At 43.7% G+C, this 60,407-nt stretch overlaps 2 protein-coding genes across 5 annotated transcripts; both read left to right on the top strand.

The window, feature by feature from the left end:
• Nucleotides 1-11,679: 11,679 nt before the first annotated feature.
• Nucleotides 11,680-37,047, top strand: LOC311126676 (G patch domain-containing protein 3-like). The gene is made up of 7 exons (XM_084158549.1): nt 11,680-12,228; nt 29,213-29,652; nt 29,928-30,102; nt 30,219-30,278; nt 31,745-31,869; nt 36,485-36,612; nt 36,763-37,047. The coding sequence occupies exons 1-7, from the start codon at nt 11,790-11,792 to the stop codon at nt 36,944-36,946; spliced, it is 1,551 nt and encodes a 516-aa protein (XP_084014675.1). The 5' UTR covers nt 11,680-11,789; the 3' UTR covers nt 36,947-37,047.
• A 14,357-nt stretch (nt 37,048-51,404) lies between these two features.
• Nucleotides 51,405-57,872, top strand: LOC311117923 (GPN-loop GTPase 2). Of its 4 annotated transcripts, none has more exons than XM_084157581.1 (7): nt 51,429-51,501; nt 53,289-53,396; nt 53,520-53,746; nt 54,474-54,630; nt 54,776-54,936; nt 55,235-55,365; nt 57,183-57,872. In XM_084157581.1, exons 2-7 carry the CDS (start codon nt 53,327-53,329, stop codon nt 57,253-57,255), a joined length of 819 nt encoding a protein of 272 aa, XP_084013707.1. In that variant the 5' UTR covers nt 51,429-51,501; nt 53,289-53,326; the 3' UTR covers nt 57,256-57,872. The 4 variants fall into 4 exon arrangements, with proteins under 4 accessions (XP_084013705.1, XP_084013707.1, XP_084013708.1 ...); XM_084157582.1 differs by lacking the exon at nt 51,429-51,501 and adding an exon at nt 52,883-52,992; XM_084157579.1 differs by having other exon boundaries at nt 51,405-51,501; nt 53,289-53,746.
• The last annotated feature ends 2,535 nt before the right edge of the window (nt 57,873-60,407 follow it).

The following is a 60,407-nucleotide window of genomic DNA, read 5'->3' on the forward strand; positions in this document are numbered from 1 at the left end:
ATGAAGTCATACTTCGGGCTGACCGAGACCCCCAGACGCTCCATGAACGCCTTCCAGGCCCTGGATGTGAACTGGGGACCCCGGTCAGACAATATGTCCTCTGGCACCCCGTAGTGCCGGAAGACGTGTGTAAACAGGGCCTCCGCAGTCTGCAGGGCCGTGGGGAGACCGGGCAGAGGACTTACCCGCTGGGAGGTGCCTAGGTGCCTTACTCTGGGCGCACACCGTGCAGGAGGAGACATACACCCTCACGTCCTTAGCCAAGGTAGGCCACCAGAACATTCTGGTCAGGCAGCGCACTGTACGACCGATACTTGGGTGACCAGAGGAGGGGGAAGTGTGTTCCCAATAGATCAGACGGTCACGGACAAGAGACAGCACATACTGCAGCCCAGCTGGACACTGAGGTGGCGATGGCTCGTTGCGTAACGCCCGCTCTATGTCCGTGTCCATCGCCCATACTACCGGCGCCACAATACATGAGGCCGGGAGTATGGGGATGTCTATGGGCCTCTCCTCTTTGTCGTACAGCCGTGACAGTGCGTCTGCCTTCACGTTCTTCGTACCCGGAATGTATGATGGAGTAAAATCAAACCGGGTGAAGAATAGGGCCCACCTTGCCTGGTGAGGGTTCAGCCTCCTCGCCGCCCGTATGTACTCCAGGTTATGGTGGTCCGTCCAGACAAGGAAAGGGTGTTTCGCCCCCTCGAGCCAGTGCCTCCACACAGTCAGGGCACGGACAACAGCCAACAGCTCCTGATCACCAACGTCGTAGTTCTGCTCCGCCGGGCTGAGCTTCTTGGAGAAGGTGGCACAGGGGCGGAGCTTGGGTGGCGTGCCCGAGCGTTGAGATAGGACAGCGCCTATCCCTACCTCGGTAGTGATGGATTGGGATGGGCCAGTACCGGGTGCTGAGGTGAACAGAACCCTCAGGTTACAGAAGGCCCTGTCAGCCTCAGCAGACCAGCGGAGCTGGGACGGCCCACCCTTCAACAGAGATGTGATGCGAGCTGCGACTTTGCTAAAGCCCCGGATAAACCTCCGATAGTAGTTGGCAAAGCCAATAAAGCGCTGCACCTCCTTAACAGTGGTTGGAGTCGGCAAATTACGCACTGCTGAAATGCGATCTCCCTCCATCTCAACACCTGAGGTGGTAATGCGGTATCCGAGGAAAGAGACGGACTGTTGGAAAAACAGACACTTTTCACCAGGTATTCACCAGGTGGAACTCTTTGTCTTGGTGTAGTAGCTTTCTCAGGTTGGCAGTTTTCACTGCCAAATTTGGAATGAATCTTCCAAGGTACTTAACCATGCCAAGCGCCCTCTGAACTCCTTTTCTATCCGTAGGCCTCTTCATATCCTGTTTAGCACCTTTGCTTCATCTGGCTGGATACCTTCAGCGGAAATCTTGTCCTCTAGGAACTTGATCTCATTGAAACTTAACAGACTTTTGTCCTTATTTAATTTGAGTCCATACTGCCAGATTATTTGCATTGTTTTCTCCAGCCTCTCGTCATGTTCTATTTGAGTAGACAACCACACTACCAGGTCATCAACGTACACCCTGACGCCATCCAGGTCCTCTATAATTTGCTCCATTGCTCGGTGGAGCTTATTCCAAATGGTAAGTGCTGTAAGAGTAGTGGCCGAACAGAGTGTTACATGTGGGATTCGAAGTATTCCGGTGGACTGTTGGTGGGCAGAAGCGGAAGCATTGCTTGAGTAGGATGGTGCATTGAGTAAAGTTAATGGAAATAAGTGGAAAACTGTAGCATTGAAGAATGGAGCAAAATGGGCTTAAGTTGTTAATGAAGATAGACCCCGGTCTAATAATGCTTCATTCCTTATTGGAGTATGTTTCATGGATAAGATGTGTTTTTGGGAGATCCATGCGGTCAAGGAGATGGTGGAGGAGGCACTGGGAAAGGTGGAGTCAATCAAAGTGACCAGGAGTGGTATGGTGTTGATTTATTGTAAGTCAGAAGAACAAAAGCAAAGTGCATTGTGTATTGGGAATTATCGGAGTATGAAGTAGAAAGCCTTGATTTTCTGAACAGGGCACCGGCGTCGCAGTGGAAATTGAGGCTGAAAATCTAAAGCACCATGTACCAGGAGTAGTGGATGCACGTCGATTGAACCGTATGGTGAATGGAAGGAAAGAGGAAAGCCTATCAGTGCTATTGCTATTTGATGAAGAGTCCCTTTCGACACATGTAAAGCTGGGGTATATGAGATACGCAGTGAGAGCTAGTCTTAAATGTAAAATGTTTGGCCACGTGGGAAGTGTGTGCAGACGGAATAAATATGTTGTAGAAGACTCAGTGGATACACGGTGCTGCAATTGTGGTGGGAACCACATTCCCGAGTTCCAGGAATGCCTGTAAGGGTGAAGGAGGTCGAAGTAGCAAGAATCCAGGCTGCCCACCAGGTCTCCTATGCAGAGGCAGTGCAACTAGAGGAAGGAGCAGGTGCAAATGAGGAAGAAATGACAATGGATGCCCCGCAGCCTGCAGAAAGTGTTGTTCATCAGTTGAGGGATCTTGAAGTACTGATAGTGAAAAAGGTGGATTTTGTTTAGCTTATTGCACAGTTGATAAATTTTCCAAGTCCAACTAACAAGAAATCAAAGAAACTTGACATAATTGTGAATGCAGCAAAAAGGTTTTTGGATCTCAAGGACTTTACGGCTGAACAATTGCATGGAATATTGTCTGAAGATGTGCTTACCTTTCAGGCCCCAGAGCCTGTAGGGATCGAAGTAGACATTTGAATTGGAATTAAGGAGTCCATAGATTTTTTTCATTATATAGATTTTTTTTTTTGGGGGGGGGGGTAATATGAGCATGTTTTTTCTTTCTTTTGTTTTTACCTTTTCTCTATCTCCCGTGTTTTTCTGCGTTCAAGTTCTCCAGTTTTCACCCCACACAGTAAGTGGTGGCATGCACCTTTAACGTATGTTGGCAGAATGCCAAAATACCATAGAAGAAGAAGAAGTAGTATTAAAAGTGCACAGCTTAGCACTCTCCTCATCAAGTTTCAACTGCCAAAACCCATGTGAGGCATCCGTCTTGGAAAAGTATTTAGCTCCTGTCATTTCACTGAGTAGCTCTTCTATCTTAGGGATTTAGTAGTGTTCTCTTTTGATATTGGCATTGAGATCCTTGGGATCAATGCACACCCACAGTTTCTCAGTTTTCTTGGATTTTACACAGACCATGGAATTTACCCAGTCAGTGGGTTACTCAAATGTTTTTATGACATTCAGTCCCTCCATGAGGCCTAGCTCTGTCCTCAGTTTCTCACGGAGCGCCACAGGAAATGTTGAAACAAAGTGTAAGAAGGCGGTGAATCTTATGCGCTCAGTCTGAATGGGGTGCTGACAGACAATCGTTGACATCCCCACAGCATGATGCTGCCACCACCATGCTTGACTGTGGGGATGGTGTTCTCGGGGTGATGAGAGGTGTTGGGTTTGCGCCAGACATAGCGTCTTCCTTGATGGCCAAAAAGCTCAATTTTAGTCTCATCTGACCAGAATATCTTCTTCCATATGTTTGCTTATTTTTTTCTTAAAGCAATGGCTTTTTTCTGGCCACTCTTCCGTAAAGCCCATCTCTGTGGAGTGTACTGCTTAAAGTGGTCCTATGGACAGATACTCAAATCTCCACTGTGGAGCTTTGCAGCTCCTTCAGGGTTATATTTGGTCTCTTTGTTGCCTCTCTGATTAATGCCCTCCTTGCCTGGTCCGTGAGTTTTGGTAGGCGGCCCTCTCTTGGCAGGTTTGTTGTGGTGCCATATTCTTTCCATTTTTTAATAATGGATTTAATGGTGCTCCGTGGGATGTTCAAAGTTTCTGATATTTTTATTTATAACCCAACCCTGATCTGTACTTCTCCACAACTTTGTCCCTGACCTGTTTGGAGAGCTCCTTGGTCTTCAAGGTGCCGCTTGCTTGGTGGTGCCCCTTGCTTAGTGGTGTTTTAGAATTTTTTGAAACAAGTTATTATTTTCACTTCACCAATTTGGACTAATTTGTGTATGTCCATTACATGAAATCCAAATAAAAATAAATTTAAATTACAGGTTGTAATGCAACAAAATGGAAAAACGCCAAGGGGAATGAATACTTTTGCAAGGCACTGTATATGCCTTCCAAAGAAAGGTCAGTGGACCAAGATTCAAAGGTTAGATAAGGAAGGGGTGTTTGCTCAATTGCGCTTAGGACATTGTACATTGAACTCGTTATTACATCTGGTTGGCAAGCATGTGAATGGTTTGTGTCTGGAGTGAATGGTTGATGAAACGGTTAAGCATGTGTTGTTATACTGTTGTAAGAATGTTGAAGAGAGCGAAAGATTGAAGTGTAGGGTCATGGCGGTACTGAGTTAGTAGGAGGACTTTGAAATTTTGGAAACTGTGATTGACCACACACTCCAGCACAGTAGGTGGCGGTATGCAGCTTTAATGTTGGTTTGCGGACCGTCATTATATCATAGAAGAACAAGAACAAGCAGAACAAGAAACAGAGGAGTCACTTTCAGTCCTTTTGAGTTTTGAGTCAGTCTCTACCTGACAAAGTCATGTTAGGATTTATCAGTTATCCTGTTAGAGCTTTTTTGTATAATCCACAGCAGTATGTAGCAGGGAGATTCCAAGATGTGGGAAGTGTGCAGGAGGGCATGGGACAGAGGATTGTGTAGTTTCAGGGGATAAAGTTGTGTGTGTCAACTGTAGGGCTGCTCATGTTGCTGGGGATCGGAAGTGTCTGGTGCGAGACAGGCAGGTTGAAGTGGCCGGAGTCAGAGTAATGCAGAAGGTGTTGCATGCTGAGGCAGTGAAGAAAGTAGAGGAGGATGGGTCAAGGATGAGGGATCCTGAGAGGATCCCAGTGAGTAGTAGATTTGTGCCAGCACAGAGGGATAGGGCAACAAGTGATTATATGCTTCAGTAAGGTTGGCTTCTTAGCATTCATAGTAATGGTTATCAACTGTACTGCAGAAATTGAACTTAAATCACAGAAAATATATGTTGTGGTGGCAGCTGCAGAGAAGTATTTGTGTATACAAGATTTGACTTCAGAAGAGTTACAGGGTGGGTTGAGGGATGGTGTCCAGTCCTCCCAGGCCGTTGGCATGGTGCAGGAGCAGATAGGGTCAAAGTAGTGGAATGGGGTAGTGGGTTTTAATGTGTAGGTGGCAGCTGCAGAGAAGTACCTGGGTGTACGAGACTTTACTGCAGAAGAGTTAATGAGGTAGTGATTTTTATTTTTATGAAATAGTGGTATATAGGTGTAGGGTTAGTTGTTGGTGCCATTTGTTATTTGTTATTATTTTTTGTAACAGGAATAATGAAGAGGAATGAATGTAGAAGAAGAGCACTTTCTAAAACAATAACTGACATTGGAGTTAATTTGTATAGAGATTGTAGCGAGTGGTTGTCGGATGATATCTGTCACTTTTTTCCTAGTTATATGTACATATCTAGCTACCTCAATTACCTCGTATCCCTGCACATAGACACTGTACTTATTGTGTATCTATTATTATTTCCTTTCTCTCTGCATTATTGGGAAGGGCCCGTAAGTAAGCATTTCACTGTTAGTCCACACCTGTTGTGTATGAAGCATGTGACAAATAACATTTGTTTTGACTACCTAGCAGTTTTAGGTAGTCTAACATGCTTCATCCATGCAGTAGATGGCGCTAATAGGTGTAATTCCGAATGGTTTTACATTTTCGTTTGTGGCTGACACTAGCTGTCGTGATCAGAGGGAGCAGGCGCTCTGCGTTAAAACAATGGGGGCAAGAGAATTGTTTTGCTCTCAAGAAAAGGGTGCCATTGAAATTAGTGATTACTGGGGTAGCGGTAAATGTGAAAGTTGACCAACTGAAGGGGAAGATTCCCAGTGTTTGTGATGCTCGTCGTTTGGTGCGACGCAGACAGGGGGGCATGATTGGAGAAACAGAAGAGTCGTTGTTCTGATGTTGAGTCTTTGCCCGACAAAGTGATGTTAAGATATATAAGTTCTCCTGTATGAGTTTTGTGCCGAATACATTACGTTGTCAAGCTTATGGGAATGTGGCAGCAGTGTGTAGGAGGGAGGTGTGAAAAGTAGTTGGGGAAAGTAGTTGTATGTGTTAATTGTAGGGGTTCCCATGGGGCTGGGGATCAGAAATGTCCAGTGCGAGAGAGGCAGGTTGAGGTTTTCAGGGTTAGAGCAATGCTGAGGCAGTGAATAAAGTAGAGGAAGATGGGTCAAGGGGGAGGGATCCTGAGAGGAGTAGTGTGAGTAGTAGATCTGTACCAGTACAGAGGGATAGGCCAACAAGTGATATTTGTCTCTGTAAGATTGGATTTTTAGCATTTATAGCAATGGTTATCAACTGTACTGCAGTAAATTGAGGTTGTGTTGGCAGCTGCAGAGAGGTATTTGGGTGTGCGAGACTTGACGTCAGAAGAGTTACAGGGTGTGTTAAGTGGTGGTGTCCCATCCTTTCAGGCTGTTGGCCTGAAGTAGAACTAAACAGATTTAAATAGTGGAGTAGGGTGGTGTATTTTTTGGGGGGGTGAGTGTAGTGTTAGATGGTAGGATATGTGTTTATTTACTTATTTCAAGCAAAGTATAAGGGAGTTATACTCCAATCTAGTAGGTGGCGGTAATGCAACATTTAGTGGAGGAGACTTTCCGCGGGAACTTCGTTGAGGAGAGGGATTTTTGAAATCGTTGAGAAACAAACAAACTTTACTCGGTGTGGCGGAGGTTCGGCACGGCCGTGCTGTGAATGGGTCAGAGATGGTAGGAGATAGTGATGGAGAGGAAAGGGAAGCAAGTATGGAACATAGTGGTACAAATAAAGGAGGGAGTAAGAAAGAGAAAAAGAAAGCGGGAGAGAAAGGGAGTAGGGGTATGAAGGGGAGCGAGAGTTCTATGGAGGTAGAGAGGAGGCAGAAAAGGACGTTTGAGGAGAGCAACCTAGATTCCAACGATAGTGGAAGTTCGGAGACAGAAAGTGCAGAGGAAGGGCAAGATAAGACACGAGAGGAACATGGAGGTGAGGAGGAGCATAAAGTGATTATGAAGTTTAGGGAGGAAGGGGGAGTTGGGGCGATGAGTCCGATAAGGTTGACGGCTGTGATAAAAGAGTTGATTGGGGAAGTTGTTAATGCTAAAGTGTTAAGAGATGGGAGCTTGTTGGTGTGCTGTAAGGACATGGCGCAGGGGGAAAAAGCTATCGGAGTGAAGCAAATAGGGAAGTGTAAGGTGGTGTCGAGCAGCTGGTCTGACCAAGCAGGGAAGCAGTGGAGTAAAGGGGTGATAACAGGAGTGCCTGTGAGTGTTAGCACTAAAGAGATAAGGGAAAATGTGAAAGGAGGCGTTCTAGTGAATGCACAAAGATTGCAAGCAACAAGAGGTGGAGATAGGGTAGATAGCACGTCTATTCTGTTACATTTTAAGGACCGGGTACTGCCAAATAAGGTAACAATAGGATATATGAGTTACTATGTGAGGGCTTATGTACCGAAACCTTTAAGATGTTACAAATGCCAGAGGTTTGGGCATGTGGCAACAGTCTGTAAAAAGAAAAAGAGGTGTGCCAGGTTTGGAGGGGAGCATGAGTATGGGAAGTGTGGAGATGGTGTACAACCAAAGTGCTGCAACTGTGGGGGTGCTCATAGTGTGGCATATAGTGGGTGTGAGGCTATGAAGAAGGCAGTGGAGGTGCAACAAGTGAGAGTGGAGAGAAGGGTATCATATGGTGAGGGTGGTCCAGGAGAGAAGGGTGTCATATGCTGAGGCAATGTGTGTGGTCCAGGTCCAGGGAGATACAGGTTCAAGGGAGAGAAGGGTAGGAGCATCTAAACCGGGGATTACGGGGCAGGTGGGCAGCGATATGGTATACATAGAAAAGAGAAAGCTGGTGACGTTCATAGCAGGAGCTATCAATAGCACCGATAAAGTAGAGTCTAAAACGGAGAGGATTAAACTAATAGTGAAAGCTGCTGGGAGACATTTGAGTATGACAGGGTTGACATGGGAAGAGGTTCGAGATGACCTCAATCAGCTGATGGTGGAGTCATGTATTACTGGATCTTAGTTATGGTAGTAGTACTACAATGGAATGCTCGAAGCATGTTGGCTAATGGGCAGGAATTCAAGCAGTTCATTGTTGATATGCTAGCTAAGCCAGATGTGATTTGTGTGCAGGAAACATGGCTCAAACCGAATGTGGAGTTTATTATACAGGGATATGTAGTGGTTCGTAGGTAATGAGATATAGGGGGAGGGGCGGGATGTGCCACCTTCATAAAACAAGGAATTCCCTACAGATGATAGGAAAAGGTATTGAACAGGAGTATGTGGTGGTGGAGGTGTGGCTGAGAGGAGGGGTGGTAGTGAATTACTATAATCTGTGTCAGATATTGGACGTGGAAGTGCTGGAGAGGGTGGAGGGCCAGGAAAGAAGTAAGGTAATGTGGTGTGGGGATTTTTAACGCCCACAACATGCTTTGGGGGGGAAACGGATGGATGGAAATGGACAAGTGATGGAAAATTTGATAGAAAATAAAGATCTGGTGTGCCTGAATGATGGCCGAGGGACCAGGATTGATGTAGCCACAGGGAAAGAGTCTGCCTTGGACCTCACTCTGGTATCTAGTGCGATGGCAGGAATATGTGAGTGGGAGGTATGGGAGGAGTTGACAGTAGGGAGTGATCATTACCCCATTCTATGCACAGAAGGCCGAAGGGAGGAGGAGGTATCAGTGGATGGAGTAGGCAGGTGGGTGTTCGGAAGGGCAAAGTGGGATCAGTTTCAGGAGCTGAGTGAGCAGTTGATGGCTCGGGTGGATATGAGAGGGGATGTAGATAGTATGAATAACTGGGTGAGAACAGCGTTAGTGGGGGCAGCTACTGAGGCTATACCTAAGAGTTCAGGGAGGAGGAGGAGGAGGAAAGCAGTCCCATGGTGGACGGAGGAATGTGGGGCAACGGTGAGGATTAGGAACAGGGCATTTAGAGTACTGAAAAGGACGCATCATTTCCAACATCTGATTCAATATAAGCAGGCCCAGGCCATGGTGAGGAGAACTATCCGTCAGGCAAAGAGGTCATGTTGGCATCGGTTCTGTGACACCATTGGAAGGGCGACACCTGTGGGAGAGGTGTGGGGGATGATTAAGAGGATGAGTGGGATCAGAAGGGAGTGGGATTATCCAGTGTTGACGAGTGGGGAGGATGTGGCAGTAACCGATGAGGAGAAAGAAGAGATAATGGCCAAAGCATTTGTTCAAGTGCATAGCTCAGCAAATCTGTCAGAGGAGGGGCAGAGGGGGAGAGAGAACACGAGAGAGGAGCATCCTGGAGTGCTGGAAAGGAGGGAGGATTTAAATGATGCATTGAGTGCACTATTTACCAGGGCAGAGGTGAAAAGAGCAATAGGTAAGGGAGGGGTTAACTTCACCTGGGAAAGATGAGGTGTGCTATGTTATGTTGGCCCATCTTAGTGATGAGGTATTGGTGTTGTACAACAGAGTGTGGGAGGAGGGGAAACTACCAGGCAGTTGGAAGGAGGCAGTAGTGGTACCAATCCGGAAGCCCGGGAAGGATCCAACGAAGCCAACAAGCTATCGGCCAATAGCTTTAACATCACATGTATGTAAGGTTATGGAACGTATGATTATGGAGAGGCTAACTTACCTCCTGGAGAGCAGAGGGCTCGTAACACCACATCAGAGTGGGTTCAGGAAGGGTAGAGGAACTATAGATCCAGTGCTCTGCTTAGAAGCAGAGGTTAGGAATGAACAAGGAGACTGTTGTAGCTGTCTTTTTGATGTGGAGAAGGCGTATGATATGATGTGGAAGGAGGGGTTGTTAATCAAGCTAGATATTATGGGGGTAGGAGGAAGAATGTACAATTGGATAAAGGATTTCCTGTTTGGAAGGTCTATCCAGGTGAGGGTGGGGAAGTCTTTATCAGGCAGCTACTTGGTGGATAATGGTACACCGCAGGTGAGCGTGATTAGTCCTCTGTTGTTCTCAATCATGATCAATGATGTTTACTCTCAGGTACAGCCGGATATAGGGAGGTCGTTATTTGCAGATGATGGTGCCTTATGGAAGAGGGGAAGAAATGTGCCATACATAGTCAGGAAGGTGCAGGAAGCAATTGATGAGGTAGAGTGGTGGGCACTAATGTGGGGATTCAGGTTCTCTGTAGAGAAAACTCAAACAGTGTTCTTTACCAGGAGGAAGGTGGGAGATGAGGTATGCTTGAGGTAATATGGGAGAAACCTGGAGAGGGTGGGGGCCTTCAGGTTCCTTGGAGTATACTTTGATACTAGACTGACCTGGGCAGAATACATTGAGAGAGTGGTGGGAAAGTGTAAGAAGGTGCTAAATGTGATGCGCTGTCTGACGGGCAAGGAGTGGGGGGCTGGGCGTTCCTCATTGAAGACCATGTATGTTGCATTGATCCGATCTGTAATAGACTATGGCAGTATAGCATATGGTTCGGCAGCCCGGACCTCACTGGAAAGGCTAGATGTCATACGGGGCAAGGACTCAGAATATGTAGTGGGGCGTTTCGGACGTCCCCAGTGGATGCATTACAGGTGGAGATGGGGGATATGCCATTGCAGATTAGGAGACAGCAGCTGGCAATGAAGTATTGGGTCAACCTACAGGGACATGGGGTGTCTCATCCTGGGAAAGGGATTTTACAAGCATGCTGGAACATGAGCAAAGACACAACATGAGCTTTGGGTGGATGGGAAATACCCAGGCAAAGGAGATGGGGCTGTATGGAAGGGAGTTTAGTCCAACGGTAGTTATTCCTGTAAATCCACCATGGTTACTCCCGCCTCCAGTAGTTGATCTACCTTCCCTTAAGTGTAATATTAAGGGAAGGCATTTATTTCAAGTACAGAGGAAAGGGGAGGGGAGGACGGCAGGAAGGGACAGAAGAGAGGAGGCTATATTTACAAGATTAAGGGTGGGACACAGCCAGTTGAATAAGACACTAAGCGTGATAGGAAAGCATCCATCAGGAAAATGTGATTAATGTCAGGAAATCGAGACTGTGTAGTCCCCTGTAGCTCAGTTGGTAGAGCATGGCGCTTGCAACGCCAGGGTTGTGGGTTCGTTTCCCACGGGGGGCCAATATGAAAAATGTATGCACTCACTAACTGTAAGTCGCTCTGGATAAGAGCGTCTGCTAAATGACCAAAATGTAAAATGAGCATGTATTGCTACAGTGTGGGCAGTATCAGAGGGAAATAGAGAGGATGAGATTAAGTATGAGGGAGAAGGGGATACAGGAAATTAGTTTAAAGAGTATATTGAGTAGAACCTCATTAGATATAGTATTTTACATTTTAGTCATTTAGCAGTCGCTCTTATCCAGAGCAACTTACAGTTAGTGAGTGCATACATTTTTTATACTGGCCCCCCGTTGGAAACGAACCCACAACCCTGGCGTTGCAAGTGCCATGCTCTATCAACTGAGCTACAGGAGGCCTGTATCACATATTTTGTTGTCTTTTTTAAGAGAAACTGGGTTGGCAGGTAGGATTTAGTTTATCCCTGTCTCTGGCCCACACTCCAGTACGGTAGGTGGCGGTAATGCACCATAACGTTGGATGCCAACCGCCGATAAACCCCCTGAAGAAAAAGAAGAAGAAGAAGAAGAATATTTATTGGATGCCAACCTCCGTTAACCCTCATCGAAGAAGAAGACTGGCTTCTAGATTACTTCCGTAATGACGTTCGAGTCGACAACAAATAAACAAACATGGCGGAATCCAGCTCGGCTATGTACTTTGCTGTTAGCAATATACCTACTGCCTTTCGATCTGCTAACCTAAGAAACTTTTTTAGCCAATTCATAGAAAGCAATGGTTTCTTGTGTTTCCATTACCGACATCGACCGGAAATTTTGAAGGAGCCCGAGGGCACCCAAGACAACATTTCAGACCATACAAGAAGAGAGACACAGACAACAGAAATGCCATCCACATACGTCGAGGCGGTCACTTCAAACTCTGCCGTGACAGAGGAGAGTGGTTCTTCGCCGAAGAGTATAAAAACATGTTGTTGCGTGGTCTCGGTACCTTCAAATGAGGCGGACAGATTGGTCAAAATGTACGCTGGGAATCAATGGATCGACTCGAAGGGCAACTGGCTTGCGAGGCGTTGTGTGATAAGAAAAGTAAAAGTATCACATCCCACAGGTTAGTATGTCTTTGGAGTCATTAACACTAGAAAAGTTGGGCCTCAATGACCACCTTTCAGCCACATTCTAACAGTCTAATAAATAATGTCATATGCTATCGGAAAAATTGTTTTGGTTGTGTTTATGAAGGTCTTGGCTAACATCAGAATACGAAAAATGTATTTTGAAAAAGACAATAGAATGTATTAGTTTGTTAGTGTAGGCCAGGGATCAACTAGATTCAGCCGCCGGCCGATTTTTTTTTTATTGAGCGGATGGTCAGGGTAGCCCAAAGGCCGGCAGATGGCGATATTGATCTGGTATTGATGGTTTCATTTTACCCTCCAAATGCATTGTATGCAGCCGGCAATACACTAGAATCCCCGTGGACCGGTTCTTACAAAAAACATTTTCCATTCAGGCTGCAAAGTCGACGATTTCCTCCTTAACTATATTTAATGGCGACATTTTCCACCCATGTTAGTGGCATCTTTTCACCAATGGGTAAAATAATGTTAATTGTGTAGATAATTGGTCTACTCTAAGAAAACCAATGGTCCAAACCTCACCTCTCTATCATAATCCGTTAATTGATTGGAGTTTTTACCCTTGTAGGATGGTCAAAATTAGGGCGACTAAATCGCGTCAGCTAGGCTGGAGGCTGTGCGAGAATTATAAGGCGTTCGAAACAACTGGGAACTTGGAAAAATACTAACTCCGACTGGGAAAAATAGTTTAACTGTCATCCAACTCGGAATTCCAACTGCAGTCCAAACACAAAAGTAGACAGCCTTCCTTCTTCTTCGATGAGGTTTAAAGGCGGTTGGCATCCAATAAATGTTGCATTGCTGCAACCTACTATACTGGAGTATAACTCCCTTATACTTTGCTTTAAAAAAGACAACAAATACCCTACCATCTAACACTACACTCACATACTCCACAATCACTACCATACTCCACTATTTAAATCTATTTATTCCTACTTCAGACCAACAGCCTGAAAGGATGGGACACCACCACTTAACACACCCTGTAACTCTTCTGATGTCAAGTCTCGCACACCCAAATACCTCTCTGCAGCTGCCACCACAACCTTTATTTTCTGCGTCTTACGTTCCATCCCTGCAGTACAGTTGATAACCATTGCTATAAATGGCAAAAATCCAATCTTACTGAAACATATCACTTTTTTGGTTTATCCGTCTGTACTGGTACAGATCTACTACTCACACCACTCCTCTCATGAGCCCTCCCCCTTGACCCATCTTCCTCTACTTTCTTCACTGCCTCAGCAAATTACAACTTCTGCACTACTCTAACCCTGGGTAACTCAACCTGCCTCTCTCGCACCAGACATTTTGGATCCCCAGTCCCATGGGCACCCCTACAATTAACACATACCACTACTTTCCCCAATGGTACACATTCCTTTGTCTCATGCCCTTCTGCACACTTCTCACACCTAGGAACCTCCCTCCTACACACTGCTGCCACATGCCCATAAGCTTGACACCTGTAACAACGTAATGTATTCAGCACAAAAGCTCGTACCGGATAACTTATATATCCTAACATCACTTTGTCGGGCAAAGACTCAACGTCAAAACTCAAAAGAACAGACAATGACTCTTCTGTTTCTCCACTCACGCCACCCTGTCTGCGTCGCACCAAACAACGAGCATCACAAACACCGGGAATCTTCCCCTTCAGTTGTTCAGCTTTCACATTTACCCCAGTAATCACTCCTTTCAATGGCGCCCTTTTCTTGAGAGCAAAACAATTCACATCTCTTGCCCCCATTCGTTTAACACTGAGCGCCTCGTCCCTCTGACCAGTAGAAACACAAACAATTATCACTCGACCACTTCTGGTTACCCTCACCGATTCCACAGCACCCAACTCTGTTTTCACCCACCCTGAAACCACAAATGGATCAGCCAAAAGGCAAGGGTCCACTTTTTCCAAAAACTTCACTCCTACTGTGACAGACTTATCTTAATCCTGACCCTTGGTGCAAACCTCGGGCTCAGAGAACTTTACCACCCTAACCACCTCCGATACTTCGCCCTCATTCACCTCCATTTCTCCTTCTGTCTTCTGCTCACTCTGCTTACACTTTCTACCATTCTTCTTTTAACAAACATCTCCCTTTTTTCTGCCATTTTTAACTGACTCAAGCTCACCCTCTTCCTCCCTCTCTCTCTTAGACCTCTGCCTCTCTTTTTCCCTCCATTCCTCCTCCGTATTCCAAGTATAACGCTCCTTATGATAGTACTGCACTTCTCCACACATACATCTTGTTCTTGCCTTGTCTAGGGACGCCATTTAACCGGCTTTCACAATCTCCGTACAATCAGCAAGAACCCCTCGGGATGTAGCGCTCAACAGTGCATCAATCAGCTGTTTCGTCTTGACGTTGTTCTTTGTCAATAGCTACCGCAACGCTTTTCCATTTCAAACTAGCGCGCTCTCTTTCTTCCGGATTCCCCCATTACTCCTCAAATGTAATAACAATCGCACCCTATCCCTCACATATTTCTGGCACTGAAATAGAACATGTTCCACTGTCTCCATCTCCTCCAGACAATGATCACACCTCCCAGTCAGATGTTTCCCCACCAATATCAATGTACTATTGAGCCTTGTGTGTCTCAGCCTTGTGACTACACTTTCCTCCCTGTTCTTTCGGCCTGAAGACCTCCCTGCCCCCACCTTTTCCTGGATCTTATACAGGTGTCTTCCCTTTCTCTTGACATTTGTTTTGAACCACTGTTCTTATTAACCCCTTGGCTTCTGCTTTACTGATTGACAATTACATCTCAACCTTTTACATCGTCACATCCGAGTGTACCTTAAAAGTCCCTTGCACAAGCGAGGGAGAGTGATGATCGTAGAGGCAACGTCCTTGGTGGAAATCTTGAAGTTGATCTTAAAAACAACCAACCTAAAGCTATTAATGTACCTAGCAATCTAACGTAGCTATCAAGCACTCCTGTCCCTGTCAGGTAGCTAGCTAGCGACAGTTACCAATAGCTGGCTAGCTAGTTTTATAGTTTGGTCTTTTATTCCAATACATTTCAGAATTCCCACAAATGTATGAAGCTAGCTACGTTTTATAGGCTCCTCACTACGAGACTAAGACAATTTGAGCGTCATTCCCATTTGCCAATGCTAAAATTAATGTCATCTATATATATTCTTTAGCAAGCTAGTTTCATAATTTTGTCTCACATGCTGAAAATGCAGCCATGTTGATTAAATTTGACACTTCGTGCCCATCGGAGTTTGACACGTCACTACAGTTTGCATTGAATTGTGGGTCATATCAACCCCACAAGTGGTCAAAATGTTCTTCACTCGCTCCCTCGAGCTAAATCGAGGGACGAGGGGGCAGCGTTTGTAAATTGGACCTCGACTTAAGATGGCAATCAAACTGCATCTGGTTTCGACAGGGATTCTCCCGATGGGAGAGGGGGTAAAATGTAACGTGTTTGGACTGCAGCCCAAGTCGGGTACTCAAGCCTCTTTCTAAAGCTCCGACCTGAAGATCATAGATGTCATGATTTGACACATTTTTTTCAGAGTTCCCAGTTGTCTTGAAAGCACCATTAAGGCTACCTGACAGGCTTAAAATCGATATCTATTTTACCTCTAATGTCCTCCGGATTTGAGAAAAGAGATGACGAGTTCAATGGTGAGACATGACATGTAGTATTTTCATATTGTAGTATACGCTGTTCATATTAATGCGAAGTTTCTGTTATTTTTCTAAAACTTCTCACAAAAACAAGCGTATCTCTGTGAAATACCAACCGAGCACTGAGCGTACCTCAAACTTTCAGCTTATGTCATGCTCATTTTGCTATTTGCGACCGGCGGAAACAACTTTGAAGACGACGACCACAAAATGAAAATCCACTAAAGTTTTTACAATAAAGCTGCACCGCTCTGTCAACAGAGCTTGGTGCTTATTATCGGATGTATTAGGTTACAAAATCAGACTTTTTGGATATAATGTTAATGATATGTTAGAGACCCCACTGAACGATTCAGAACATGAAGAATCATATTTGTCTTGGTAAAATGTATTTTATAACATAAGTAAGTGTCAAGTTCTGCGTGATTTCTGGCTGACCACAGCTCTGCCCAAACTTGAAAACGGCTTTATCCTTGATGAACGCAAAGGACAACTCAAAACTGTTCACTTTATGATTTTTTATTGTCATAAAGATGGAACAGAATAGGTTGATAACCTTCAAACACACAAACAAAACCCCATGGATTAGTTACAAATAACTCTCAATTCCAATTTCTCAAAAATAAGCATAAACTAATGTTACTGAATCCTCAAACCTAACCAAACAATCATTTCATCATTTAGATTAACATAGGATCATTGCAAGTTAATAATTAAATATCAATATCCTAATTAAACATTTAACAATACACATGATTATAGTAAGGTTACTGTCAAGTTCTACGTTCACATAATGAAGTCTTCACTATTTAATTTAATTAATAATTGTATTGTATGTTACAACCAAACCAAAAGGGCATATAGAAGCATGAATTCACAACACATTCTGTCCTACCAGTTGCGTCTTTGGATGATCAGGAGCTGTGGTCATTGGTATCTCTTCTCAGGAATGAGTGAGAGCCAAGTAAGCTTTTACCAAACATTTCGATGCCATGCACATGCACTGCTTGTGGGTGCGCAGGATAATATGGTCCCCAGAGCACTTCCTGGTGGTTGGTTTCAACAGCTCCGGTTGCATGGTTGCCCCCTGCAGGTTGGGAGTGCTTTGAGCACCCTGGATGGATTCAGGCTTGAGTGCTCGGTATAGCTTGTAGTCAGGAATTGACACAACACCTCCCACTTGACCTCCTGGTTCTTCAACCCAAGGAGGTCACACAGAACTGTGATGTGTTGGATTCAGTTACTCTATTTTTGATCCTGTTGCTGCTGCTCTTCAACTGGAAGCAAGACAACTATCCGTCTGACATCCCTGTGAAGAACTGTTGCTGGTATCTTGATTGAATGGTTTTCCATCTTTTTAGTGGGCTTCACAGTTGCGACTGGGTAGCTGGGGAAGGATCGGAGATATACATCCCTCACAATTCCCTTTTTGTCAGTGTTAACGTCAATAACTCTGGCAAGCCTGTACTGACCTCTCAAGGCGTTCTGGTCGGCCAGCCAGACGACATCTCCAATTGCCACATTCCTGTGAGCGGTGTGCCACTTGGTCCGGACAAACAGGTTTGGTCCGGCTAACTGACTCCATTTCCTCCAGAATCGGTCAACTTCTGTTTGGATGGTTCTTAATCTCTTGTAGGAGTAACCTTCAAAGTCAAAGGTCCCTGGATCTCCTCTGGGTCCGGTTCGTCCGAGTAGAAGTGAATTTGGGCTAATGTATTCTACACAGTCCTCTCTGCTCTGAGTCCTGGCATCAATAGGCCGCTCATTGGCAAGGTTGGAAGCCATATAAAGGAAAGTCTGAAATTCACCCCATGTGAGGACTCCATTACCTCCCAGATTGTGTAAAGCCCGCTTCACAGTTCGGACAGCGGCTTCAGCAGCTCCGTTTCTGTGAGGTGAGTCTGCTGGATGGATCCTCCAGCTCCATTCTGTGCCATGCTTGGAAACGTCGTTTTCAATCTTCGACTTCTCCAGCCGGTCCAGAAACATGTAGAGTTCTTTGAGGGCAGGTCTGGCTCCGACAAAGTTTTTTCCAGGATCCGACCACAATTTCCTTGGATGCCCTCTCAGTGCCGTAAATCTTTGGTAGGCTAACAGGAAGCCTTCAGCTGACTGGTCGCTGACAAGGTCTGTGTGCATAGCTCTTGACACCATGCAGCAAAAGACAATTCCCCACACCTTAAGTTTCACCTTCTTTCTCACCTCATCCTTCACTTCATAAGGTCCAAATAAGTCCACTGTGGTGTACTCAAAGGGATTGGCTGGTGTTATTCTCTCTGATGGAAGGTCACTCATGATCTGTTGGCATCTCCGGGCCTTAAGTTTCCTGCATGTCACACAGTTATCAACGATCCTTTGAGCTAGTTTCCGGCCTCTTACCACCCACGCTTTCCTTCTCATCCGGAGGAGTGTGCCTGCGATGTCTTCATGATTTGTCTTGTGGGCTTCTTGAGCTAGAAGGGAGGATACCCATGACGTGCAGGGCAAGATTGGTACTGCAGTTTTTTCTTCATTAAAGATTTGGAATCTTCCTCCACAGAGCAAGAGTCCAGTGTTTTCCTCTTTGACCACAGCAAGCCTGCTGAGTGTGGTGTCTGGCCAGGTTACATCCTTTTGGGCTGCAAGGAAGAGATCCCTGAGTGCATCTTCACACTCCATGATGGTAAGTGTAGCTTTCTTGATTCTGGACTTGATCTCAAGAGCTGAAGGAATTTCCTTTTTCTTTGGCTTGCTTGTGGTGGTGGTCTTGGCTAGCATTTCTTTCCACCTTGTGGCAGCTCTCCACACCCAGGCAATGACTCTTGTCAACCTGGTTAAACTGCTGAACTTGCTGATGTTAAGGATATTCCCCACTGAATAACCAGAAGGTGGTCTTTGGACTTGGATTTGGTGCCCTCTTCCATTAGGGCTGCTTTGCAGGTCTTTACCTTTGTCAGAGGTTGGAGATATTGGTATACGTGGAGCATGTTGGATTTTTTTCCCCACCTGCGCTCGGGTCAGTGCTGCTGTAAAACATTTCCTTTGGAGCTTGTTTATGCCTTCTTTGGCATCTGCAGTGACTTCTTTGGCTGACTTTGTCGGCAAATCCTCTACAGGTCGTTTCAGAAACTCTGGGCCGTTCTGCCACACAGAGTTCTCTTTGAGGTCCTCTGGGGTTGCTCCTCTTGTCATGAGGTCAGCAATGTTTTGCTCACCTGGAATCCATCTCCAGTCCTCAACTGATGTGGACTTCTGGATCTCTCCCACTCTGTTTGCAAAAAAGGTCTGGTACCCATAACTGTCCCTTTGGATTGCACCCAGCACAGTTTGACTATCTAACAGATGGATCCAACGTCCTACTTGCATCCGACTGTGCTTTTCAATGTATTTCCTGAGTCTTGCAGCGAACACAGCACCACAGACTTCAGCCTTCACTGGTTCTCCCTTTTGGTCAAGTGGTGTAAGCTTGGCTTTGGACTCAACAAGTCGGACCAGGATGCCTTGCTCGGTCTCCCACCTGAAGTATGCCACTGCTCCATAACTCTGGTCGCTCCCATCTGAGAATGTTATTCCCCAGGGTTCTCCAATCCTTTTGACTGGAGTCAGGCTTCTATGGAAGGTAATTTGGTTGAGGTGTCTGTATTCCTCAAACAGGCAGATTGCTTCTCCTCTAAGTTTCTCAGACAGAGGTGTGTCCCATGTGTCTCTTGTTAGAGCTTTGCCTCCAGTTTCTTGGAATGCTTTTCTGACTAAAATGGCTCCTTTCTGTTTGGCAGGTGTTGCAAGGCCTATTGGGTCATACAAACTAGCTACTTGGCTAAGCAGTTGCCTTCTGGTCAGTGGGTTTGGAGTTTTCATTCTCACTTCCTCTCCAACGAGATCTTGACTGATCCTCATCTTCTTTTGTCTCTTTGAGAAGTTTATCGAGGTCATGAGGTACAGTTTGTCTGATTCGACTAAATAACCAACTCCAAGGGCTCTGTTGTCTCCTTCTCTCACTTGGTTGGGGAGGATGAAGACTTCATCTGACGATGTTGGATGTTCTGATGTAGATGTTTGCCTCCCACTTTGGCCTGATCGGACCCACGGCTTGAGGAAGAATCCACCTGCCTTTAGGATTTCTTCGACTTTTTTGGTGGTTCCGTCTAGCTTTTCCAGGTCATTATGGGATGTCAGGATGTCATCTACGTAGGAATCCTCTTCAAGGACCCTCCGTTCCTCTTTCAGATGTGTGAACATGGGCAACTTCGCTGTTTCTCTCATGGCTAGTTGTGCGATACACCCTGCTGGTCGATCGCCCATGTTGACCCTGGTGATGGCATATTCCTCAATGTCCCCATCATCACCGTCTCTCCAGAGGAATCTATGGAGGTGCATCTCCAGGTCTTCGAGCCACACAGAATTGTACATCTTTTTGATGTCGCCGAGAGCAGCATGGATTCCTCTCCTGAACCTTAGCAGTACCGCTCGAATAGGATTAAGTACATCAGGCCCTTTCAGAAGAAGGTCATTCATGCTGCTTCCTCTAAACCTCTGGCTGCTGTTCCATACCAGTCGGACAGGTGTAGTTATAGAGTGTGGGTTTGGTGCTATCAAGTGACTGACGTACCATACTGGACCTTTCCAGTCGGCAATGGTCTTTCTAGTGAGTTTCTTTGCTGCCTTCCTTTCCACCATCTCATGAACTTGAGTTGTGTATACTGCACGCCAATCTGGTTCTCTCTTGAGTTGTTTCTCCGTCCTCAGAAACGTGGCTTCCACTGCGCTTCTGTTGTTGGGCAGGGAACTTGGATCTTCAATCCAAGGGTATTTTGTGTCCCAGTGAGGCTCCTGACTATGCACATCTGACTCCACGTAACTGAGACCTTGCCTGATTATCTCAAGCTCTCTTTCTTCACTAAGAGTCATGTCTTTGCCTCCTGGTTGACAGTTACCACAACGACATCCTCCACACATGGGTTCACAGGCCGCACCAATGCTGTCCCACTTCCACCAGTCCAAGAACTCTTTGCCAATAACAGTGGTTTTAGTTTCAGCTCTAGATTCTTGCATCTCAGCAATTTCTTGATACTTTACTGCTGTGATTCTCATAGATCGTGCAAAATGAGTTTCAGAATTGTGCAGGGCCATGTCCACTACTTCACAGAGGTCTGGATGTGCTCCTCCAACGGTCTTTCCTAAAGGGCTCTCCCACAGGACAAGATCTCCTACTACCTTTACTCTCTGTGGAGCAAGTCTTCCTTCCCGGTGGCTTATGAGAAGCTCAACATGTTCTGGTCTGTGAAGGTCTTCCAGGTTGGTATCGGGGAAGAACTTCTTGAGGTGTTGTGCTTTGATTGCTCTGTGAACTTTTGCAATCTCATCCAACCCATAACAGATCAGCTCATGAGCTTTCTCCGTGCCTCTTGGTGTCTTGACTCTCACCTTGAGTAAGTATCTTTTGGTCTTCACCTTCATGGCCATGCCTCCAACTCCATGGACGACTAGTGTGATCCTTTCACTTCGAAGCTTCAGTCTCCTGGCGGCTGTGTGAGTGATGTAGTTGGTGTCTGATGCTAAGTCAATGAGAGTTCCAATTTTCTGCCCTGCGTTAGTAGTTACTTCGAGAAGCATAAGAATAACTGGTAATTCACGTGTGCTTGAGTCCATTACCCCAGGAAGGCTTCCTCCAGTGCAGTGTGATTTTGCCATGTTGGTGAAAGCATTCCTGAATTTTTCTGCCACGTCCGGGGTGAGCTCACGTATTAATATCTCTTGCTCCTCTGTGAATGTTTGCCTCCTGGTGCTGGGTTTTTCCACTTTCACGTATTCTTTCCTCTTAGCCCCTCCTTTAAGGCAGAGAAAGAAATGGTGATCCGAGGAGCTTCCTCTTTTGCAGTCTCTGTTTCTGCAAAGGTAAGTGTTCGTACATTCCTCATCCTCTCCATGACATCTGAGGCATCTTCTGCATGCTCCCAGTCTTTCGACAGCATTCAGCTTCTCACTAGGCTTTAGTTCTTTGAACTGCTTACAAAAGAAAATCTTCTCACGGTGCTTTTCATCTCCACACACAACGCATCCTCCCTTTCTCGTGGACCTTGTGGAAGCATACCGCTTCTCCGGGTACGTAGCTTTCTTTTCAGGTTTTTCACTTACACCCAACTGGTCTAGTTTCTCCAGTATGTCTTCTTGTGTCTTTAAAAATCTTAGAAGGCTGTCGAAGTGATTGTCAGGTGTGACTCCATTTCTTGGGTTAACCATGAATGTCAGCCAGTCCCTCTTCATGTTATCCGGCAACTTGCTCTCTATGGATCTGATGACAAGGGGATTCTTTATGGCTCCACTGCTTTCGAGCTCCGTCAGGTCATTCAGGGCCTTTTCCACAGCTTGAATCAGGTCAATAACCTTCCTTGGTTGGTGTGACTTTAAAGGAGGGATCCTCTCCAGGTCCTCAATTATCTCCAAAGCAATTGTTGGCTTGTTTCCATACCGGTTTTGGAGTACTCTAAACATGTCCTCAGCACTGTTATATGATGACAGGCGCAGGTCTCTACATATTCTCTCGTCCACACTGTCAAGAAGTTGAAACTTCTTCACCTCCACTGAACCAGTCGGCTCTCCCTGCTTTTGCAGGCTCTCCCAGTCTTTCCTCCATCCGTGGAAATTCCTCCTAAGCCCAGTGAATTTAGGTAGACTGGTTGGTTTTATTCTCACCACTGGTTGTGGGACTGCTCTTGGTTGAAGCTCTGTAGGTCTTCTGTCCTCTTCTGCAATTCTCTGTGCGATGAGGAATTCTGTTCTTTTGGCCTCGAGGTTACTGCCGAATATTCTCAGATCTTTTACTCTGCCTTTCAGATCTGCAGTCTCATCGTGTGGGACCCATTTTTCCCAGTCTTTCAGGCTTTCACTTGCATCATGGATTAGCTTCCTCGCTCTTTCCAGCTGTAGTTCATAGCCGTCCCTGTTAATAGCAGTGACGGGGGTTTCTTTGGCTCTGTCACAGGCTTTCTCCGCTTCTTGGATTGCAAAGTCTACCTCCTCTTTACCGTATCTTGGCCAGAGGTTGAATTGGACTGCCTCTCGGATTTCCTCCAATTTCATGTCGCACTCTTCAATCGTCCTTTCAAGATCAGCATGCTGGTCCTTGTCGAGCTTGACCTCTTCATCTCCCTTAGTTCCCGCTTCAGCCAGTAGGCCAGCCGCGTAGTCATCATTTGAATCACCGACACTTCTAGCCAGGGAACTGAGCTTGCTGAACTCCTCTTGTAGTTCATGCTTAATCATACCAGCTGCAGCTTTACTCAGGTAGTTCGCTTGTCTGGTGAAAGCAGATTTGGCTAAGGTCCGCTCTTGCTTCAGTTGCTTGACTGTTTTCCCAAAAGTTTCCTTGGCCATGGTGTAGAGTTTCACAGGCAATTCTTCCTTTGCGTCGACAGCTTGACTTCAGCCCTTTGATCCTCGTCTTCACTGCCGCGCTGGTTATCAACTGTCAAGTTCTGCGTGATTTCTGGCTGACCACAGCTCTGCCCAAACTTGAAAACGGCTTTATCCTTGATGAACGCAAAGGACAACTCAAAACTGTTCACTTTATGATTTTTTATTGTCATAAAGATGGAACAGAATAGGTTGATAACCTTCAAACACACAAACAAAACCCCATGGATTAGTTACAAATAACTCTCAATTCCAATTTCTCAAAAATAAGCATAAACTAATGTTACTGAATCCTCAAACCTAACCAAACAATCATTTCATCATTTAGATTAACATAGGATCATTGCAAGTTAATAATTAAATATCAATATCCTAATTAAACATTTAACAATACACATGATTATAGTAAGGTTACTGTCAAGTTCTACGTTCACATAATGAAGTCTTCACTATTTAATTTAATTAATAATTGTATTGTATGTTACAACCAAACCAAAAGGGCATATAGAAGCATGAATTCACAACACATTCTGTCCTACCAGTTGCGTCTTTGGATGATCAGGAGCTGTGGTCATTGGTATCTCTTCTCAGGAATGAGTGAGAGCCAAGTAAGCTTTTACCAAACATTTCGATGCCATGCACATGCACTGCTTGTGGGTGCGCAGGATAATATGGTCCCCAGAGCACTTCCTGGTGGTTGGTTTCAACAGCTCCGGTTGCATGGTTGCCCCCTGCAGGTTGGGAGTGCTTTGAGCACCCTGGATGGATTCAGGCTTGAGTGCTCGGTATAGCTTGTAGTCAGGAATTGACACAACAGTAAGTGAAATGTCATCACCAAAGCGCGTTTTTACAGAGTGGGTGGACACACTAAGGGTTGGAAACATAATGACATATAACTTGTAGACTGCAAATTGACCGCAGGAAGCCCAAACATACTGTGTATATATATACAGTGAGGGGAAAAAAAGTATTTGATCCCCTGCTGATTTTGTACGTTTGCCCACTGACAAAGACATGATCAGTCTATAATTTTAATGGTAGGTTTATTTGAACAGTGAGAGACAGAATAACAACAAAAAAATCCAGAAAAACACATGTCAAATGTTATCAATTGATTTGCATTTTAATGAGGGAAATAAGTATTTGACCCCTCTGCAAAACAAGACTTAGTACTTGGTGGCGAAACCCTTTTTGGCAATCAGAGGTCAGACGTTTCTTGTAGTTGGCCACCAGGTTTGCACACATCTCAAGAGGGATTTTGTCCAACTCCTCTTTGCAGATCTTCTCCAAGTCATTAAGGTTTCGAGCCTGACGTTTGGCAACTCGAACCTTCAGCTCCCTCCACAGATTTTCTATAGGATTAAGGTATGGAGACTGGCTAGGCCACTCCAGGACCTTAATGTGCTTCTTCTTGAGCCACTCCTTTGTTGCCTTGGCCGTGTGTTTTGGGTCATTGTCATGCTGGAATACCCATCCACGACCCATTTTCAATGCCCTGGCTGAGGGAAGGAGGTTCTCACCCAAGATTTGACGGTACATGGCCCCGTCCATCGTCCCTTTGATGCGGTGAAGTTGTCCTGTCCCCTTAGCAGAAAAACACCCCCAAAGCATGATGTTTCCACCATGTTTGAGGGTGGGGATGGTGTTCTTGGGGTCTTAGGCAGCATTCCTCCTCCTCCAAACACGGTGAGTTGAGTTGATGCCAAAGAGCTCGATTTTGGTCTCATCTGACCACAACACTGTCACCCAGTTCTCCTCTGAATCATTCAGATGTTCATTGGCAAACTTCAGACGGGCATGTACAGTGGGGAGAACAAGTATTTGATACACTGCCGATTTTGCAGGTTTTCCTACTTACAAAGCATGTAGAGGTCTGTAATTTTTATCATAGGTACACTTCAACTGTGAGAGACGGAATCTAAAACAAAAATCCAGAAAATAACATTGTATGATTTTTATTTGCATTTTATTGCATGACATAAGTATTTGATCACCTACCAACCAGTAAGAATTCCAGCTCTCACAGACCTGTTAGTTCTTCTTTAAGAAGCCCTCCTATTCTCCACTCATTACCTGTATTAACTGCACCTGTTTGAACTCGTTACCTGTATAAAAGACACCTGTCCACACACTCAATCAAACAGACTCCAACCTCTCCACAATGGCCAAGACCAGAGAGCTGTATAAGGACATCAGGGATAAAAATGTAGACCTGCACAAGGCTGGGATGGGCTACAGGACAATAGGCAAGCAGCTTGGTAAGAAGGCAACAACTGTTGGCGCAATTATTAGAAAATGGAAGAAGTTCAAGATGACGGTCAATCACCCTCGGTCTGGGGCTCCATGCAAGATCTCACCTCGTGGGGCATCAATGATCATGAGGAAGGTGAGGGATCAGCGCAGAACTACACGGCAGGACCTGGTCAATGACCTGAAGAGAGCTGGGACCACAGTCTCAAAGAAAACCATTAGTACCACACTACGCCGTCATGGATTAAAATCCTGCAGCGCACGCAACGTCCCCCTGCTCAAGCCAGCGCATGTCCAGGCCCGCCTGAAGTTTGCCAATGACCATCTGGATGATCCAGAGGAGGAATGGGAGAAGGTCATGTGGTCTGATGAGACAAAAATAGAGCTTTTTGGTCTAAACTCCACTCGCCGTGTTTGGAGGAAGAAGGATGAGTACAACCCCAAGAACACCATCCCAACCGTGAAGCATGGAGGTGGAAACATCATTCTTTGGGGATGCTTTTCTGCAAAGGGGACAGGACGACTGCACCGTATTGAGGGGAGGATGGATGGGGCCATGTATCGCGAGATCTTGGCCAACAACCTCCTTCCCTCAGTAAGAGCATTGAAGATGGGTCGTGGCTGGGTCTTCCCACATGACAACGACCCGAAACACACAGTCAGGGCAACTAAGAAGTGGCTCCGTAAGAAGCATCTCAAGGTCCTGGAGTGGCCTAGCCAGTCTCCAGACCTGAACCCAATAGAAAATCTTTGGAGGGAGCTGAAAGTTCGTATTGCCCAGCGACAGCCCCAAAACCTGAAGGATCTGGAGAAGGTCTGTATGGAGGAGTGGGCCAAAATCCCTGCTGCAGTGTGTGCAAGCCTGGTCAAGACCTACAGGAAACGTATGATCTCTGTAATTGCAAACAAAGGTTTCTGTACCAAATATTAAGTTCTGCTTTTCTGATGTATCATACTTATGTCATGCAATAAAATGCAAATTAATTACTTAAAAATCATACAATGTGATTTTCTGGATTTTTGTTTTAGATTCCGTTTCTCACAGTTGAAGTGTACCTATGATAAAAATTACAGACCTCTACATGCTTTGTAAGTAAGAAACACTGCCGATTTTGCAGGTTATCAAATACTTTCTTGAGCAGGGGGACCTTGCGGGCGCTGCAGGATTTCAGTCCTTCACGGCATAGTGCGTTACCAATTGTTTTCTTGGTGACTATGGTCCCAGCTGCCTTGAGATCATTGACAAGATCCTCCTGTGTAGTTCTGGGCTGATTCCTCACCGTTCTCATGATCATTGCAACTCCACGATGTGAGATCTTGCATGGAGCCCCAGGCCGAGGGAGATTGACAGTTAGTTTGTGTTTCTTCCAGATTGATTGATTTGCTTCTGTGGACAGGTGTCTTTTATACAGGTAACAAGCTGAGATTCGGAGCACTCCCTTTAAGAGTGTGCTCCTAATCTCAGCTCGTTACCTGTATAAAAGACACCTGGGAGCCAGAAATCTTTCTGATTGAGAGGGGGTCAAATACTTATTTCCCTCATTAAAATGCAAATCAATTTATAACATTTTTGACATGCGTTTTTCTGGATTCTTTTGTTGTTATTCTGTCTCACTGTTTTAAATAAACCTACCATTAAAACTATAGACTGATCATTTATTTTCCTTTGTCAGTGGGCAAACGTACAAAATCAGCAGGGGATCAAATACTTTTTTCCCTCGCTGTGTGTATATATATGTATATGTTTTTTTGTTATTTTTTCAATCTAGTTAATGAGGAAATCACCCAATAGTAACTCCAAAGACTTTCTGAAGGATTCAAATTAGGCTACAGTGCCTTCAGAAAGTGTTCACACCCCTCGGCTTTTTCCATATTTTGTTACTGCCTGAATTTTAAAATGGATTAAATTGAGATTTTGTGTCACTAGCCTACACACAATACCCCATAAGTCAAAGTGGAATTATGTTTTTCATATTTTTTACGAATTAATAAAAAATGAAAAGCTGAAATGTCTTGAGTCAATAAGTATTCAACCCTTTGTAATCGCAAGCCTAAATAAGTTAATGAGTAAAAATGTGCTTAACAAGTCACATAATAAATTGCATGGACTCAGTGTGAAAATAGTTTGACTAGAATGACTGCCTCATCTCTGTACCCCACACATACAATTATCTTTAAGATCCCTAAGTCGAGCAGTGAATTTCAAACAGATTCAACCACAAAGACCAGGGAGGTTTTCCAATGCCTCGCAAAAATGGCACCTATTTGTAGATGGGTAAAAAAAAGATGACATTGAATATCCCTTTGAGCATGGTGAAGGTACAGTATTAATTCAACTTTGGATTGTGTATCAAGACACCCAGATCCAGGAGTACTTCCTAACAGAGTTGCCAGAGAGGAAGGAAACTGCTGAGGCATTTCACCATGAGGCCAATAGTGACTTTAAAACCATTACAGAGTTTAATGGCTGAGGATGGATTAATACTAACCTAAATGACCGTGAAAAGAAGGAAGCCTGTACAGAATACAAAATATTCCAAAACATGCATTATGTTTGCAATAAGGCACTGAAGTAAAAATGCAAATGTGGCAAAAAAAAAAGAACTTTATGTCCTGAATACAAAGCATTATGTTTGGGGCAAATCCAACGCAACACATTACTGAGTACCACTATTATTTTCAAGCATGGTGGTGGCTGCATCATGTTATGGGTATGCTTGTCATCGGCAAGGACAAGGGAGTTTTTTTTTTTTAGGATAAAAATAATCGGAATAGAGCTAAGCACTTTACAACAGACACTGGGAGACAAATTCACCTTTCAGCAGGACAATAATACACTGGAAGGCCAAATATACACTGGAGTTTCCTACCAAGATAACATTGAATGTTCCTGAGTGGCCTAGTTACAGTTTTGACTTAAATTGGCTTGAAACTCAATGGCTAGACTTGAACATGGCTGTCTAGCAATGATCAACAACCAACTTGACAGAGCTTGAATTTTAAAAAGAATAATGTACAAATATTAAACAATCCAGGTGTGCAAAGCTTTTGTAGAGACTTACCTAGAAAGACTCACAGCTGTAATCGCTGCCAAAGGTGATTCTAGCAAATATTGACTCTGGGGTTGAATACTTTATTTTTATTTATTTAACCTTTATTTAACCAGGAAGGGCTCATTGAGATTTAAAATCTCTTTTTCAAGAGCGTCCTGGCCAAGATAGGCAGCACCAAGTCGTTACAAAAAATTACAGACAGACAACATGAAAAACTACAAGTAATCTAGTAAAAACCATTCATGAATTCACAAGAGTATAACAATATCAAAAACAGCAAATTAAAAACATTGACAGGTCAGGGAATCAGCCTCAAAATCCTTCATCAGAGATTTAAAAACACCAATCGGGACAAGTTCTTCCAGTTTAAAATTATTTTGTAAGGCGCTGGTTAGAATCAATTTTAATCCCACCTTGTAACACAACAATGTGGAAAAAGTCAAGGGGTGTTAATACTTTCTGAAGGCACTGTAACTTAACCATTACTCTAGTCTGGGCAATCTTGTCATGGGTTGTCAAGCGCCTGGGGACAAGGTCAGACATAAAACCATAAAATCTGCCTCTGTGTGCTATTCATAAAATGTAAGGAATCCACATTTTTGTTTCAGATGAGGATGGATTCCCCTACAAGACAAAGTCAGAGCACAGGCGCCACGTGGCACTAACAGAACGCTTCACAGAGGCGGATCTAAAGGGCTTGCCAGAGCTGAACCCGCCTTCTCTTATGCCAGCTGGTAATGTGGGTACAACAATAAAGGTATTCTTACAGCTTATTCAGTCATGCCGCCTACCCCCACGCCTCATACGCAAACTGGGCCTCTCCTTCCCCAAGACAAGCTCCAACCGGCGCTATGGTAATGTGCCCTTCCAGTACCATAACACCAGCTTGGCACCATCCACCGAGGAGAGTGTCTTCACAGCTGGTGGGCATGAAATATCAGGTCCTGGTAGTGTGGCCCCTCCCTCAGGAACCAAGGGGCCCACTGACTCAGGGGACCCTGAAATACCAGAAGTGGAAGAGGAGGATGCCCAGTCAAATGCAGATGATGTGAGTCTAAATGTGTTACTGTAAATATCCTATAACCTGTGAGCTACAGTACTTGCTGTGATTAGTTCATAAGGGAATCATGTTGAAAACTGGAAGGGCTTAAAGTGGTAAAAAGGCTGAGGCGCTGGTAAAGAAAAATACATCTCAAGGTAGAAACATCGGAGTTGGCTACATAACAATGGCTGGATTATTCTTGTTGCTGTGAACTCTGGCTTTACAGACGCATGGGCCATTTCTTTCATTGCATATGATCCCTGTGCTGTTCTGTGATGTAGGATGATGACCGCTGTGAGGAGTGGGAGCGCCATGAGGCCCTGCATGAGGACGTGACGAGCCAGGAGCGCAGCAAGGAGCGGCTCTACGAGGAGGAGATAGAGCTGAAGTGGGAGAAGGGAGGCTCAGGCCTGGTCTTCTACACAGATGCCCAGTACTGGCAAGAGGAGGAAGGAGGTATGGCGGGGGCCATAAAGATCTGCCATTCTGATTGAACATTTCTGTCTTGTAAAATTCATAATTATACATTTCCCTCCAGTCAAATAGTGATGTTGTTTTTTCTCTCCCCCTAGATTTTGATGAGCAAACGACAGATGATTGGGATGTGGACATGAGCGTTTACTATGACAAAGGTAACCTGACTTTGCATGTTTTCCTTCACAATTCAGGATCTATAGCTAGGTTTCCATCCAATTGGTGACAGATTTTAATGTGACTATTCTAAAATCTGCATAAAGAAAATATGCACATTTTCCCACCAGTGGTGTGTTTCCACCAAACGGACTTGTTGCAGATAAAAATCAGTTCAATGTGTTTCCATCGCATAGTTTTGTCACAAAAACTGTTGCGTTAAATAGCAAATGTGCCTACTCTGGTTTTGGCACGTGCGCTCTAGCCAACAGCTGGCAGATACAGTGTGGGTAGACTAGTCTACATGATGAGATTATGGATAAGAGCAAGAATATTTTTATTTGTCAAAACGGCAGTCAAGCATCGATCATCATGTCAGCGGAATAAGACCCTCAACTTTTATTGGACAGGAGCATCATACCATGCACTTTCACCACCCTGTGAAGTTCATCGTAACTAATTTAATCTGTAACCTAATTTAAACTTCATGATTTCGAGCCGTAGTGGGAGGACCACACACCATGTCATTGTGTGACTCAAAGTTGACTTCAATATCAATATTTGCGCATAAAGGCGTTTCCACCGTCATTTCTCGCATAATACATTTTACCAACACAAAAAGATCCCACCATGTTGAACGAACAAATAATCTGTTGGCATTTTATAAAATTGTACTGAAACTTCCTGTTTCCATCACAGCTGTCGAGATAATTTTTTAAAATACGGTATGACTTTACTCGCATAAGAACTGGAGGGAAACGTGGTTGACTGATTTGAAATCCTAGTGAACTAGGTAGGCACAATGTCTTAAGACATTTGAAGGGACATTTTTTAAACCTTTTATTTAACTATGCAAGTCAATTAAGAACAGATTGTTATTTACAATGACGGCCTACCAAAAGGCAAAAGGCCTCCTACGGGGGCTGGGATTCAAAATTGAGGACAAAACACATCAAGACGAGAGACACCGCAACACTACATAAAGAGAGACATAAGACAACAACACAACATGGTAGCAACACAACATGGCAGCAGCACAAACATGGTACAGACATTGTTAGGCACAGACATTTAACATTTTAGTCATTTAGCAGACACTCTTATCCAGAGCGACTTACAGTTACTGAGTGCATACATTATGTAAAAAAAATTCATACTGGCCCCCCGTGGGAATCGAACCCACAACCCTGGCGTTGCAAACACCATGCTCTACCAACTGAGCTACATCCCTGCCGGCCATTCCCTCCCCTACCCTGGACGACGCTGGGCCAATTGTGCAATTGACAGAGCCTGGATTTGAACCAGGATCTCTAGTGGCACAGCTAGCACTGTGATGCAGTGCCTTAGACCACTACGCCACTCTGGAGTAAAGACAACTGCATAAAGTGCAAAAAGGTAGTAATGGTGTACATAGAGAATTCATCTCATGGGGGCCACTCTCTCCACTCTCTCCACTCTCTCCACACAGACGGGGGTGACATGGACTCCCGTGACTACGTCCGCATGCGGTATGAGAAGAGGCTGAGGGAGGGGCTGGAGGACAGGTCTGGAGGACAAGATCAGCCAATCGGCAACTTTGAGAAGTTCACTAAGGTAGGGCAGTCCTTGTTCCAATCATGTGAACTGAGCAGCCATGAAAATAAATAGCAGATCATATTAGATCCTCGTCCATTCTTCGGTCTTGCAGTCTGATGAGTCGACTGAGCGGTCACACACCAATACACATTTACCGGTAGCACTTTATAATAACTCTACTTAATGAAGCATTTATAATGGATTAGTAAATATTTTATTAATTTATTAATGATTACTCCATTCATAAGATGTTTAATGTAGGTTTACTAATCATTAGTTAAGTATTTTTGCGTGGCCTTATCTAAAGTGTGGGCAATTTATACTATATAAATGTTTTGAGTGACCAGTGTAATTTCTCACCAAAAAATGGACATGCCATTGGTAGACATTTCAGCAGTACCTGATTCTCCTTAAGGTCTCAAAATAGCCTAGAGCATATCAATGGTAAAACACACAACACAGGATGTTAAAGGAAATACACTATATAACCAAAAGTATGTGGACACATGCTCGTCGAACATCTCATTCCAAAATCATGGGCATTAATATGGAGTTGGTCCCCCCTTTGCTGCTATAACAGCATCTACTCTTCTGAGAAGGCTTTCCACTAGATGTTGGAACATTGCTGCGGGGACTTGCTTCCATTCAGCCACAAGAGCATTAGTGAGGTCAGGCACTGATGTTGGGCAATTAGGCCCGCAGTCGGCCTTCCAATTGAGGTCAGGGCTCTGTGCAGGCCAGTCAAGTTCTTCCACACCGATCTCGACAAACCATTTCTGTATGGACCTCGCTTTGTGCACGGGGGCATTGTATTGCTGACACAGGAAAGGGCCTTCCCCAAACTGTTTCCACAAAGTTGGAAGCACGGAATCGTCTATAATGTCATTGTATGCCGTAGTGTTAAGATTTCCCTTCATTGGAACTAAGGGGCCTAGCCCGAACCATGAAAGACATCCCCTGACCATTATTCCTCCACCACCAAAACTTTACAGTTGGCACTATGCATTGGGGCAGGTAGCGTTCTCCTGGCATCCGCCAAACCCAGATTAGTCAGTCGAACTGCCAGATGGTGAAGCGTGATTCATCACTCCAGAGAACGCGTTTCCACTGCTCCAGAGTCCAATGGCGGTGAGCTGTACACCACTCCAGCCGACGCTTGGCATTGCGCATGGTGATCTTAGGCTTGTGTGCGACTGCTCGGCCATGGAAACCCATTTCATGAAGCTCCCGACGAACAGTTATTGTGCTGAAGTTGCTTCCAGAGGCAGTTTGGATCTCAGTAGTGAGTGTTGCAACCGAGGACAGATTATTTTTATGCGCTTCAGCACTCGGCAGTCCCTTTCTGTGAGCTTGTGTGGCCTACCACTTCGCGGCTGAGCCGGTGTTGCTCCTAGACGTTTCCACTTCTAAATAACAGCACTTACCGTTGCAAGGCAGAAATCTGACGAACTGACTTGTTGGAAAGGTGGCATCCTAGGACTGTCCACATACTTTTGTGTGTATATAGAACATTTAATTCACAGCTATTGTGAAAAAACTGTTGCAAGGACTTGAGGAAAGAGTTGTATTCTGAATGTTTTGCTGTTGTCAACTTCGCAAACGCAAACTAATCATAAAACGGGGAGATGTAGCCTACACACACAGCTGGGCGGACCGGGCCAGTTTTTCTCAAGTGTATTTTTATTCCTTCATTATTACTGGTGTGATTGAGGTAGAAATGTTACATGTATGATTTGCAGGTATACATTTTACGTATAACCTTTTTTAAATGCTTCCAGTGCTAAATGCTTCCAGTGCGTCTTTTAACCGCAGACTATTTTCACACGGGTTTGTTTGGCGACACCTTTACCGGGCCTTTAATGGGAGTAACTTTTTAAACATAATGGGATAGTTCAGCGAAAAGATGTATTCAAATATTTGTTTCCTTACCTCGTAAGCAGTCTATGAACTGCTCTTAATCTCTGCCCGTTAACCGAATAATCTGTCACGACGGGATGGAATGCGTATGGTAACGAGCAGTAGTAGTTCCGGTGTTAGGGTTTTCATCACTGATTATTTGGATGTACCAAGATTGGGCGAAGGCGTTGTTTAAACTTCGAGGAACACTTTATTTGAATAAACCATTTATAAGGCATTTACAAACGGTTTGTTCACCATTTATTAGTCATTACTTCCATATTTGTAAATGTTAGTAAGCTAGTTCTTCCCAAATGTGTGTGTATATATATCCTGTGTTGTGTGCTTATTCTTTTACCAGGTACTGCTGGAATGTCTACCAATGGCATGCTCATCTTTTTCAAAGAAATTACGCTGGTCACTCAAAACAGAAATAGCGCTCACTTTAGATTGGTGCTGCAAAAAGTGTTTGTGTGTGTCTTTGGCTGAGAGTTTCCTTTTGCAAGGGTGGAAACTTCGCAAACCGGAACTCCGAAGTTCTAAAATGTATGGACCCAGAATTTAATCACTCAGATGATCAAATTACATGAGATTTTAGTTCTGGGCAAACCAAGATTAGACTGCTCTAAGGAATGACTGCAATCCACGCTTTGGTTTTGTTAGAAAAGTAATTGCCTAGAAAAGCTTATGTTAGCATTTTCGTTGTTTTACGTAGCATGGAGTGTCTGAAGCATAGGTGAAATTGCCAAGGGGGATTGCGGGGATATGTCCCCCCTAAATATTCAGGGGGGAGGGGGCTTTCCACTTTTACTGTGTTTTCAAAATACCCCTCCATATACAGTGGGGAAAAAAGTATTTAGTCAGCCACCAATTGTGCAAGTTCTCCCACTTAAAAAGATGAGAGGTCTGTAATTTTCATCATAGGTACACGTCAACTATGACAGACAAATTGAGAAAAAAAATCCAGAAAATCACATTGTAGGATTTTTTATAAATTTATTTGCAAATAATGGTGGAAAATTAGTATTTGGTCACCTACAAACAAGCAAGATGTCTGGCTCTCACAGACCTGTAACTTCTTCTTTAAGAGGCTCCGCTGTCCTCCACTCGTTACCTGTATTAATGGCACCTGTTTGAACTTATCAGTATAAAAGACACCTGTCCACAACCTCAAACAGTCACACTCCAAACTCCACTATGGCCAAGACCAAAGAGCTGTCAAAGGACACCAGAAACTAAATTGGGGGGGGGGGGGGGGGGGGGGGCCTATTGAATGACCTGCAGAGAGCTGGGACCAATGTAACAAAGCCTACCATCAGTAACACACTACGCCGCCAGGGACTCAAATCCTGCAGTGCCAGACGTGTCCCCCTGCTTAAGCCAGTACATGTCCAGGCCCGTCTGAAGTTTGCTAGAGTGCATTTGGATGATCCAGAAGAGGATTGGGAGAATGTCATATGGTCAGATGAAACCAAAATATAACTTTTTGGTAAAAACTCAACTCGTCGTGTTTGGAGGACAAAGAATGCTGAGTTGCATCCAAAGAACACCATACCTACTGTGAAGCATGGAGGTGGAAACATCATGCTTTGGGGCTGTTTTTCTGCAAAGGGACCAGGACGACTGATCCGTGTAAAGGAAAGAATGAATGGGGCCATGTATTGTGAGATTTTGAGTGAAAACCTCCTTCCATCAGCAAGGGCATTGAAGATGAAACGTGGCTGGGTCTTTCAGCATGACAATGATCCCAAACACACCGCCCGGGCAACGAAGGAGTGGCTTCGTAAGAACCATTTCAAGGTCCTGGAGTGGCCTAGCCAGTCTCCAGATCTCAACCCCATAGAAAATCTTTGGAGGGAGTTGAAAGTCTGTGTTGCCCAGCGACAGCCCCAAAACATCACTGCTCTAGAGGAGATCTGCATGGAGGAATGGGCCAAAATACCAGCAACAGTGTGTGAAAACCTTGTGAAGACTTACAGAAAACGTTTGACCTGTGTCATTGCCAACAAAGGGTATGTAACAAAGTATTGAGAAACTTTTGTTATTGACCAAATACTTATTTTCCACCATAATTTGCAAATAAATTCATAAAAAATCCTACAATGTGATTTTCTGGATTTATTTTTCTCATTTTGTCTGTCATAGTTGACGTGTACCTATGATGAAAATTACAGGCCTCTCTCATCTTTTTAAGTGGGAGAACTTGCACAATTGGTGGCTGACTAAATACTTTTTTTCCCCACTGTACTCCTCAAGAGACATAATAAGTCATGTCAAACTGTGTAGAATTGCAGGAGATGCGTTTTAAAATGGGAAAGAAAAAAACATCTGCTTATTGTTTAACCATTATGTTCTAGGGGCCATTTTGAGACCTTAAGGAGCATCAGGTACTGCTGGAATGTCTACCAATGGCATGTAAAAAAAATAAAAAATAAAGATAAATTACACTGGTCACTCTCTAAACATTTCTAAAGTATAAATAGCCCACTTTAGATGAGGCAACGCAAGAAGACTTAACTAATGATTTAGTAAATGGTTTATAAGGACCTATATTAAACATCTTATGAATGATCGTATGAATCATTATTAAATGCTTTAAGTTGTTTATAAGTTTGTGAATAACTAACTAGGTTACTAACATTTACAGTGTGTGTAATGAATAATAAACTGTTTACTAATCCATTATAAATGCTTTATTGCGTGGTACTAGGAGCAGTACTGATCTTTGTATGTTTAGGGGGTTGGTCGCCGGGTGATGGAGAAGCAGGGCTGGAAGGAGGGAAAGGGCCTGGGTAACAGTCAGGCAGGGATTCCAGAAGCCCTGGAGAATGAAGGACAGCATCCCAAATGCAAGAGGGGCTTTGGGTGAGTGCGACATTTACTATCACAATAACTACAATGACAATTACATCTATGGCCTTTGTAACTTGGATATGTACAGGAAAGTTAAAGGATATTACAAGTTATTCTTGTTGACAAATAAAAACCCTGATTACAATATGCTGTTTGGTGCAGGTACCATGGAGAGAAGCTGAGCTCCTACTTTGTGAAAAAGGCCAAACCAGACTTCTACATATCCACGGTGTATGATAAACCCAAAGACATAGACCAAGGGGACCCCTTATTGCGACGCCATCCCAAAACCAGCATGAAGTACCGAGGCTGGCAGCCAGGTGGCAGCATTGGGCCAAAAAGATGACAACTGTATTTACATGTTTATATAATTGTTTTTATTACTATTATGACCCATTTTTCCCTTTGGAATTCATGCTTTGTTTGTATTAAAACGTTTCCATCATACAAGGGATTTATTTCAATTATTTTGTCTTGTCTCGTCTCCTAAATGAATTACACATTTTTGTAATTTTGATCATAGTATGTAAAGCATAGCTAGTGTGACAGTGGTAACTAATATTCTACATTAGTATAAGTAGACTTCTAATTTTCTCTTACAGCTGGTTTAAATTTTTTCACGACACAACTGTTTTTATATCTGCTTTTATTTATTTAAAACAATGATTGAACTTGAAGTAAATATTTTAGCCAGTAGTAGTTGGCTAGACCTGCGTTCCGCCAGCAAGAATAAGCAAGACCTAGCAAGAATAAGGCTGTGACCTCAGCGGTTTTCCTCACAAATGAATGTCCTGCAATGATGGTTAAAAAAAATTATACCAATGGTCGAAATTCTTAACATTTTATGAGGAAATGTTGGCAGACTTAGAATTTTGTTTAACAATAGGAAAAAAGGAATAAAGGTAATCGCCTTTATACCACCAATATTATAGCATTAACAGTATTAAAAGTAAGAATTACTAGATATCATGCTAACAGTAATACAAATAAGACATAATGCTATTAATAATATTATAATAATCAACTTTAATCTTTAAATCCCATTGTTAATTAATTTCTTCAAATTGCACGATGTTCAGTACGTTTTTCATATTGGACATACTGCACCATAGTACACAATTTCCTGTACATTGTGTCGCAGTAAAAGAGAGGTCCATTCTACTCAGGAGCACCTCATATCTTCCAAATTCAGAGTGTACAACCCAAGGAGCGTCACTGCTCATTCTACGGCCCTTAAAGAATGGCCAATCAGTTTAAATGCAATACGTTTTTCATATTGGACATACATATTGCACCATACACAATTTCCTGTACGTTGCGGGGGGTCAATTCTACTCAGGAGCAGTTCTAGTTTCCAAATCCACAGAGTTAACATCCAGAGGACCATCGCTACTCATTTTATGATCCTTAGGGAGTGAACTTTATTTATAGTAAGGGAAAATCGGACCTCTGAAATAGAAATGCGAGATTTGGTTGGGGGTTGAGAGAGAAATGTACGTTTTAAAGTTCATTTCTTGCAATTCTACACATTTTGCCATGGAGCATAGAGAAAATGTTGCAGTTTTAAAGCTAATTTCCTGCAATTCTACACATTTTTTTATGACTTATGCCATGTTAATATGATATCTGAGTGAGAATGACGAACACAATCAATGGGGGCCCCCTGGAGGGCACCTGACCTGCATGCCTGGTCGGTATTCGGCCATGAGTACTACAAGTTTACATAGCTGGCTAGACTAACTAGCAATAAAACAAATGTTAGCTGACATGGCTAATTGAGTGACTGACATACAGTAACGAGAAACTGCTGATGCACAAAAACATTTTGAAATTGCACCTGCTGTGTATTCTACTATTCTTACTCTCAATAGTAGGTTGAGACCCCGACTGAGTTCCCCCCTCCCCTCGCTACCTGCCCCAATACATAGTGCCAACTGTAAAGTTTGGTGGAGGAGGAATAATGGTCTGGGGCTATTTTTCATGGTTCGGGCTACTGAAGGGAAATCTTAACGCTACAGCATACAATGACATTCTAGACAACATTTTCTGTCTAGATAGAACTGCCAACGGGGGTGGAGTTGCAATCTACTGTAGAGAGCCTGCAGAGCTCTATCATACTATCCAGGTCTGTGCCCAAACAGTTTGAGCTTCTACTTCTAAAAATCCACCTTTCCAGAAATAAGTCTCTCACTGTTGCCGCTTGCTACAGACCCCCCTCAGCCCCCAGCTGTGCCCTGGACACCATATGTGAATTGATTGCCCCCCATTTATCCTCAGAGTTCGTACTGCTTGGTGACCTAAATTGGGATATGCTTAACACCCCGGCCATCCTACAATCCAAACTAGATGCCCTCAATCTCACACAAATTATCAACAAACCTACCAGGTACAACCCTAAATCCGTAAACATGGGCACCCTCATAGATATCATCCTGACAAATTTACCCTCTAAATACACCTCCGCTGTCTTCAACCAGGATCTCAGCGATTATTGCCTGCGTCCATAACGGGTCCGCAGTCAAACGACCACCCCTCATCACTGTCAAACGCTCCCTAAAACACTTTAGCGAGCAGGCCTTCCTAATTGACCTGGCCCAGGTATCCTGGATGGATATCGATCTCATTCCGTCAGTAGAGGATGCCTGGTTGTTCTTTAAAAGTAATTTCCTCTCAATCTTAAATAAGCATGCCCCATTCAAAAAATACAGAACTAAGAACAGATATAGCCCCTGGTTCTCCTCAGTCTTGACTGCACTTGACCAGCACAAAAACATCCTGTGGCGTACTGCATTAGCATCGAATAGTCCCTGCGATATGCAACTTTTCAGGGAAGTTAGGAACCAATATACACAAGCAGTTAGGAAAGCAAAGGCTAGCTTTTCCAAACAGAAATTTGCATCCTGTAGCACTAACTCCAAAACGTTTTGGGACACTGTAAAGTCCATGGAGAATAAGAGCACCTCCTCCCAGCTGCCCACTGCACTGAGGCTAGGAAACACTATCACCACCGATTAAATCTACAATAATCAAGAATTTCAACAAGCATTTTGCTACGGCTGGCCATGCTTTCCACCTGGCTACCACTACCCCGGCCACCAGCTCTGCACCCTCCGCTGCAACTTGCCCATGCCCCCCCGCTTCTCCTTCACACAAATTCAGACAGCTGATGTTCTGAAAGAGCTGCAAAATCTGGACCCCTACAAATCATCTGGGCTAAACAAACTGGACCCTTTCTTTCTAAAACTAGCCACCAAAATTGTCGCAACCCCTATTACTAGCCTGTTCAACCTCTCTTTCGTAACGTCTGAGATCCCCAGAGATTGGAAAGCTGCCGCGGTCATCCCCCTCTTCAAAGGGGGTGACATTCTAGATCCAAACTGTTACAGACCTATAGCCATCCTGCCCTGCCTTTTGAAAGTTTTTGAAAGCCAAGTTAACAAACAGATCACCGACCATTTCGAATCCCGCCGTACCTTCTCCGCTATGCAATCCGGTTTCCGAGCTGGTCATGGGTGAACCTCAGCCACGCTCAAGGTCCTAAATGATATTATAACCGCCATCGATAATAGACAGTACTGTGCAGCCGTCTTCATCGACCTGGCCAAGGCTTTCGACTCTGTCAACCACTGCATTCTTATTGGCAGACTAAATAGCCTTGGATTCTCAAATGACTGCCTCGCCTGGTTCACCAACTACTTCTCAGATAGAGTTCAATGTGTCAAATCGGAGGGCCTGTTGTCTGGACCTATGGCAGTCTCTATGGGGGTGCCACAGGGTTCAATTCTTGGGCCGACTCTTTTCTCCGTGTATATCAATGATGTCGCTCTTGCTGCTGGTGACTCTCAGATCCACCTCTACGCAGACGACACACTGCTCTTAAACACTCGTAAAACTAAATGCATGCTCTTCAAACAAACGCTGCTGGCACCCGCCCACCCGACTAGAATCACTACTCTCGACGGGTCTGACCTAGAGTATGTGGACAACTACAAATACCTAGGTGTCTGGTTAGACTGTAAAATCTCCTTCCAGACTCACATTAAGCATCTCCAATCCAAAGTTAAATCTAGAATCGGCTTCCTATTTCGCAACAAAGCCTCCTTCACTCATGCTGCCAAACATGCCCTCGTAAAACTGACTATCCTACCGATCCTTGACTTCTGCGATGTTATTTACAAAATAGCCTCCAACACTCTACTCAGCAAATTGGATGTAGTCTATCACAGTGCCATCCGTTTTGTCACCAAAGCCCCATATACTACCCACCACTGTGACCTGTACTCTCTTGTTGGCTGGTCCTCACTACATATTCGTCGCCAAACCCACTGGCACCAGGCCATCTATAAATCACTGCTAAGCAAATCCCCGCCTTATCTTAGCTCATTGGTCACCATAGCAACACCCACCCGTAGTATGCGCTCCAGCAGGTATATGTAGCTCCAGCGTGGTCCTCTGTAGCTCAGCTGGTAGAGCACGGCGCTTGTAACGCCAAGGTAGTGGGTTCGATCCCCGGGACCACCCATACACAAAAAAAAATGTATGCACGCATGACTGTAAGTCGCTTTGGATAAAAGCGTCTGCTAAATGGCATATTATATTTATTATATTATGTATATCTCACTGGTCATCCCCAAAGCCAACACCTCCTTTGGCCGCCATTCCTTCCAGTTGTCTGCTGCCAATGACTGGAACGAATTGCAAAAATCTCTGAAGCTGGAGACTCTTATCTCCCTCACTAACTTTAATCATCAGTTGTCAGAGCACCTTACCGATCACTGCACCTGTACACAGCCCATCTGAAATTAGCCCACCCAACTACCTCATCCCCATATTGTTATTTATTTTGCTCATTTGCACCCCAGTGTCTCTATTTGCACATCATCTCTTGTACATCTATCATTCCAGTGTTAATACTAATTGTAATTATTTTGCACTATGGCCTATTTATTGCCTTACCTCCATAACTTGCTACATTTACACACACTGTATAAATATTTTCTGTTGCACCTGTGTAATGATCATGCTCTTTAATCAGCTTCTTGATATGCCACACCTGTCAGGTGGATGGATTATCTTGGCAAAGGAGAAATGCTCACTAACAGGGATGTAAAGAAATGTGTGCACAAAATTTGAGATAAATAAGCCTTTTGTGTGTATGGAACATTTCTGGGATCTTTTATTGCAGCTCGTGAAACATGTTACGTTTATATTTTTGTTCAGTGTAGTAGTAGCAGTAAGCTATCAAAGTTGACCTCTGGTCTTCCTCATCTTCGCGCTCTCCTTCTCAAACTGAACAGAACATAGGCTATAGGCTTTTTTGGACTCTGCCTAATAAAAAATTATTTTCAGAAGAATTCTTTGACTCTCCTCCTGAACTGCCACTGTAATAGGCCTAAACAGCACAGCATTGGTTAGGCAGCACAAAAAAAGGTTTTGATCAGCAAGAGCAGAACAGGCCGGTGCTCAGGATTGGAATATCCATTGCAGTGTGTAATGCAGCCTAGTTTCATTTACACCATCCCAGCAGCTACCTTAGAAATATAACTTTGCTCTGTGCTTCTCCGAGCATGCACTTCGTAGCCTATAGGCTATGGATCATTTGATTGAGACCACACTAAATAGCCTATAGGCGCACTCATAGCCGCGGGAAGTAGGGGTGCTGAAGCTCCCCTTGATAAATCGGAATAGAAAATATATATATACTTTTTTCCCCCACAAAAGTAGTGCACTGGGCCTTTACTAGTCCTGTATGCAGCACACCCACCCCCAAACACCTTCCCGTGGCAATGGACGCACTTGATATTGTGCGCCCAGCAGAGAATCAGCGATGATGGGCAGCATTGGGCACACATCGATATATAGCCTAATAAGCAACTCATTCTAAAACACTGAGAAGTATTGACATTTCATCAATTACAAATTACAGTGCTTTTGGAAAGTATTCAGACCCCTTGACTTTTTCCACATCTTGTTACGTTACAGCCTTATTCTAAAATTGATGAAATATTTTTTTCCTCTCATCAATCTACACACAATACCCCATAATTACAAAGTGAAAACGGGTTTTTAGATTTTTTTGCTAATTTATAAAAAAATCTAAAACAGAAATACCTTATTTACATAAGTATACTTTGCTATGAGACTCGAAATTGAGCTCAGGTGCATCCTTTTTCCATTGATCATCCTTGAGATGTTTCTACAACTTGGAGTCCACCTGTGGTAAATTCAAGTTGATTGGACATGATTTGGAAAGGCACACACCTGTCTATATAAGGTCCCACAGTTGACAGTGCATGTCAGAGCAAAACCAAGCCATGAGGTCGAAGGAATTATCCGTAGAGCTCCGAGACAAAACCATTTCTGCAGCATTGAAGGTCCCCAAGAACACAGTGGCCTCCATCATTCTTAAATAGAAGAAGTTTGGAACCACCAAGCCTCTTCCTAGAGCTGGCCGCCCGGCCAAACTGAGCAATCGGAGGAGAAGAGCCTTGGTCTGGGAGGTGACCCGATGGTCACTCTGACAGAGCTCCAGAGTTCCTCTGTGGAAATGGGAGAACCAGAAGGACAACCATCTCTGCAGTACTCCACCAATCAGGCCTTTATGGTAGAGTGGCCAGACGGAAGCCACTCCTCAGTAAAAGGCAAATGACAGCCCACTTGGAGTTTGCCAAAAGGCACCTCAAGTACTCTCAGACCATGAGAAACAAGATTCTCTGGTCTGATGAAACCAAGATTGAACTCTTTGGCCTGAATGCCAAGCGTCACGTCTGGAGGAAACCTTACACTATCCCTACAGTGAAGCATGGTGGTGGCAGCGTCATACTGTGGGGATGTTTTTCAGCGGCAGGGACTCGAAGACTGGTCAGGATCGAGGGAAAGATGAACAGAGCAAAGTACAGAAAGTTCCTTGATGAAAACCTCAGGACCTCAGACTGGGGAGAAGGTTCACCTTCCAACAGGACAACGGCCCTAAGCACACAGCCAAGACAACGCAGGAGTGGGTTCGGGACAAGTCTCTGAATGTCCTTGAGTGGCCCAGCCAGAGCCCAGACTTGAACCCGATCGAACATCTCTGGAGAGACCTGAAAATAGCTGTGCAGCAACGCTCCCCATCCAACCTGACAGAGCTTGAGAGGATCTGCAGAGAAGGTGTGCCAAGCTTGTAGCATCATACCCAAGAAGACTCAAGGCTGTAATCGCTGCCAAAGGTGCTTCAACAAAGTACTGAGTAAAGGGTCTGAATACTTATGTAAATGTAATTTTTGTAAATATATTTTGTATACTTTACGAATGCACTGTACATGACCCTCCCCTGGACTAGATCTTTTTTTTTTTTTTTAAGCAAAACCCTCCCCTTGACTGAAATTGAAAAAGGTACTCCAGGTACCCATTCTGTAAATTTCGATCCATCCCTTATCCCTTAAAGAGTAGCCAATCAGCTTAAATCCAATGGTTTTTTTCATACTAGAAATACATATTGCACCTTACACAATTATCTGTACGTTGTGTCGCAGTAAAAGGGTCTATTCTACTCAGGAGCACTTCTCATTTCTAAATCCACAGAGTTTACACACAGAGGAGTTGCAATGCTCTTTTTGCGGCCCATCAGCTTAAATCCAATTGTTTTTCCATATTGGACATACATATTGCATGCACCATACACCATTTTCTGTACATTGTGTTGCAGTAAAAGGGGCGTCCATTCTACTCAGGAGCACCTGTAGTTTCCAAATCCACAGAGTTTACACCCGCAAGGTCATCATTGCTATTATTGTGGCCCTTTAAGAGTGGGAAATCAGCTTACATCCAGATATTTGCATATTAGATAGCTAGGTTTTATTTACACAAGTACATGTGCCACAATGGATCAATAACTAAACTATTTACACGGAAGTGTACTTTAAAATACCTGTAAAAATAGTGACTTATTACAACAACAACAACAAAACTATTAACAGCGAAACCTACAATAATCAAATCAAATCAAATTGTATTGGCCACATGCGCCGAATACAACAGGTGCAGACATTACAGTGAAATGCTTACTTACAGCCCTTAACCAACAGTGCATTTATTTTAAATAAAAAAGTAAAATAAAACAACAACAAAAAAGTGTTGAGAAAAAAAGAGCAGAAGTAAAATAAAATAACAGTAGGGAGGCTATATATACGGGGGGTACCGGTGCAGAGTCAATGTGCGGGGGCACCGGCTAGTTGAGGTAGTTGAAGTAATATGTACATGTGGGTAGAGTTAAAGTGACTATGCATAAATAATTAACAGAGTAGCAGCAGCGTAAAAAGATGGGGTGGGGGGTGGGGGGGGCAGTGCAAATAGTCCGTGATTTGCTGTTCAGGAGTCTTATGGCTTGGAGGTAGAAGCTGTTGAGAAGTCTTTTGGACCTAGACTTGGCACTCCGGTACCGCTTGCCATGCGGTAGCAGAGAGAACAGTCTATGACTAGGGTGGCTGGAGTCTTTGACAATTTTGAGGGCCTTCCTCTGACACCGCCAGGTATAGAGGTCCTGGATGGCAGGAAGCTTGGCCCCATTGATGTACTGGGCCGTACGCACTACCCTCTGTAGTGCCTTGCGATCGGAGGCCAAGCAGTTGCCATACCAGGCGGTGATGCAACTAGTCAGGATGCTCTCGATGGTGCAGCTGTATAATTTTTTGAGGATCTGAGGACCCATGCCAAATCTTTTCAGTCTCCTGAGGGGGAATAGGCTTTGTCGTGCCCTCTTCACGACTGTCTTGGTGTGTTTGGACCATGATAGTTTGTTGGTGATGTGGACACCAAGGAACTTGAAGCTCTCAACCTGTTCCACTACAGCCCCGTCGATGAGAATGGGGGCGTGCTCAGTCCTCTTTTTTTTCCTGTAGTCCACAATCATCTCCTTTGTCTTGGTCACGTTGAGGGAGAGGTTGTTATCCTGGCACCACACGGCCAGGTCTCTGACCTCCTCCCTATAGGCTGTCTCATCGTTGTCGGTGATCAGGCCTACCACTATTGTGTCATCTGCAAACTTAATGATGGTGTTGGAGTCGTCCCTGACCATGCAGTCATGGGTGAACAGGGAGTACAGGAGGGGACTGAGCACGCACCCCTGAGGGGCCCCCGTGTTGAGGATCAGTGTGGCAGATGTGTTGTTACCTACCCTTACCACCTGGGGGCGGCCCGTCAGGAAGTCCAGGATCCAGTTGCAGAGGGAGGTGTTTAGTCCCAGGATCCTTAGCTTAGTGATGAGCTTTGAGGGCACTATGGTGTTGAATGCTGAGCTGTAGTCATGAATAGCATTCTCACGTAGGTGTTCCTCTTGTCCAGGTGGGAAAGGGCAGTGTGGAGTGCAATAGAGATTGCATCATCTGTGGATCTGTTGGGGCGGTATGCAAATTGAAGTGGGTCTAGGGTTTCTGGGATAATGGTGTTGATGTGAGCCATGACCAGCCTTTCAAAGCACTTCATGGCTAGAGACGTCAGTGCTACGGGTCGGTAGTCATTTAGGCAGGTTATCTTAGTGTCCTTGGGCACGGGGACTATGGTGGTCTGCTTGAAACATGTTGGTATTACAGACTCAGTCAGGGACATGTTGAAAATGTCAGTGAAGACACTTGCCAGTTGGTCAGCACATGCTCGGAGTACACGTCCTGGTAATCTGTCTGGCCCTGCGGCCTTGTGAATGTTGACCTGCTTAAAAGTCTTACTCACATCGGCTACGGAGAGCGTGATCACATAGTCATCCGGAACAGCTGGTGCTCTCATGCATGCTTCAGTGTTGCTTGCCTCGAAGCGAGCATAGAAGTGGTTTAGCTCGTCTGGAAGTCTTGTGTCACTGGGCAGCTCGCGGCTGTGCTTCCCTTTGTAGTCTGTAATAGTTTTCAAGCCCTGCCACATCCGACGAGCGTCAGAGCTGGTGTAGTACGATTCAATCTTAGTCCTGTATTGACTCTTTGCCTGTTTGATGGTTCGTCGGAGGGCATAGCGGGATTTCTTATAAGCGTCCGGGTTAGAGTCCCGCTCCTTGAAAGCGGCAGCTCTACCCTTTAGCTCAGTGCGGATGTTTCCTGTAATCCATGGCTTCTGGTTGGGGTATGTACGTACGGTCACTGTGGGGACGACATGCACTTATTGATGAAGCCAGTGACTGATGTGGTGTACTCCTCAATGCCGAGTCACTGGCGCTTCCTGCTTTAGTTTTTACTTATAAGCAGGAATCAGGAGGATAGAGTTATGGTCAGATTTGCCAAATGGAGGGCGAGGGAGAGCTTTGTATGCGTCTCTGTGTGTGGAGTAAAGGTGATCTAGAGTTTTTTTCCCTCTGGACTTAGGAACTAGTACTTATTAATCAGGGCTGGTCCAACCTGCTCTTAAGGACCAACAGGGTGTGCAAGCCTTTGTTCAAGCCCAGTTCTACTAAAAAGCTGATTAGTAGAATCAGGTGTGGTAGAATGGGGCTTTAACATGAAGCCACCCCTGATACAAAATACTAACATCACAAACTGCTGGGAAACACACATAAAAAGATGAGTCATTAGACAAGTCCAAATACACAAAAAAAAAAAAAAACATTACACTAAAGAAAATGTATAGAATTTGTACATTGAAAACTGTCCTGAAATCTATGCATTCAAACTTTTGCTAATATAAATGTCATAAATAATACTTTTAAACAATATATTTACAAGAAGATCAACAACTTCCACTTGGTTCTCTTTGTGATTTCAGCAAATGCCCTTGGCAAGGAACATCACGTCTCAAAGGTCCCAGGCTTTCAGTTCCTGAAAGACAAAATTAAATTTCTGAGAATCATGCACCATATAACATTTAACAGATGACTATTCTTTCACATCCAGTCTTGGAAAAATACATCAAATAATTATTTTCCAGTATCATCAAGTGCTGACTATAGAAACCCAAAACCTCAAAATACGTCCATAAAGATTGTCTTTCAATAAACCCTCCAGTACAATTGATAAGATGACTTAATTCATTTTATGAGTAATTCTTTACACAACAGGCATTTAATAAAATTTGACTGTCCTCAAATTCATGACTTCCTTGAACTCATTAGTAATACAAAATTAAAACAATGCTTTTAATAACTTATATAAAAACAATAATTCATAAGGTGACTTCAAAAAGTCATTCAAAATGAATAAGTTTTCTTAAATTCATTTGAAAGTATAGAGCTTTCATTCATTATTCAGCTCCAACTTTCTAAGTACTTTGTTTTCTGTCAACTCATACAACAGACACTCTCTCATACCCTTGAGACAAAATTGATTAATACTTCCTCCAAAAAGGAATGCTTTGGAAAACAAACATACATAATTATCACAACTGCTGCCATCTTTCTGTTTTATAAATGTAGGGCATCGATGACAGAATTCATAGTTGAGGCTAATATCCACCACAACTCCATGACATGCCAGGTATTTTTGCAGTCAGTACATAATGTCCTCAAGCTCCATTTCATATAGCTGTAAGGAGTCCATTATTCTACAACTTAATGTTATGGTTGTACCATTTGTTACTCTCTGTTTCATGTCAATTGCTATGGCTACCCAATGTGATGATTTCACATTCACAGGTATTATCACTACCTCAAAACACCACCAATTGAACACTGCTCCTGGGACCTTTGTCAGAACATCTGTTTGCCAATAGAGGTTATGCAATTCTTTGCTAACAAAAGAAGCAATAGCCATTAATACATTATTTTCATTCTTGTGAGATTTCACTTGATTGTTGTAAACATCTATAATCCCACCACTAAGCCACTTTCCATTTCTCATTGTATCATAATCCTCTCTAGTTAGTGGAGATGGTAGTCAGATGGACTGGGAATTTGCCCAGGTGAATGCTTGTCATTGCATTGGTCAGTGCACAAATGAGTGGTCTGTTTCCGATGGAAATTCAGTATGTTTGTGCTCTGTGTTCTTCTATATGCTACCACAACAAATGAAGCTTCAGAAAATAAATGTTTGACTAATTCAAAGGTATAGGCTACTGTAGATTCTGATCATTTGGTGTACATTTTCAAAAATGTATATTTATCTGAAAATGTGACTACACTAGACAATTCATATGTGTGCTTGCTATGTATGCTGGACAGAGTAAAATGTGTAGGTAAATTGCTTTCATAACCATCTTTACTAGTAGTGTCTGTGGTGCATGGATTACATAGCAAGATAGATTATATTGCTAGAAGTGCTCCTGAGTAGAATGGACCCCCTTTTACTGCAACACAATGTACAGATAATTTTGTATGGTGCAATATGTACAGTGAGGGAAAAAAGTATTTGATCCCCTGCTGATTTTGTACGTTTGCCCACTGACAAAGAAATTATCAGTCTATAATTTTAATGGTAGGTTTATTTGAACAGTGAGAGACAGAATAACAACAAAAAAGTCCAGAAAAACGCATGTCAAAAATGTTATAAATTGATTTGCATTCTAATGAGGGAAATAAGTATTTGACCCCCTCTCAAATCAGAAAGATGTCTGGCTCCCAGGTGTCTTTTATACAGGTAACGAGCTGAGATTAGGAGCACACTCTTAAAGGGAGTGCTCCTAATCTCAGCTTGTTACCTGTATAAATGACACCTGTGCACAGAAACAATCAATCAATCAGATTCCAAACTCTCCACCATGGCCAAGACCAAAGAGCTCTCCAAGGATGTCAGGGACAATATTGTAGACCGACACAAGGCTGGAATGGGCAACAAGACCATCGCCAAGCAGCTTGGTGCTATTATTCGCAAATGGAAGAAACACAAAATAACTGTCAATCTCCCTCGGCCTGGGGCTCCATGCAAGATCTCACCTCGTGGAGTTGCAATGATCATGAGAACGGTGAGGAATCAGCCCAGAACTACACGGGAGGATCTTGTCAATAATCTCAAGGCAGCTGGGACCATAGTCACCAAGAAAACAACTGGTAACACACTACGCCGTGAAGGACTGAAATCCTGCAGCGCCCGCAAGGTCCCCCTGCTCAAGAAAGCACATATACAGGCCCGTCTGAAGTTTGCCAATGAACATCTGAATGATTCAGAGGAGAACTGGGTGAAAGTGTTGTGGTCAGATGAGACCAAAATGGAGCTCTTTGGCATCAACTCAACTCACCGTGTTTGGAGGAGGAGGAATGCTGCCTATGACCCCAAGAACACCATCCCCACCGTCAAACATGGAGGTGGAAATATTATGCTTTGGGGGTGTTTTTCTGCTAAGGGGACAGGACAACTTCACTGCATCAAAGGGACGATGGATGGGGCCATGTACCGTCAAATCTCCAGAGTGGCGCAGTGGTCTAAGGCACTGTATTGCAGTGCTAGCTGTGCCACTAGAGATCCTGGTTCGAATCCAGGCTCTGTCGTAGCTGGCCGCGACCGGGAGACCCATGGGGCGGCGCACAATTGGCCCAGCGTCGTCCAGGATAGGGGAGGGAATGGCCGGCAGGGATGTAGCTCAGTTGGTTGAGCATAGCGTTTGCAACGCCAGGGTTTTGGGTTCAATTCCCACGGGGGGCCAGTAAAAAAAAAAAAAAAAATCATAATAATATATATATAAAAAAGAATAATGTATGCACTCACTAACTGTAAGTCGCTCTGGATAAGAGCGTCTGCTAAATGACTAAAATTAAATTAAATGAAATCTTGGGTGAGAACCTCCTTCCCTCAGCCAGGGCATTGAAAATGGGTCGTGGGTGGGTATTCCAGCATGACAATGACCCAAAATACACGGCCAAGGCAACAAAGGAGTGGCTCAAGAAGAAGCACATTAAGGTCCTGGAGTGGCCTAGCCAGTCTCCAGACCATAATCCCATAGAAAATCTGTGGAGGGATCTGAAGGTTCGAGTTGCCAAACGTCAGCCTCGAAACCTTAGTGACTTGGAGAATATCTGCAAAGAGGAGTGGGACAAAATCCCTCCTGAGATGTGTGCAAACCTGGTGGCCAACTACAAGAAACGTCTGACCTCTGTGATTGCCAACAAGGGTTTTGCCACCAAGTTCTAAGTAATGTTTTGCAGAGGGGTCAAATACTTATTCCCTCATTAAAATGCAAATCAATGTATAACATTTTTGACATGCGTTTTTATGGATTTTTTGTTGTTGTTATTCTGTCTCTCACTGTTCAAATAAACCTACCATTAAAATTATAGACTGATCATGTCTTTGTCAGTGGGCAAACGTACAAAATCAGCAGGGGATCAAATACTTTTTTCCCTCACTGTATGTCCAATATGAAAAGAAAATGGATTTAAGTTGATGGGCCACTCTATAAGGGCCACCAAATGAGCAAAGACGCTTCTCTAGGTGTAAACTCTGTGAATTTGGAAACTAGAAGTGCTCCTGAGTAGAATGGACCCCCCTTTTACTGCAACACAACGTACAGATAATTTTGTATGGTGCAATATGTATGTCCAATGTGAAAAAAAATATTGGATTTAAGTTGATGGGCCACTCTATAAGGGCCGCCAAATGAGAAACGACGCTCCTCTGGGTGTAAACTCTGTGAATTTGGAAACTAGAAGTGCTCCTAAGCAGAATGGACCCCCTTTTACAGCGACATAACAAACAGATACTTTTGTATGGTACAATTAATGATAGGAGTACACACTTTTTTTATTGTTGAACATTTAGGCTTGAAACATTTTTTAAATTACATATCTTATAGAAATACGTCATTCTTTGTATGATAAGTCAAATATATCGATAATTGGGCTCATTTTTGCCCTAATTATTCCTTCACTAAGTATACAGGACGGGACTTTTATTCTGAAGGATTCCAAAAAACCGTGACCCGGAAGTACTTAGTATATTCTTGCCTGTTTCACAGCGGCGTTGGCTAGGTTTTGGGTAACTTCTCCAACAACCAATTTTAACGGCGGCAGGTGGCGAAGTTAGTACATTTCACTCTTACCATAATGTAAAATTTACAACCCTTATTTGTTGTTATAACAAGTCTTTTGAGGAGCATTTTGGTAGCAATTTTAGCTACGCTGCAAATTAGCAAGCTAGCTGCAATATGGATAGCTAGCTAGCGCATCATCATTTCGCATGACATTGTGCATTGAATGCTCTGCTAACCGGTGGTGTAAAGTACTTAAGTAAAATTACTTTAAAGTAGTACCTAAGTAGTTTTGGGGGGTATCTGTACTTTACTTTTATTTCACTAACGTTACATTCCTAAAGAAAATAATGTACTTTTTACTGCATACATTTTTCCTGACACCCAAAAGTACTCGTTACATTTTGAATGCTTAACAGGACAGGAAAAGTGTCCAATTCACACACTTATCAAGAGAACATCCCTGGTCATCTCTATTGCCTCTGATCTGGTTTGTAAATTATGTCTGAGTGTTGGAGTGTGTCCCTGGCTATCTGTAAATTTAAAAAACAATGTGCTGTCTGGTTTGTTTAATAAGGAATTTGAAATAATTACTTTTGATACTTAAGTATATTTTAGCAATTACATTTACTTTTGATAATTAAGTATATTTAAAACCAAATACTTTTTAAGACTTTTACTCAATTAGTATATGTTACTGGGTGACTTTTGTGTCATTTTATATTAAGGTATCTTTACTTGTATTTAAGTATGACAATTGGGTAATTTTTCCACCACTGCTGCTGACTAGCAACACTATAAAATGTGCAGGTTAATTGAAAGACGTTAGTCAGTAAACAACATTGGATACACGTTTCTGTGCAAACCTGGCTAGTTTCCCAAAGTGTACATTTTGGTTTGTGTTTAACACTTCACAGCTGAATCAAATGATCAACGCTTGATGATTATTTGAATCAGCTGTGTAGTGTTATGACAAAAACCAAAACGTGCACTTGGGGTCCCGAGGACCGAGTTTGGGAAACCCTGCGCTGGACCATAATAGCTGATGAACGCTGAACTCCGTTCTCTTAAATCGAGGCGGATGTTGTTGCTAGCAAAACAGTTATCAAAACTCAACTCCGCCTCGATATAAGAGAACGGAGTTGAACGTTCCTCAGCTATCCCAATAATGGACTAAATGAGCCTAATGTTACTCAGAGTCCAAGGATCTTAGCTAGATGTAAAATGTTCTGTTTAAATGCGAATTGGCTCTCATAGCAAAAACATCGATTCTCAATTGCGGTACTGTTCTAGAAACATAAAGCCCCTTACTTTCATATCACAAATTTAGTTAACAAATGAAAAATATATACATACTGTACACGGTTTTAACACAGATGCAGACTAAATAATTTTTCATCGACAACACGTTTTTGGCGTCCATCTTGCGTTTACACACAGACGCAGATAGCAAATTAGCACAGATAGTCGCCTCTTGTCTTTTCCGTGAACAAGCGCTGTAACATGGAAATATGGCCATGTGGGAACCCTAACCCTATAAAGGTGTGTAGTAATTTAACCTTTCGTTTTTTGAAAAATATTTATTGCTGATATGAAAGATATCTTCTGTTTAAGACCTTATGTTTCCAAAACCGTACCGTACATTATGCATGTTAACGTTGAGAACGAGCGTCGGGGCACCTAACAAAACTCACCCGGCCAGAATAAACTATCATTAATAGGCGCTAAATGTAGTTATCTTCTATGAATGGGCTAACCTGAGGCAAGGACCATAGGTGGTGGTTAGTGGCTAAGGACAGGGGTCAGTGATGGGCATGTACCGTTTGTTTTCTCCTCAGATGGGAACCTAACAGGTCAGAGTTTTGGAGAAGTAATCATGGCCACCCAGCCCTCGCAGCCTCCATCCTTACGCTTTGGCCAGGTGGTCATTGGACCTCCTGGCTCAGGTAAAACCACATACTGCCGGGGGATGCAGGAGTTCTTGAGTCACTTGGGACGGAAGGTAGTTGTGGTGAACATGGACCCTGCAAATGAAGGGCTCCCATACCCCTGTGCTGTGGATATTTCAGAGCTGGTCACCCTACATGACGTGATGGAGGGTTTGAAGCTGGGGCCCAATGGTGGACTCCTGTACTGCATGGAGTATCTGGAGGCCAATCTGGACTGGCTGGAAGCCAAGTTAGAGGAACATAGTGACTGTTACTTCCTGTTTGACTGTCCTGGTCAAGTGGAGCTGTACACCCACCAGAACTCAGTGAAAAACGTCTTTGCTCAGCTGACCAAGTGGAACTTCAGGGTGAGATGCTTCAGGATTCTAAGATATTTGTGCTGGAATGTTGTGATTCCTAGTATTAATGATTCCCCAAAATAAAAACTCAGTGTAGTATGTCAATCCACATTCAGTATCATTTAGGCTAATTTAAGAAATGAATTGTTTGCCATATTGATGGAGAATTTGGGGCTTTGACAAGTAGGCCTAGCTATTTGTAATGGTGTTTATTGGCATGTGCTTTATTAGTGTTGAGTCATAGGTTGTGCTCATTATCACTGAGGGAGTTCTATTAACCTGAGCAGCGGTGCACCAGTCTATGGCCTGTGACGTTAGCGGGCAAAAGCGGTGAGGGAGGAGCACCCTTCTCAAATCGAACAGCATGGTGCATTGTCCAGAAAAACATATATTTTCCATAAAATATATGTTTGAATTTTCAAACTAGTTTTCATTGAGAAGGCAGATAAAGTGTTTTTGTTAAAAGCAATCACTTTTGCATGTGAAAACACAGAAGCCTACTCATTACTCCACATGCTTAATCTAGCCTACGTCACTTTTGTTTTGAGACAACTTCACGTGGGCTTTGAACAGGGCACCTGGCTCACGCCCGAGGGGGCAGCCCGGTTCCAAAACAAATGCAATCACTTTTCACCCAGTGCAAACTCCCCCCGCCGGGATAACCTGGGGATAACCTGGGCCAGATAATTCAATCCCCTCACTGTCTCACTAACACTCCCTCTTTAAACACTCTCAGCTGACTGCAGTGCACCTTGTGGACTCTCATTACTGCGCTGACCCAGCTAAGTTCATCTCAGTGCTGTGCACCTCCTTGTCCACCATGCTGCACGTGGAGCTACCCCACGTCAACGTCCTCTCCAAGATGGACCTCATCGAGCAGTACGGCAAACTGGGTGAGATGAGACGTCCTGGGTGATGATGAATATGGGCTTTGTATGGCTATATTCCCTCAGTTTCCCTCAGAAGTGTTTGATTTTACAGTTTGTCTTTAGCTGGGGGATTTGTTTCATTTTTGCACTTTGTCTGTCTCTGGGATAGCCTTCAACCTGGACTTCTACACAGAGGTTATGGACCTGACATATCTGCTGGATCACTTGGCTGCTGACCCTTTCTTTAGGAAGTTCCTCAAACTGAATGAGAAACTCGCAGGGGTCATACAGGACTACGGTCTTGTCTCTTTTGTGCCTCTCAATGTGCAGGTGAGACTCTGCTGCAGCCTTTAGAAGTTCACTGGTTCTTGGGCATCTACTGTTCCTGGGTCATATTTATTATGGGACATAAAGTTCAGTACCTCCCTGTTTCAGATCTTTTTCTCCGCTTCGTGCCTTCTAGTGAACACAACCTTGATAACACTTTGTCTAAACTCATAATAAATACTGGTCCATTTTAGAAGGTGAGGTAATGGTAAAACACTGTAGTCTCAACCTGGAGGATGAAGCCTGCATTTACATTTTTGCCACTTAACCACTGACATCCTACACTGTGCTTCATCTCCAGGACAGGGAGAGCATGATGCAGGTCCTGCGGACAGTGGACAAGGCCAATGGCTACTGCTTCGGTGACCTGGAGGAGAGGAACCTGCATGCAATGTTGTCAGCCGCTGTGGGAGCAGACTTCCAGTTCACCTCGTATCCTTTACTCACAGCTGCTATATTGATGTATGTGTTTGTTATTAAACAATCTATTTCACTAGCTCAACCTATGAAACAAAGCCATTTTAAATGTAAAAAGTGTTAAAGGCCCAGTTCAGTCCAAAACTAGATTTTCCTGTGTGTTATATATATATTTCCACTCTGAGTTTGGAATAATACTGTGAAATTATGATAATACCCTTTTCATGGAAGAGCTGTTTGAAAAGACCGGCTGAAATTTCAGCCTGTTTTGATGGGATGGAGTGTTGGCCTGCCTGGTGACATCACCAGGTGGTTAATTAGTTATTATACAACGGTTGGGTCTAATCCTGGACACTGATTGGTTAAAACTGCATTCCAGCCGGTGTCTATTCCACAAGTTACCACCGGCTAAAGCTATGATGTTGAAATGCCTATTTACTCTGTTCCATCTCACTGCGCAATCCACTGTCTCGTCAGCCCAGCCAGATAATTTATAAACTTGATCTCCACTGTAAAAAGCATCTAGACAATATCTCCCATTTCTTTTAGACTAGCAATTCGTTTTCAATGGTGGAGATTTGCTGTCTGTCTCTCTGACATTTGCAACATTGTTTCAATATTGAAATTCGAGCTCCAGCTGTCCCATAGTAATGAACTTGTAGGGGTCGGGACGAGACATGCAGGCAGCTTTTCTCAGGCAGTCGAAATCATGAATCAGCATAATTTGTATGGATATTTTCAAGTGTCAATAGAAAACAGGTGAAATGAAATGCAGTTTCCAGCTTCAGTTTGAAGTGATTGTGTTGTTGGCTAGCTCCTCTGAACAACAGTGTCCTGACGAGAGTGCACATTTTCTATGTCAGGTGAAATCGCGCATCATTAGGTCATTCTTATGAATGGATCCAAATGTCACTAGAAAACAGCTTAAGCAAAGGCAGCTAGCTACTTTGCTGTTATTATGGCTGCACTGTTTGACGTGACTGTAAGTTAGCTGTAGATGGCTAGCTAGCAAGCAAGGGATAAAAACGTTGTCAGCCAGTATGGCAATAGACCGACTGGGTCGCGTCCATAGATACAGAACAAAAATACTTAAGGACTGGGTCGCGTCTCTGGCAACCAACCCCAACGACCAGCCAGCCGGCTTGGGGAGCAAACCCTAGATTTGTGTCAGGACTATATCTCATGGAAGGATGAAATAGTATGAATAAATTAATCAAACCATTTTAATGAAAATATATCAATCATTATTTGAATATGTTGGTAACCCGTTGTATAAAAGTGATAATGCCCTCGAAGGCGGTGTTTGGAGGATATATTGGCACAGTTTGCCGACTTCGTCTTGGGTCTAACAACACTGTGCCAATATACTCTCCAAACACCGGCTTCTCTGGCATTTTCACTTAAATAGACCAATAAGAGAGTTCCAAACCTCTGCCAATAACAGCTCGTTTTCCCCTCCCCACTCAGACCACTCCCAGACAGTCCTAGCAAAATTCTTGCTTGAGAAATTGATCTTTGCTAAGAAGCAACTTTTTTCTTTTTTTTACCATTTTAAATGAAAACAATCTCAGTAAGGTACTTAATTGTTACCCAGAAATGATTTGATATTGAGATAAAAACTGCTGCATTTGAACCTTTTTAAGCAGTCTCAGCAAGTGATGACAATTATTATTAGAGTTTGAATAGTGTGTTCTGTTCTAAACAGATCTGCCTGTGGAGTGCTGCTTACCATAGATGACTGGTCTACACTCCTAAGCATTTCACTGTTGGTCTACACCTGTTGTTTACAAATAGCATTTAGATTTGATTTTCTTTAAAAAATTTACCCCTAGAACTCTAGGAGTGCAAGAGAGGTATGTTGGAGATGGTGAAAAGACCGTGGAGGAGGAGGTGATGGATCTGTAGATCACCAGACACTCATCAATGGATGCTGCTGACCTCCATGTTGCTTGCACTGGGCCAGCAAAGGACCGACAGTACAACATTTGTCCAGTGGAAGTGGTGTGTCAAACGCAGAAAATGCTATTCTTCTTTCCCTCTTTGACTGAACATGTAAATTATCACTTTTAACTTGATATGGCTGGCTCTGGGTATATAGAGAGGAGAGAAGGGTGGAGAAGGGGTTAGAAGCATCAGACTGCAAACAGATTCCAAGGCAACTGCTTCCTACCCCACAATCCAAGAATTTGGATCAATCTGGGTTAAGAGTTTGGATTGATATATCCTTGGCTTTGTGGCTGGGTTGTAATTCCAGTGTTAGTTGGATGCAAATGCTCATCTCTTATTCTGCCAGTGAAAAAAGATGGACAAATCCAGGAGCACTGGACTACAGATAATGATTTACATTTTGTAATGAGAAATACCCAGGTTTGTAGGGGCAGTTTGGTCAGCCCTTCAGTCTATAAGATGTGTACATTGGGTACGAATCCCATTGCAAATTAGCAAAATAAACAGTTAATAAGTGTTGTTTTTTTCATGAATAAAGTTTGTGAAGAGTTGGTCTTACATGCATGTACAACAGACATTTACAGATGTGCCCTCTTGTGTGTTTGTATGGACCTATAGCTCTGTGTAATAGGTGCAGACCAGGAGAGGGTGAGGTGCCCTATCTCAAACTGAGCATCATCATCTCCCTATCTACCCCAGACCTGTGACACATATAGATGAGCAAGAGGCAGAGAGGGAGAATTCAGAGTGTAGCTTGATTCAGATCAGCAGCATAGGTACTGGTCCCTTGATGCAGCTGTTCCCTGAATTTCTCTCCAGAATCTATTCAGGTAATGTTTGTTCTCCATAGGTGGCAGCTGATAGCCAACAGAAAGAAGCTCACATGCAGATTAAAACAATAGACTTGTGCAACGTAGTAGGCAAGATTCTGATTGGATGCTCACTTTGAGGATGTAAAATGATAGATGGAGGTTTCAAATATACACTTATAACGACCTTGGTGTTTCATCTTTGTAGATGGAGGCCAGATTTTATGGAACAAACACGATAACCTTCAGAAGCATTGGCATAACTGAGTCAGTAATTCGCCTAGCTCATAGAGTAGAGCTGTTTTAAAAACATGGAATGGAGTTCTATCTCCAAAGTATTGGTCACACTTCAAGGTCTTGTCCTCAGTTGTTGTCTGCCAACCTTTCAAAGATGTAGTTTAAATGGAACTAATGCTGCTATGCATCTAGAAAGGTAGAAGCAATCTTGACTTTCATATGCTCAGAAAACAGTTCATAGCAGCAGTGTCCAGAGGCTCGTTGGGAAACCAATAAATAGATGAATGTGCATATGTTTTATCTATGGAGAATTGCTTTCTTGTAAACCTTGTTTTCACATGGAATAAAGAACACTGTCAGTATATTGGCAGTCAAAACTAACCCTACTTAAAGAGTCTAAAACACATGGCTGGTGAAGGAGACTGGGCCAAGCATAACTTGTCTAATGAGGCAAAATATCAAATGAAAGCACATTTTATTTGTCACATGCGCCGAATACAACAGGTGTAGACCTTACCGTGAAATGCTTACTTACAAGCCCTTAACCAACAATGCAGTTTTAAGAAAAGGGAGTTAAGAAAATATTTACTAAATAAACTGAAGTAAAAAGTGAAAATGTATTTTTTAATTAAAAAGTAACACAAAATAACAATGAGGGGGGTACCGGTACCGAGTCAATGTGCGGGGGTACAGGTTAGTTGAGGTAATTTGTACATGTAGGTAGGGGTAAAATGACTGCATAGCGAGTCAGCGAGTAGCAGCAGTGTAAAAACAAAGGGGGGTGTCAATGCAAATAGTCCGGGTGGCCATTTGATTAATTGTTCAACAGTCTATGACTTGGGTGACTGGAGTCTTTTACAATTTTTGGAGCCTTCCTCTGACACCATCTAGTATATAGGTCCTGGATGGCAGGAAGCTTGGCCACAGTGATGTACTGGGCCGTACGCACTACACTCTGTAGCGCAGTACCCTCCGAGCAGTTGCCATACCTTTATTTACAGTATTATGTACAGTGGGGAAAAAAAGTATTTAGTCAGCCACCAATTGTGCAAGTTCTCCCACTTAAAAAGATGAGGCCTGTCATTTTCATCATAGGTACACGTCAACTATGACAGACAAATTGAGAAAAAAAATTCCAGAAAATCACATTGTAGGATTTTTAATGAATTTATTTGCAGATTATGGTGGAAAATAAGTATTTGGTCACCTACAAACAAGCAAGATTTCTGGCTCTCACAGACCTGTAACTTCTTCTTTAAGAGGCTCCTCTGTCCTCCACTCGTTACCTGTATTAATGACACCTGTTTGAACTTGTTATCAGTATAAAAGACACCTGTCCACAACCTCAAACAGTCACACTCCAAACTCCACTATGGTCAAGACCAAAGAGCTGTCAAAGGACACCAGAAACAAAATTGTAGACCTGCACCAGGCTGGGAAGACTGAATCTGCAATAGGTAAGCAGCTTGGTTTGAAGAAATCAACTGTGGGAGCAATCATTAGGAAATGGAAGACATACAAGACCACTGATAATCTCCCTCGATCTGGGGCTCCACGCAAGATCTCACCCCGGGGGGTCAAAATGATCACAAGAACGGTGAGCAAAAATCCCAGAACCACACGGGGGGACCTAGTGAATGACCTGCAGAGAGCTGGGACCAAAGTAACAAAGCCTACCATCAGTAACACACTACTCCGCCAGGGACTCAAATCCTGCATTGCCAGACGTGTCCCCCTGCTTAAGCCAGTACATGTCCAGGCCCGTCTGAAGTTTGCTAGAGTGCATTTGGATGATCCAGAAGAGGATTGGGAGAATGTCATATGGTCAGATGAAACCAAAATATAACTTTTTGGTAAAAACTCAACTCATCGTGTTTGGAGGACAAAGAATGCTGAGTTGCATCCGAAGAACACCATACCTACTGTGAAGCATGGGGGTGGAAACTTCATGCTTTGGGGCTGTTTTTCTGCAAAGGGACCAGGACGACTGATCCGTGTAAAGGAAAGAATGAATGGGGCCATGTATCGTGAGATTTTGAGTGAAAACCTCCTTCCATCAGCAAG

Source organism: Coregonus lavaretus, assembly GCF_964263955.1.
Source record: "Coregonus lavaretus genome assembly, chromosome: 3".
NCBI lineage: Eukaryota > Metazoa > Chordata > Actinopteri > Salmoniformes > Salmonidae > Coregonus > Coregonus lavaretus.

Bases quoted from the DNA above. Each gene is read 5' to 3' on its own strand.
- LOC311126676 (XM_084158549.1), top strand. From the start codon at position 11,790: ATGGCGGAATCCAGCTCGGCTATGTACTTTGCTGTTAGCAATATACCT. The intron at 29,653-29,927 runs GTGAGTCTAAAT...TCTGTGATGTAG, and splicing joins CCCAGTCAAATGCAGATGAT to GATGATGACCGCTGTGAGGA. The intron at 30,103-30,218 runs GTATGGCGGGGG...CTCTCCCCCTAG, and splicing joins CTGGCAAGAGGAGGAAGGAG to ATTTTGATGAGCAAACGACA.
- LOC311117923 (XM_084157579.1), top strand. From the start codon at position 53,327: ATGGCCACCCAGCCCTCGCAGCCTCCATCCTTACGCTTTGGCCAGGTG. The intron at 53,747-54,473 runs GTGAGATGCTTC...AAACACTCTCAG, and splicing joins TGACCAAGTGGAACTTCAGG to CTGACTGCAGTGCACCTTGT. The intron at 54,937-55,234 runs GTGAGACTCTGC...CTTCATCTCCAG, and splicing joins TTGTGCCTCTCAATGTGCAG to GACAGGGAGAGCATGATGCA.